Genomic DNA, 72,089 nt, shown 5'->3' on the forward strand with positions numbered 1-72,089 from the left:
AATTTACCCATACGAGGACATAGCCAGGAAGTCCATCAAGGATTAATTTTTGATGTTATGTCTTGTGGAATCAAAAAATATCTATGAAGCAATTGCTGCAGAAGTTCCTATAAATTTCTGTTTTAAAGGATCTTTAAAGATAAATATCTTTATTTAAGAGATTTGCAGCCCGAGGCTGGCTCATCACTTTCTTTGAAGAAATTCTTGGATAACTTTCTGTATGATGTACGGTGTTTAGTAGTTTGCTTACGGTTATACCTAGATGAACGCTTTAAAGGCTTGTAGAAAAATATCTCAATTCAAAGGAAAATAGCTGATGAAACGGCTCTATTTTAGTATTGCGCAAATCACTGAAATTGTTTTGTGGTTTTTGATGCAGATCTAGGAGGCAATCTAGACGAAATGTTTTATAAACTTTTGGAATATACCTTAAAAAAACATGCAGGAATTCTTCTGAAGTAAAAATATTTTCCTAGAACTCTGTCAAAATTCCTGAAATTTGTGATTTTTTGTTTATTCTTGAGAAAAACTTCTTATAACAGAAGTCTTGTAAGAATATATAAAAAAATCTTGAAGAAACTGGTAGAATCTCTTAGAAGTTTCTGGGAATATCACTGCTTTTATCTTTAAGGACTTATTGTAGTAATGAATGAATCCATGAAGAGCACCCTGGAAAAAATGAGGGACGTATTTAAAAGGATTTCAAATTATCTGAGGAATTCAAACTTCTAAGATAAATACCAAATGAAAATACTTTCTTGGCCAACGGTACGCCAAGAAATCCTTCCAGTGATTTTCAGATGGCTCCTCAGTTAAAACCTTGATAAATTCCGAGAATGATTTCTGTAGGAGTTCTTGAACGATCCTTGAGAAAATCCGGATATAAATTTTAGGATTTTCCGTGGCAATTTCATTAAAAATCCCTTAATGAATTTACAACCATATAGGAAAGCTAGATAGATTATTACTAGCAATATTATAGTGTATTTCTTTCAACAATTATTAGAAAAATCCTACTGGCATAGTTTAGTATGTACAGTTTCTACATGAAAGCGCTGGAAAAAGTTCCTTGGATTTGTTGCTTATGTTTATTTCGAAGAAATAAAGGATGTCTGCAAAAATTCCTAAAATAATCCAAAATGAATAATTGAAAATATGTTCTCGTTTTTTTTTTTTCAACGAAATCTTAAACAAATCTCTGGATACATTTAATAAAAAATAATGAAAATTCCATGGCATAATTTTATATAAGGGGGGTCCGTAGCCTTGAGGTAACGCTTTCGCTTCATAACCGGAAGGTCATGGATTCAATTCCCAGCCCCTCTAAAAAAATAACCCGTCCAGCCACCAGAAGACGCCGCACGGAGGACCGTGCTTAGGGGAGAACATCCATCCTCCGTCAGTATCAGATGGTGACTGAGACAAACTGACCCACTTCGCCGGCAGCTAGCCTCAAACGACTCAGGAACACGGCAAAACGAACCACCGCAAGAGCAATTGACTATGGCTTATGGAAATCGATTGGATCAACAGCAGAGCACTCTCCTACCTGCTCGGTGTGAGAGCAAAAGAGCAGAAGATAGTGAAAGCAGATGTAAATATAGATTAGCTAAAAAAATAGAACTGTATCGGTAAGAAAGATACAGATAAACTGATTCCGGCACAGTAGTGGCCACGAGCACGGAGTGCCTTAAAAAAAAAATAAATATATATATATATATATATATATATATATATATATATATATATATATATATATATATATATATATATATATATATATATATATATAAAGTATCAGGAGAAATGTTTTAAGAAATGCCCTGAACAACATATTACATTTCATTTGCCGTAGCAGTTCAGATTATTTACAGGTGAGTTGATTTCACCTGCCTATCAGAAAAAAAAAAACACGTTTTTAATCTACTTAACCTAACCTAACCTAAATATATAACGCATTAATCGTCTCAATAGAAGATTGTAACGATTTTTGCCTGAAATTATTAATTATTTTATTTGACATTTGTTCCAATGTTTCAACATTGGATATTCTATGTAAATCATTGGTACTATACCAGGGAGGAAGTCTCAGAATCATTTTCAAAATTTTATTTTAAATTCTCTGCAGAGCTTTCTTCCTGGTATTACAACAGCTAGTCTATATTGGTACAGCATGCAACATGGCTGGCCTGAATTTATGACATTTATGATACAAAACATAAGACAACAACAACCTTAAAGAAAAATATTTTGTATTGGTCTTAGAAGAGCAAAGAATTTTGTCTGTTTTTTGAACGAATTTAATTTAATTTCATATAATAAGAGCATTTTTTTTCCAAAAATTATATTATTATATTATTAAATTAACTTATTTCCATATGAGAGTTAAAGTTAATTTGTTACATTATTTATTTTTTCAAAAGATGAAGAGGGTGTGTGCCTCTGTGGAATAGATATTCATAGAATATCACTCAAAATTATTGTTTCTCCTTAAAATTTTAATAAATGGACCCATGATATTCTTTTTTCAATATCATTTTTATAAAATAAAATAAAGGTCGTTAGCATGATTAATAAGTCCTCAAACAGCATGGAAAAGGTCGCTTAACATGTACAGCGAGGGGACAATATAGAGTTTTTGAAGGTATACTTTTAAAGGAATAATCAAACATTATCTAGAGAAGAAACCAAAATACTATTTCACATTCAATTCTAAACTGGTTGATTTTACCATTGGGTTTAAAAGTCAAAGATCTTTCATCCATATTCGGAGTTAAAAATGCCTAGAGATTGTAACCAAAAAATAATTTGAAACTAATTGAATTCAAATTACTTATTCAATTAATTCGAAAGAGGAGGACATTTTCAGCGCAAAGAGGACGTGGGGACATTTGAACAAAAAGAAGGACATGTCCTTCTAAAGGATACCGTCTGGTAAGCCTACCTTAAGGGGGCAGGATCCGTCATTGATTTCGGAATTTTCAAAAGCATTTTTTTTTTCGTTCAAAATCAAAGAAATTATCAGGAAAATGTGTTCACTGTATTCTTTTCTACAACCGAACCACATTTTCATCGATTGATTTCGTGTTTTGAACAAAAAAACTGCTTTTGAAGTTTCGATGATCACGATGATTACGATGAAGGAGCGTTGAACGTTAATATTTTTCGCGCCCTCCGTAGTGGTCTCGGATTTAAAAGAAAATTAATATTTGCATCTGCTTAAAAAGTCGACCTAAAGTCGTTGGCTTACGCATTCTACATGCTTCTAAGAATACCTCGAACATTGAAATTTGAAAAAAAGGTACACCTTTAGCATTTGTCTCATGTATATACTATTGAGAAGGTATTAAAATGAGTGACAATTAGAATGGTTAATATCGTAAGTAAATATATACAGGGTCAAATTTCACCAATGCTCTAAATTTCTTGAGGCCTACAAACTTGGTTATATTTGATTGGAAATCAGAATTCATGAAATATTATATAAATATAAATAATTATGAATCCAAAGCCGTAATTAGACTCAACAACTTAAGTATCTACATCAGGGCCCCGTTTTAGAAGACTCGGATTTCTCATGCGTGCTATCGATTGAACAATATATGAAATAACTTACAATACAAATATTCGTGTAGGTCCCTAAAATGTGTAAAATGTGAGATAGATTTAGGTTGGGCTGAGGGCTCCGATAGGACCGTGACTGTGGGCCCCACATTTTAGGGGCCCCCAGTCACAATCCTCCCGGAGCCCCCAGCCCACTCTAAAATATTAAAAATAAGGGATAATCAAGGGGCCCTTGAACATCGCAGATCCAAGTCTGCTTGTCATGCTCAATTTTTTTGTGATCTTACAAATTGCCAGTTTCTAATAAGCTATGTTGGACTTTTAATACTATGAGATATCCGTACTGCGATTTTGGGGCCCCTAGGAGCTCGGGGCCCGGTGCGGACCGCACCCACCGCACCCCCCTAGCTACGCTACTGCGGACAGCACCCAATACCGGACAAAGTCGAAAAATTGAGAAATCATGGTCCAATCCAGATATAGTACTAGAAGAAAAGAAAGCTTTTATGGAGATTAACGTTTGTATGCTTGAAATATGCATGCTATTTTGGAAAAGTAGAGATGTTTGAAAATCGTCAAAAAATTGACGAATCAAATTATATTTGAGCATAATTAGTAATTATTTTGAATATACACACTTAGATTAAATTACTGGGGTCGGTAAAATTTTACTGGGTTTTGGAACTACCGAAAAAGTCAGTAAAATTAAAACTATCGCCACGAGTAATTGAAAAGCAAATTTCACCATGTTTTATTTTTTATCGATATATGATATAAAAAGAAAGCTCTATGCAAAATTTCAGTGAAAAATCTCTGTTATTCGATTTCTGACATTTTTTTTAGTTTACTGACTTTTTCGGTAGTTCAAAAACCCAGTTATTTTTACCGAACAGATTGAGTGTGTAGCAAAATAGTTTGGATTACGCAATCATAATTTGGAAGCATGCATGTATTTTGTACCATATTTAAACTAAATGTAGACAAATTACAATTTGCCCAAGTACCTCCTGTCCCTCAGTTTCGGATAAAATGAATTGTTATATGATATCTTAGTAATTTTTGCACCAGAGTCTCAAAATACATTAGTTTTTCATTGATTCCGACGATCTTGGTATCAAATATGCAATCATCATATATGATGAATAGTCATGGAGTAAAAACATTCGATGATGTACAAATTTACAGAAATCGAGCCATTTCCAGATTGTGTCCGGTATTGGGAGCCACCTTTTATATCTGGCCATTTTTTTTTTTTGAGTTATAGTCGCTTTAACCATAGCAGGTCATTCGCGTCTGAAAATAACTGGCCAATTTGGTACTTGAACATCTCATCAAAATGTAATGTCAAAATTCATATTTATATTTTCAAATTAATTTTTGTACGATACAAATATGATAATATTTATCATAAATGGGTAACAGGACCACATATATTTTTGTAAAAATGAATTTAACGGCTTGAGTTTTCGGTACTGAGGGATCTCCCCCTATGCTGAGAACTAATCAGTTTTTTTTTTTTTGCTAAGAGCTCAGTGCTGCCAATATCGGTACAAATGCCGATAATCAAAGAAAAAATCATTTTGTCAAGGTGCAGAATTAGTGATTTCTAATTATATTTTATTTGAATGAAATAATGTTTGAATCTGCTCATTTTATGGTGAAAATTAATTAAAGACACAACACAAGTATTAAGAAAACAAATCTGAAGCACCATCAGCAAGTGACCAGTAGATCAATTTTTCAGCACGATCGGTTGTCTGGATCTCTTGGAAATTTGGCTTCGATGTATCTTCACCCTTAATCACTCATTGTGCCAAACGGCCATTATGCCAAACGACCGTTATGTCAAACGACTTTATGCCAAACGACTTTATGCCAAATGACCGCATGTCAAACGGCCTCATGCCAAACGACTTTATGCCAAACGGGGTACAATCGACACTGAAGGAGGCTACAAATGGTAGTCGAAATACGCGTATCTGTCAAGGATATGCAAATAGGGCGGAATTACATTTTAAAACAGCTCTGATAGCTACCTACAGGGATGAGACAAGGGATTCTTCGAAGGAATCCTACAGGAAAATATCTACAGAGATTCCTTTAGTGATTTCGCAAGGAGTTCCTGCTGAAATGGCTCCAGTGATTCCTTCATAGATTGCTCCAGTAAAGATAAGTAAAGATTAAGAAAAAGATTAAGATAAAGATTAAATGAAAGATTTACTTGGATTCTTCCAGGAATTTCTCCAAGGCTTCCTCCAGGATCTGTTTCAGGAATTCTATCAGGAATTTCTTCGGAGATTTCTCCAGGGATTTTTCAATCGTTTTATTTTGGTATTCCTTCAGATATCTATAAAGTTTCTTGTAGAGATATCTTCAAGGCTTTCTCCAGAAATTTCACTAGGACAATCTCTTAAAGATTACTCAAGATATTTATCTAGCAATTTCTTCTACATTTCCGATTCTTCCGAGGAATCCTCCATGGATACATACAACGGTTTCCCCAAGTAGTTCTACAACTCACAAAATTCTAAAGAAATTCTTCAAAAATTTCTTCCAGGAATACTCGTGGAGTTGCCACCAGGAAAACCGCTACATGGCTTATTCCAAGAATATCTCCAGGGATTCCCCAGGAATTTTTCCAGGGATTCGTTCTGGGCCTTCAAAACTTATTCCGGGGCTTCCTCTCAATAAACTAGAATAATAGGATTTTTAACAAATTACTTTTGAAATACTGGACAACATTCTCAATAATGTCAGCGCAGGATTTTGAAATGAAAGTTGGTTGCTGTTGACATCCTAGGCACATTTTTTATAAAACTTTTTACAGATTTCTCACTCTATTCTGACCAATATTTTCGCAAAAGCAGAATACACCAATATTTTCACACATTCCACAAAATTATACGTATCTTCAAATATTAGACTAAATTCTGAGTATGGATCTAATAAAATCAAGTGCATTATTCTCATAGTGTCTAAAAATTATCCTCTGAGCAAGATCATCATATGATTCCGAAAAGGATTCGCAAAATATACAGCAAGATGCTTGATAGTATTTAGGGGTGATGGGGGTAAAGTGGGCAAAAATTGATTTAACCATTTGACAATTAATTTATATTACAGTCGACTCTGGGAAGCCAGACAGCGATCGCACAGTGTTATAGTTGAAGCAGCCACATGTTGAAATGCTCACTGGTCCTGATGGAATTCCAGCTGTTGTTCTTAAAAATTGCAGCTCATCCCTTTCTAAGCCATAGTCGACTATATTTGACCGTTCGCTCCCTACGGGCGTTTTCCGAGTGCATGGAAAAATTCGTATATTTTCCCAGTCTTCAAAAAGGCGCTAAAGGGGAAGTTTCGAATAACAGAGGATAGGGTAACGACTGTTTATTTCGTTCTTAAACGCTAACAATTGGCGCCAGCGGCAAAAAGTACACACAGCAACCTTTCGAACATTCAGTTTCAATCACTGACCGCCGAGCGGCGTCACTGATGTTTGCATTCCACTCACTGATCGCGCTACGCTGGATTCTCAATTTTCTCAAACTTACAACACAAGCGCATGGAAGAATGGTAGTAGAGAGCTGTCAAAACGTATGGAAAATAATGAAAAACGTGAATGACAAGCAATTAAGAAACTGGATCAAAAAAATAGTGTTTAGAAATCAAGCGTAATGTGAATACATAACTTTTTGTGTCTGGTTCATGTTCCATTGTGCTTTCTTTGCTTCAGGATTTTGTTTTTACTGCCACTGAAAAAGAGCAATCTATTGCCATTTCAGTTTTGAATATCGCCCTATTGCTTCCTTGTGTACAACGTCCAAACTGTTTGAGTTGATTGTACTGGATTTAATTAAACATCACTTCCTGAATAACGTATCTGAAATCTTTATGCTAAAACGATCCACTTCCTCTAGTTTAGTCAGCTGCACATACTTCATTGTCAAAACCGTCGAAGCTACTTCTACTTCAAATTGCACAATTTTAATAATTCTGGCAATTATAATAATGGATCAGAAATTTACCTTCATGATAAATAAAACCAATGATTGTCAATAGCTTATTATTGAATATTTAGTAAATGTCAACCCTTCCAACAAACCCTTCATTTTTACGCATCAGCATTTTCTGAGATTTTCAAGTAATTCTCAGCCCAACACATCATTGGCACATACCCATTTCCCAGATTGGTCGATCAGAAAGTGAAAAACACGAAAGTCAGATTCGATTTCATTCCATTTTCGCTTTTGCGCTGGTAAGAGCTCCGAACCTGCTCAGCGAGGATTACCTCGCTGCCAGAAGCCTGATGAGCTGTAGATTTTCAAGTTGCCAATCCAGCGTCTGGTTTGTGAAATCGAACAAGATTTCTAGATTGGCTCTTCCAAAATTGGCTCTGCAGGAATCAGTGCACTAATGCAAGATTTGTACGAGATGACTGAAGAAAATCAGCCAAAGCCGCCTGTAGAAGCGCTCATCGTCATCGCCACCGCAAATCTCATCGGGAGAGGAGGATTACAGCCTATGCGCTGTCAAAATGTGTCTATGTTACTCGAATCTAACAATTCAATTGGCCCTTTCCAGGGCCAACAAATGTGTACTAAAGAGTTAAGTGTGTAAGGTTTCCTAATACCACATACTTGCTATAATCACTTAATTCTTCTCGTAACATCATACAATGTTATGAATAATTGCCAATAGGAGCCTTCCTTAGCCGAGTGGTTAGAGTCCGCGGCTACAAAGCAAAGTCATGCTGAATGTGTCTGGGTTTGATTCCCGGTCGGTAATTTCGTAATGGATATTTCCTTCACTTCCCTGGGCATAAAGTATCATCGAATGTACGAATGCGAAAATGGCAACTTTGGCCAAGAAAGCTCTTAGTTAATAACCGTGGAAGTGCTCATTAAACACTAAGCTGAGAAGTAGGATCTGTCACAGTGGGGACGTTATGCCAAGAAGAAGAAGAATTGACAATACGACAAATTGAAATTTACGGTGGCGATGACGAAATCGATGACTGGATCACGAACGGAGAGCTTCTCACTGTTTGTTAATTCACAAACCGTTACATTCTGAATTATAACTATAGGAAGGTTGCAAATATGACAATTGACTTAAATTCAAATGCAGTAAATCACATGGCGTAGTTAACGTCATGCGGTCGTGTCTTGTACACAGCCCCCACTGATTTTTTTGTGAGGAGAATATATAAACTTTTATTGTTAAAGCATCATATAGTAACAACTCAAGCATCAATTTAGTACGATATCATCGAATTTCAAGAAGAGTCAATTGACAGTTTTATTTTAAAATTGACACTTATTATAGGACAGTTCAAAATATTGTTTAGTATTTAGATTTGACGCGTTTATTTTCTTTTCGACGTTCTGTTCCTTCGACGTTTTATCCTTTCGACGTTTTGGCATTCGACATTTTGGTATTCGACGTTTTCTCATTCAACATTTTGTCTTTCGACATTTTGTCCTTTCGACGTTTTGTCCCTTAGACGTTTTGTCTTTTCGACGTTTACGCATTCAACATTTTGGGATTCGACATTTTGTCTTTTGTCCCGCGGTACATAAGATTTACTTAGAATATGGGACAAGTAGGCGTAGAAGGGCAGTATAAAACATAATGTTTACAGTAAGTTTGCAGAAAAGCGCAGTCACAAATTTTATCATACAAAAAAGTTTGAGTCAAAATTTTAACTTAAATAAGGGCCACCCTTTTCAACTATTTTCTTAGAAGGTGCAAAACTCAAATTCGAATAACTTCTCTGGAGACATCGAACATACAAAATCAACGAGAATTTTTAAAAGATGTTTTGAAATACTGGACAATATTCTCAAATATGTCAACGCAGGTTTTTGTTATAAACTGAGAGAGAGAGGAGACAGCTGGCTTAGATTGCGAGCTCCCAAAAGTCATGGGCACCTGTCATCAACTGTCACTGGAAAACCGCACATTCGAAGGGCAGAACGTGAAAAATCGTCAAAATTTAACCAAACTAAAACTGGATGTAATTGAAAATTTAGGTTGTTTTCCTGTGCTATCGCATATAAAATAGTTGAATATTTAAATATTGTCGATTGGACTCTAATTGTTATTGAAAATTTTCTAATTTTATGATCTTTTTGATATCAAATGGGATGCGAAAATGGTTTTGACCCAGTTTGTGCTCTCCGAACCATTGTGCACAACCAAAACATGAGAAGAAGAGATCAAAGAAGCCAAGAAAACAAGCCAGTTGTCAGTGAGCTGTCTCCTCTCTCTCAGGTTATAAATATGGGGTGAGATGCTGTTGACATCCTAGGCTTCTTCTTCGTCTTTCTGGCGTTACGTCCCAACTGGGACAAATCCTGCTTCTCAGCTTAGTGTTCTTATGAGCACTTCCACAGTTATTAACTGAGAGCTTACTATGCCAATTGACCATTTTTGCATGTGTATATCGTGTGGCAGGTACGAAGATACTCTATGCCCTGGGATGTCGAGAAAATTTCCAACCCAACCGGTGAAATTCGAACCCACGACCCTCAGCTTGGTCTTGCTGAATAGCTGCGCGTTTATCGCTACGGCTATCTGGACCCCTGACATCCTAGGCACAATTTTTAATAAAAGAACTCAGAACTCAAAAAACAGGACTCTCGCTGTTTTCTGACCAGGATTTTCTTACATTCTACAAAATGATATGCATTTTAAAACATTAGATTGAATTTTGAGTTTGATTCGTATAAAATCCTGGGCATAATTCTCATAGTGTCTAAGAAATCTGGGTTGGCTCTTCAACATATTCCGGTCTTAATGATTATATGATTTCGAAAAAGAATTGCAAATTATACAGCAAAACGGTGAGCACCAATTAGGGATGGTAAGCTACACTGATGGCTCTCTTCTTGGCGGTAGAGCTGGTGCTGGTGTATATTCTCGTGAGCTAAGGCTGAATCAGTTTTACTCTTTTGTTAGACACTGCACCGCTTTTAAGGCGGAAATATTTGCTCTTATGTGTGGAGTGCAGGCTTCCGAATTATCACTCACTCTCACGATAGGGTAGAAGCACCGGTTTTGGCCATACGCCAGTTGTAGCCATAGTAGATTATACACCGTTTTACATAGCCAATCAGCATGAAACCTTTTGTGTGCAGTAGATCACATTCATATGATAGAGCTACATTCATTTACTTGTCCAAATTGATTCAAAACATAAGAAAAACAATTAATCTTCCTTATAATTTTAAATCCCATACACCAAATTTGGCCAGGGCACTCCTAATTTGGCCACTCTCATGAGAAATCAATACAATTGGCCAATTTAGGAACCGAAGTTAAATCTCTGGCCGAAACTGGTTCCGTTGGCCTATATTGACCAACGGGATTTTCAAAGCGAAAAATGGTTTTGGCTCAGTTTTGATATTTTACACATATAATATGGATTGAAAGCTTGCATTTGACATATTTGTTGTATAAATACTGCTTCCCATTCAGTTTTTATTGACATTTTTTCTTAGGCTGGCCAAAACCGGTGCTTTTACCCTAATGGATTTATCCCTCACAGCAATTTTCAGCGATAAGCTGCCTTACGATTTTATCCGTCTACAAAACAAAGCGAAAATAGATAATTGCCCAGTGAACACAAACTCGTATACGATAGTGCATAAGAGTACAGAAGTGGAGGCGATATACGCACGTGCGCCATAAGGCTGCATGCAAGATGTACGTATATCGCCTCCAACTTTGTACTCTTGTATAGCATCATTTACGAGGGTGTGTTTACTGGGTGCACATTTCCGCAGCTGTGAGTGATTTGTTTTCTCTTTCTCCGATCCATGGAGAACTTTTCATGTATCCATCGCCACGAGCAGCAGTTACTTGTATACACCAAATTAACCACTCCTTTCGTCAAGTTGGTGTGGTAGCATGGTTAGTGTGCACGCATCGCGGTTGTTTTTAGCATTGTTCTTGGTTCGAATCCCGTCGCCGGCACTAGTTTTTGTTTATCCTTCTTTTTCTGGCGTTACGTCCCCACTGGGACAGAGCCTGCTTCTCAGCTTAGTGTCTTATGAGCACTTCCACAGTTATTAACTGAGAGCTTACTATGCCAATGACCATTTTTGCATGCGTATATCGTGTGGCAGGGTACGAAGATACTCTATGCCCTGGGAAGTCGAGAAAATTTCCAACCCGAAAAGATCCTCGACCAGTGGGATTCGAACCCACGACCCTCAGCTTGGTCTTGCTGAATAGCTGCGCGTTTACCGCTACGGCTATTTGGGCCCCCAATCCAATGTTTATCCACATAGTGATAATTCTCGGGAGCAGTTGGTGAGCGAAAATATGCTGGAGTGAAAAATAAATTATCCTCAGAGTGGAGTGATTTTCGGTTATCCTCCATTGTAGCTCCAGGGAAAATTAGTGTGAGCGATAATAGATGTTCACGTGAGGAAACGAAAAAAGCATTCTTCTTACGTGCGAAAAATCGTAGATTTCGCATCATTGATACGAAAATTCAGAACCCTGGTGGAGTGCAATCAGCGCTTCAACAGCGGGTAAAGTCATATACTTATGTTCAGATAGTCAGTCAGGCTGCTATAAAAGCTCTTGCTTCGGCTAACTCAAGGTCGAAGCTTGTTATCGCATGTCAAACTCAAATTGAGGAACTGAATGCAGTCAACTCAGTAAACCTTGTATTATTCCATCGCTGGAAATGAATTGGCTGTCCATTCTTCCATCGCTGGAAATGGATTGGCTGATGCGCTAACTCGCAATGTAGCATCGCATAACTTCAAGGGGACTGAGCCAGCTATTCCGATTCCAAAGTGTTGCGTAGAGCTTCAGAAAGATTCTTGGGTGATAATTCAGCACAAGCAACATTGGAATAGTTTGAAGTTGTGATTCCGAACTCATACCTAATAACTGTAAATTACTTCAAGCAATAATTTTATTCATCTACATATACAACAGAATGAAACAATCCTGTCTAAGTATGATTAAATACACTTTAGAATGAGTGCTCACACTACTAGCAAAATTATTGCTTCACCAACAACGTTTCTTCAAGATATGAAATTAAAACTTGAAGAAAACTAGACGCACGATGAATGGTCACTTCGAACGAAACAAGGCGGCCTTAACACGACTAATTTACGATTTTTCCTTGAATTATGGTATAAATGTATGCTTCGTAATAATATTCCTGTTTGTGATAAATTATTTGATAAAAATATACAAGTTTTTGAAATGCAAATTTCGCTTAAATGCATGGTGAGTGGTAGCTTCACAATACAGAGTATAGAAATATTTTTTTCTTCGTTCTGACTGAAAAGCTGACTAGACCAGGATTTGAAGTTCGCGTTCACCTCTTCGATTGTTTGGAACCCAGAAAAAAATCCATTATGAAGCTCAATATCTGATAAAGTGGAAAAATAAAACAGAACACGGTATATGGTTTTAAACGTATAATTTTATTTGAATTTTTAAGAAGCATTAAGCATTTTATACAATAATAACAAATTTAAACTATTTCTCCAAAACATGTCGCGTCAATTTTGAAATAAATAATCTAATGCCTATTGGGTCCTGGACTGTGAATTTGCATGTGCTCAAATTGTTTGACGGTGCATGCTGTTAGACTTGCCAAACCATTTTGTCAATAAATATACATAGTGCCTTAAACCTACAGTGGTATCGGTAACCATTCGTCAAAATTAGCTAACGGCCTAGGGAACGTAAAATCATAACAGACGAACTATAACTAACACTATTGTATAGGTACTGTGCGAATGAACCGAATACCCAAACTGTGACGCTAATGGGTAGCCGATTGTGCGATAAACTCTCGAAATTTTGGCAACTCATGCCGGCCGTTATTATGAAGATGATTTCTATCTCAACTCACAGATCACGTTCGGTATGTGCACAATGGTCAATCAAATTCACCAAATAATATAGCGAAATCGATCGTTTTCGGCTTCAGCGATCGATGCTGATAATTACGGAACGCTTTTCTTATAATTAAACGTTTAGGTAAATCTCTTTTCGCTTCTATTAAAACATAGAGAGGTCGCAATAGTCACTCAAAGTAAACTTATTTGTATCCTGGATAGTTGTAAGATTGGGCGACCGGCTTGAAGTCATTAAATTTGTGATTAGATGGGGCATCATGTTCGGCACTGTTGATATCATCTCCTTGCGTTAGCACACCATTCGTCTTGAAAGCTTTGGCCTGAATTGCTTGATGCTGATGCTGATGTTGATGTTCGACGGCGACTGTGCCACTACGATGGGTGATTGCAGCATGGGCCGCTGCTTCTGCTGCATTGTTCTGAGCTTCTTGGGCAGACGAGGCAGCCTTATGGGCAGCCTCCTGCGTGGCTTCGAAATCAACACGGGCCGCATTCAACTGTTCTTCGATGTTTTCTACGCGCGCTTTTGCGGCACCCACCATCTGGGTTTGCGATGCAAGTTCAGCAGCGGCTTCACTGGCAGCCTGTTGAGCGTGTTCAGATGCAACCTGTTGAAAGACAAGTATAAAATTTCATTAATAAACATTTGATACATGAAACCAAAACTTCAGATTCAATCAATTCACACAATTTAACATATGTCGTTAATGCATCATAAATTAAACACACTTACTTGTCAAATGCTTATGAGTGAAATTGTGGAAGCTAATTGCGCTTAAAGTTCAAGAATTCGTCATCGTAATCATCATCATCATCAAAACTGCAAAAGCAGTTTTCTGTTCAAAACTGAAAAACATTCGATTAGACGCGAAAAATTTTCACTCCCGTCAAGAGCAATCTTTTTATTCCGTGTGTGGGATTTTTAAGCCGAATATCGAATAAACTTTTAAATTCATTGAAGTGATAATGTGTAGTAGTGTATATTGATAATGTGCGGAAATGTGTCCTTCGTACTGCGATTAATGCTGGGCATCGGCATTGGATTCAGCTGTGATGCATGTTCGAAAATCTTCCGGAGGTTGCAGTCATAACATTTTTTAAATTAAATCGTGTTGCTGCTCCTGTGATCGTTTTCAACGTTTCGGTTACGGAATGCTCATGTTCGAAAATATTGTCGCACCGCCACCAAACCGGACAGCGCAGAACTCACTCGCGCTGTGCCTCAACTTGCCATGATTTGAAACAGGATTTTTAGCGTGGCGCTGCATTCTTACGATTCGTATAAATACGAACCGAAGATAAATAATAAAAAAAGAGTGTTTGACTTGATTTCTACAGGATTCATAATAAATATAGCAGTGATTCGTAGTTCTTTTTGCTTAAAGTTTGTTTTCTTCTTAGTTTTTATTTTGCTTCGCATGGGATATTATAAGATTGTCTTTTTAAGATTTCTAGCCTAATTTAAAACAAAACTTTTAAATGTCATGGTGGCTCGAATGCTTTCACTCCAAATATCATGAAAATCGATTGAGTTTTGGAAAAGTTATGGCTATTTGTTGTTTTTCGACGTGAATATTGTAATTTTGGTCAAACTTTCGTAGCATGAAACCAATTGAAGATAAAATCTTTTTCAATATTTTAGGTAAGGTCGTTTCTTGGCCTATCATAAGGATGCTATGCGGTGTATTAGTTTTTGCATAAATGCTTGGAAACAATTTTTAGCCCATAGTGGGGCAAACGTTCGAATCACCGAGGCGTATATACGTTCGAATCATCGACCCATATATAAAGTTACGGAAAATTTTGCAAATTGCCTAAACTCCACATATTATCTTCAAATTTAGCAAAATTTGTCTGATCTTGCGAAAAATGTCACCAAAATTTAACATTTCCACTTAGTTTTGCGAAAAACTGCTATTTTTGAGTATATTACAATTAATCCTGTTTTGGGCCATTTTTTGATGAATTTTTCGTCAAACTTAAGTTTACGGCTGGTGTAAAGTATGCCTGTCATAAAAATATCGATATTTTGTGTTTTAGCCAGCGAACTTTTGCCATACACTAGATTCGAACTCTTGCCCCACCGGTGGGACAAAAGTTCGTTTAAGACAATCAATTTTGAAACTGTTATAACTAAAAATGGGTAAATATTGTGACACAAGTTTGTTCAGCAAAATTATAGCCAATATGTTAAAGTTTCACTGTATGGTATTTGTTTTGTTTCAACTGCTCTTGTTTTCCTAGAAACAATGATTATACCACTAAGGTCGAACTTTTGCCCCACCTTACTCTATAGCTCACTGACCATTTTTTTATGTTTTTCATCTACTTAGTTTGTAGTGTTTGTTTTTATAAATATTTGTTTAGAATATTCCAATCACTCTGGAATGTCCCTAAGTAAATGCATGGACTATTATGATATGAAAGCGCTTCTGAGGACGGCAATTGTAAATATTGGCGAAATCAATAATATCAGTGGTAAACATAGTAAAAATGGGTTTTCATGGCTGCTTCGATGGTCCCTTGAAACGTGTTTGTACTGTTTTTGTGTTTTATAACTCGATGTGCAATATTTGTTAATTAATTAAACGAATAAATAATAATTCGTCACTCCCTGTGTTGACAAAAACCACAGGTGTCGACATACATTTGTTTACGTTCATGATGAAGCCATAAAAATAATCATATTTAAAATCAAAGTTTCACGAATCGCATCACTTATCAACGTGAATGCTGGTCATATAACTTTTTAACCCTTCCCACTAACAAAAATCCTTCCTGCGACAACCGTGGAGATGCAGAGGTGATCTCGGTCTCTAGTAACAACGGTAGTCACACTAACATACTTTCCTCTCCTTGATGGCCGTAAGGACGTGTTGTCGCCATTATTGACTTCATTATATTTTGAGCTCTCGAATTGTGCACATTGAGAATAGTAAGCTTATCCTAAGCCCTAAGCTAATTGTATGGCAATCTAAGCTTATGCTTATGCTTCAAAACTGAAAAGCATTCGATGAAAAAGTATTCACTATGTTCCGTTTGGAGGATACAGTACTGTGAACACATTCTCTTGATTTTGAACGACAAATCTGCTTTTGTAAATCAACGACAGATCCTGCCCCCTTAAATCGTTGAAAAAAAAATCTAGTTCCTATATCAGCGCATAGACAGGAACTTTAGGCTGAAAAGCTACTCAGTTCTTGTTATCGTCCTGGAATTTTCCTAATTTATATCTCAAAATTTTTGCATTGAATTGGGAACTCTTGAAAAAAAAAATTTAATTTATAAATGTGGACTTTAAGCATAACATTGTTTTCCAGATGTGTTCATAACGGGCTGTCCATATACCACAGACATAATATAAAAACTCTGATTATAGGCCCCTCTTTTCTCCCCGTGGACAAGCGTGGACTTTTCGCCAATCCCTACTTCCTTCACCAAATGTCCATATGGACTTTTCATAACTGGAACACGTGTACCAATAATGGCTCAAGAGATTTCATGCTCAAAACATAATTTTAAAACTGTTTTTATTTGATTTCCCTTATAGTGTGAGTTGAATTATTTCGATTGACGCCAAAATATCGTTTTTGGAACTTTTTGTTATCATGTTATGATTTTTTTTCTTCTTTCCGGCCAAAAAGTTATTGGAAAAAAAACAATCATGGCTTGTTTCATTTTTTATCTTATCATCCAAATGTAGCTTATCTTTTGTAGCTTACTTCAGAAAAAATCAGAAGTATTTTCATAAGAATTGTATAAATCTATTAACACAATAAATATGGTATAAAATTAAAAGTTATGATTTGTCCGGATTCTGCCTCTACGGTTCTGAGGTGAGACTAAAATATTAAAACAACAACAACAACTTAAACAATTCTAAAACAATAGATTAATTATAATTGTTTGTATATTCAAGCCACGCCTCCGCCAAATCCTTTGCTTTACATCATTTTTGAATAAATATAGCACGAAAACGTAAGAAAAAAATATAATATAATATATATAATATCTCTAGAAATTTCTTCATGAATCACTTCAGAAATTATTGCCGAAATACTGTCAGATAATTTTTCGATGATCCAATTCCTTCATTAGTTCTTTTGGAGATTTTCCAGACATCCCTCTGAAAACTTACATTGAATCTTCAGAAATTATTCAATGGATGCTTCAAAAGATTCCTCCAAAATATTTCGTAGAAAATTACTTCACGGGTTCTTCCAAGAATTCATTCAGGCAATAATCCAATTTTTTTTAATCCTCCATGGAATTGTCCAATCATTCAGTAAAATATAAACTTCCAGAAATTTCCCCTGAAATTCAACCAAAATATTTTCCAAGTGTCATACCAGGTTAATGTTTTTTAGTTTTTAGAAAAATTTCAAAGGATTGTTCCAAGAATTTCTCTAATATTTATGATAAGAATTTCATCAAGGATTTCCTTAAGCAGTTTTTAAAGTACGCGTTCAAAGAGCTAAAGAAAAATCCTGCAACTATTGTTCCAGGCTTTTTGAATAGAATTTCCTCGTGTTTTTTTTTTTCTCGAATTCGGAAACTTTTTCAACGAATGTTTATTTTTTCAATTATTTTCTCGTACGAATTGCCACTAAAATTCTACCCTTTCAGAGTTCCAAGATTTCTGTGACAATTTCTTCAAAGATCCCTTTACCTTTCAACAGCAGAAAAACATCGCTTGAACCACGCTTTGTAAAATTGACTTAAATTTATCATAAAACAAAGCCAAACTTTGAATTTTCAAGTGTACAAGACTGGAGAATCTGACAACAGTTCGCGTTGAAAATCAATCTAATTGCTTGCTTGCTGGTGGTGACCAATGCACTATGGTCCAGGAATCAGTTTTACGCGGAAAGATGCATTTTGAGCTTTAGAATGAAACATTAGACAAAAACGGTCTTCTACAAAGTTGTTTGTATTAGTTAAGCCCTTTGATTGGTTTTATTGAAAATTAGGGTGGACCACATTTTCATTGAAATTGTGTAACTAACTTTCTTATTTGTAAAAATTATATTATACATGCTTCAGCAAAGTTGTAGACCATTCAATTTCAAGCAACTTTGCCAAAAAAAGTTTTTTTGTATCTCTTAAATTGACTGATTTAGAGCTTTTTTCGTACGGTGACATAGGGTGGTCCGAACAAAACTGGTTTTCTGGCTCTAGAGTTTTCAATTCAAATTTCTCATCAAAGTAGTCTATGAAACACTTTTAGAGCTTTGAAAAATGCGTAATTTGGTGAGTGAAGAAACTCGCTATCTCCTTTCGTTTAGGAGTTATTGTTGTTTTTCTCTCAAAAACATGCCTACTTTGATTGTGAATATCTCTGATTGGGGCAAATATAAAAAATATCTTTTGACGGCGTTCAAAAGACAAAACATAATTGTACATTATATCAAAAAATTACAGATGTGTTATTTTTGTAACTCTAATAAAACGTCTTGAAAGTCAAATATTTTTTATCACAAAAACTTCAATAACTTTTGAACTAAAATAGATATCAACAATCTTTTTGCATGAAAATTTGCGTTTTGTTAAGTTCTAAAAGTCGTTCATAGACGACATTGACGAGAAAATAATATTTAAAAAACTAGAGTTGAAAAACTTATTTTTGTTGGACCACCCTGCGATGATTAGGAAAAAATGCTCTAGATTGGTCAAATTTTGAGCTACATAAAAACTTTTTTTTTGGCCAAAGTTCGTAATCATAAATTTCAAAGGTTCATAACCGCTTTTGCCAAAAGAGCATATACCAGTATTTTTGCAAATAAAAAGTTGATTATATTGATAGTGTGATATTGTGGACCACCCTATTTCAATTGACCACCAGTATGAAAGCTTACATTTTGAGTAACAATTTCTGGTAGAAGCAATGCATTTTTGTCTAAAATTTTCATTTTCATGCTCAAAATGCAATATAATAAAGAACATACATACTACGAAAATCTTCAAAACAGTTTTAGAGCCCGATCTTTCTTATTTCAGATTTCTCGTCAAAGCGGTCTTATGAGCAGACTTTTTAGAAACTTAACAAAACGCAAATTTTCATGCAAAAATATTGATGAATCTATTTAGTTCAAAGTTATTAAAGTTTTCTGCTTAAAATCCTTTGTTTTTCAAGGCATTTTATTAGAGTTACAAAAATAACACATCTGTAATTTTTTGACATAATATACAATTTTATTTTGTCTTTTGAATGCCGTCAAAAGATATTTTTTATGTTTGCCCCAATCAGAGATATTCACAATCAAAGTAGGCATGTTTTTGAAAGAAAAACAACAATAACTCCTAAACGGAAGGAGATAGCGAGTTTCTTCACTCACCAAATTACGCATTTTTCAAAGCTCTAAAAGTGTTTTATAGACTACTTTGATGAGAAATTTGAATTGAAAACTCTAGAGCCAGAAAACCAGTTTTGTTCGGACCACCCTATGTCACCGTAGGAAAAAAGCTCTAAATCGGTCAATTTAAGAGATACAAAAAAACTTTTTTTGGCAAAGTTGCTTGAAATTGAATGGTCTATAACTTTGCTGAAGCATGTATAATATAATTTCTACAAATAAGAAAGTTAGTTACACAATTTCTATGAAAATGTGGTCCACCCTAATTTTCAATAAAACCAAACAAAGGGCTTAACTAATACAAACAACTTTGTAGAAGACCGTTTTTGTCTAATGTTTCATTCTAAAGCTCAAAATGCATCTTTCCGCGTAAAACTGATTCCTGGACCACTGTGCAATGTTCTAGATTTTCAACGCGGAGCGCTTTTTGGTTCTCAAGTCTTGGGCTCTTGAAAATTTGAGATTTGGCTCCGTTCTATAATCACTTTAAACTTGCTCACAAAGCACTAAGAGGATTCATTATTTACCCCACATATTTTTTCTAAAAATACCCGAAAAACATCTTTAGATATTTCTCAGAAAGTTTATCCAAGTATTCCTTCGAGGATTCCCAAAATGGGTTTTTTTAATAAAAAAAACTCTAGCCAGTGAGTTATTATGGAATTCCTCCAATAATCCCTTCAATGATTTTATTTTATTTTTTTCTAGACGGGGTTGTTGGTCTAATGGTTACCACTTCTGCTTCATAAGCAGATGGGTTCAGCATGCATTTTCTTGCGCCTAACCCATAGGCAGTCTGCTGACCAAAAGTAAAGCTTTCTGTCATAAAATCACCTGACCCCCATACCTTCCCGCATGAACTGGCGTAGATGCAGGAGTATATCCGGTATACAGTGGGCCAGTTATAAATTGGATTCGTATATTTTGTTGCAGGTGAGATGGTACTCTATGGCCAAGGTGGTTAATGGAATTTCGATTACGTAAGGATCCTGGACCGAGCGGGAATCGAACCTAGACACTTTTGGCATTGCTTTTGCTTTGTAGTCGCAGACGTTATCATGCGGCAGAGAAAGGCCAGTATTATAGTGGAAATGAATTGCCAATGTGCTTTGCATAGTCAATTGTGTTGAGAAACTAATGTTAGCGTAATTTGATCTATCTGAGCCGTATGTAAGGCAATATTGTAAACGAAATACAATATTTCTTTCATATAATAAAAAGCCTACATAGACAAAGCAATTATCTTTTTTTTTTTGTAAATACAAGTTAGACAAAGTTTATTGAAAAATCAAAATAAATTGTAATAAACTAAAGCGTTCCAGGCCCAAGTTCAAGAAAATAAGTCATATTTGGTTTTCAAAAAATGTTTCATCATCATATGTAGCAGTTCCTTCATCACAATTGTCCAACCAGTTGATATCACAGTTGAAAATTTGCCTTTCCATCTGAATTATCAATCCGTTATGATAAGGTTCAACTGCAAAAAGACAAGCAAGTTAATTAGACACCCCCTTCGTATTTAAGCTTGAGGTACACAAGGTTAGAGTCCGTTGGAACATCAGTTCTTTTAAAGAAATACAAAACATGTACAAATATGATGTATTGCCAGCCATAAAACGGTGTTTGCATGAAAATATACAAATTATGAAGTGAGGAATGTGCTCGAAAGAGTTACTGCTACTGTAGTATACTTTAAAATAGCAGTGACACGCAAAACTAACAATTTCTGTGACTTTTTTGGGCGGTCTGGTATATTTCGGTAAATTCAAGGAAAATACGTACATTTTTGGTGAATTTTCAAGTATTTCCGTGAAATAATATAGAGAATAACACATGCAGAAAAGGGGGCCTTCCTTAGCCGAGTATTTAGAGTCCGCGGCTACAAAGCAAAGCCATGCTGAAGGTGTCTGGGATCGATTTCCGGTCGGTCCAGGATCTTTTCGTAATGGACTTTTCCTTGAGATCCCTGGGCATAGAGTATGATCGTACCTGCCACTCGATATACGAATGCGAAAATGGCAACTTTGGTAAAGAAAGCTCTCAGTTAATAACTGTGGAAGTGCTCATAAGAACACTAAGCTGAGAAGCAACTCTGTCCCAGTGAGCAGTGATGCATTTTGAACTGAACGCGAGCCAAAACTGAACGGAGCAAGTTCAAATTTTGCACGAGAACGCAGTAGAGAGTGAACGCACGAGCCGGGGCTTGCCGCTGCTCTCGAACGGCCCGTTCAGATCGCAATGCACTACAATGCGAATTAAGAGGAAAATAACCATCATCGTTAGCGTTAGCGTTAGCGTAGTTACGGTATACTTCGTAGATTGGATACTAGCTAAGAGGAGAATAACCATCATCGTGCTACAAATTTTCAAAACCAGTTCTTTGCTCAAAATTGAAGCAATGCTCAAAAATAGCATTGCACTTGCTATCTGAAATACGATGATAGAATTTCATAAAAATTGATTGAAATTTGAACAAAAAAACTGGTTATGAAAGGGGTCCGCGTGGTCTGTAGGGATTTGAATTCTAAACTTTTTTTTTATCTTTATTAACGAGATTTTTAGCCCTGGGCTAGTTCATCTCGGGACCAACGGCTTTACTTCCCTTCCGAAGGAAGTCGTCACTGAAAAATTTTTAATGACTATCTCGGGAATGGGATTCTAAACTTGTAACCAACTCAGTTATTGGGTCACCAAGTGGCTCGGTAGCTTAGTTGGTAAAGCGCTCGTCTAGCATACAAGAGTTCTGGGTTCGAATCCCAGCCGAGCACGTGGATTTTTTTCATAATTTCACCCATAATTTGTCCATCTTTACCACGCGTAATGAGTTAATTAATTTAATAACCATGCGGAATGGATTACCGGACAGCTCAATATAAGTGTCAATTTATATTAGAGTGTTACTGCCTCTCTGTAGTAGCCATGTCGTCATTTGAGTGAGAACGACACGTTGATAGCCTTCCCACATCTTTACTCTTCCACAATACAGTTGTTGTGGAAGCGATGTAGGTACGATAGGCAAACAGTTTCAACACTAAATAAATCGCACTCGCTCGTTCCGCGTGTGTATGAAACATGAGATGGATGGATATTGGTTATGAAAGGGGTCCGCGTGGTCTGTAGGGATTTGAATTCTAAACTTGTAACCAACTCAGTTATTGGGTCACCAAGTGGCTCGGTAGCTTAGTTGGTAAAGCGCTCGTCTAGCATACAAGAGTCCTGGGTTCGAATCCCAGCCGAGCACGTGGATTTTTTTCATAATTTCACCCATAATTTGTCCATCTTTACTACGCGTAATGAGTTAATTAATTTAAAAAAAACTGGTATTCAATTTTTGATGATTACTGATGAGTGAATGATGGATTCTTGAGCCTTAAAGCATAAATTTTGGTATTCATTTGGAAAATATTTCTTTGATCAATAAAAAAAAAAATCATTTCAATCATAAATGAATACCGTTTTGATTCATATTACGGACACTTAAGGCCCCTGTGGAGTATAACCGATCGAGAAGCATATAAATTGAAACATTATGTATGAATGTTAAGAATGTTAAGGGGCCCAGATAGCCGTAGCGGTAAACGCGCAGCTATTCAGCATGACCATGCTGAGGGTCGTGGGTTCGAATCCCACCGGTCGAGGATCTTTTCGGGTTGGAAATTTTCTCAACTTCCCAGAGCATAGAGTATCTTCGTACCTGCCACACGATGTACACATGCAAAAATGGTCATTGGCACAGTAAGCTCTCAGTTAATAACTGTGGAAGTGCTCATAAGAACACTAAGCTGAGAAGCAGGCTCTGTCCCAGTGGGGACGTAATGCCAGAAAGAAGAAGATGTATGATACCTGTGCGTTATCAAGCTACTAAAACACTTTATTTTCGAATGGTGGGTGAATTTTTGGCTTCCACTGCTTGAATTACCTAAAATAAATAGAAATTAGTGATTTTTCCTTGATTCTTATTCCGGACGTAACCTCACTTTTGCTTCTTATTACGGACACTTTGTTTCGAACTCCGGACAGCTCACGAAAAGCAAAACTAAAATAATTGAATTAATAACTGAGCTTCCCATTCGTAAGAGCAACGTCAAAACTAGTTGCACATTTTATATTTTCATGGATTGCTATGTAAAATGCTTATTAAAACGCGCCTGGAAGTTGGGAACTTTTAAACGGAAAATATTGAAACATTTCAATTGAAACCTTTCTCATACAAAGTTGAGTGTCCGAATTTGAAGCTGTCCGGAATATGAATCAGAACGGTACATTATGTCTGTGTTTGATGCTTTTTAAACAACTTTGGCACGGTAAGATGCCGTGAAATCTGTCAGAACAAACTGCGTTCAATTTTTTGCTCATTAGAGTTCAAATTTTTGAACTGAACAATGAGCAAGCCTACTTGATCACTCCGTTCCATAAATTGAACTCGAACGCGAACTGTACGCGTTCAAATGCATCACTGCCAGTGAGGATGTTAATGCCAAAAAGAACATGCAGAAAAATTTGTGATCAATTCACCTAGCAATTAGATACAAAAACTTATTTTCACAGCATTCAGATAGAAGTATGGTGTCTTTGGCAAAGTCGTAGAAATAACAATTTGAAACAACTTTGTCGAAAATAAGATTTAAGAACAAGACAACCAACCACGCTGATCAATTATCAACTCGTTGGTTATAACCAATTGATATAATTTTAATTTAAGGCCACTGTTTCGTTCTCTAGATCAGTGTTCTTCAATTCGTCTTCACCTTATGATGTTTTCGACGTTATGGTAGATGACAAAACACAGTTTTAAGGAATCTTATACACACGGCGTCTCGATAATTATTGAACTTTCATATACGTCGGATATTTTTACGAGCACGTTCAACATTTGGGCTAAGATTTTGTAATTGGAAGGATCTGTCGAGAAACATTTTGTTTGAGACTGTTTTAGCTGCAACACTGGGTTTTCGTGAATGGTGCATGGAAAACAATTCTCAAAGTTGAGAATATTCAATTTTCTCCGTCAGACTTTCTAGGTGTGGGATTTTTGTCACGATATATATCCTCTTAGGAAAAAAAAACTCCGAGGGACATGCAAATTCATTATTATACGAATTTTTGATCCCATAATATAAAACTATGAATATTTCAGAATAATTTGAAAAGAATGTTTCTGAATTATGAATATTTCCGTGCGTACTAAACTTGTGTTTAGTTCATTCAGACACAAGAACGTTTAAAAAGACATATTTCGCTTAAATAATAATAGTCATTCAATTTTAACATTTCCTTACCAAATCAACTCTGCCGTTTTCAAGTCACGAGTTTTGACATATTTAACGAAAACCCAAATAAAGATTCATCTAGATGTCTAATTGTCACAGTCTAAGCCTGACCTAAAAAAAGGTTGCCCAATGAAATAATAATAAATTGTTTTAGATTGGAATTAAAAATCTAAGAAAAAATCAAAATTGAATCGAAGCACAACCTCAAATTTCCTTGACCACAAATTTGGAGAAACCCCGATTGAGTTGATAATTCGATAAATTAGTCACCAATAGCAAGTGACCAATCGATCAAGTTGTCAGCTAAAACAAATGTTTGGTTCTCCAGATTTCTGTCCTTGATTTTTTTAAGTTTGGCTTCGATCTCGTCTTTATGGAAGTATGACCAACATAAATCATACTTCATGGTTTTCGTGTCAATTATAGGGTCAATTTAAGCGTGTAAAAAGCTCAGAATAGAAACGTATCAACAGTGATTGATTTTTGTCGTGGATTTCAGTCATGGACATATTTAAGCGGTGATTGGTTGAAAATCAGTGCATACCGTGCGCGTCAGCTGTAACATCTTTGGAACAACGCCTATGGCTAAATATCGAGGTAAATGAAGAACGATTTGATCTTTATTATGTCAAGAAATATGAATCAACATTTCAAAAAAATCCTTTTTGCTCAACACCGCTTATTCGATTCTAGATCAACTTCTGAGTGTCCTAAAAAAATTGAGCTCATTTGGATGAAAACTGAAACTGCACAATAAAAAATAAAAAAATAAGAGCAATTCAATCAGTTGCTCATATCGTTTACCTATGTGTTCTTGACGGTTAGAGCTACGTTGATACTGTTAGGTACATTTGTCAGCTACAACTTTGCCGAAGACAGTTATCAAATCGGAGACCTCGATGTATTCTTCCCGCATCATCCCACAAGCCCATGACCCCCAGCGCCGTATGCGGCAGATGCAGGAGAAGAAGTGGCGAGAGTGCCGAACGAAAAGCTGGCAGATGTCGTGAAATCATTCGCGAGGCCCGATGATATCCCGAATGTTGCCTTAAAAGCTGCAGTGAATGAGGATCCGGACATGTTCAGAACCACGATGCAACGCTGCATAGATCAATGAATCTTCCTGAATGTATGGAAGCGATAGAAATTGGTGCTACTACCAAAGGCGTGGAAACCACCAGGTGACCCGTCGGCGTATAGACCTATCTCTCTACTGCATACTACGGGCAGGTAGTTGGAGAGGTTGATCTTCTACAGGCTAGTACCGCATACGGAAGGTGAGGACAGCCTGTCCAACAACCAGTTTGGATTCAGAAAAGGTGAATCCATTCTGGACGATATCTAGTCGGTCGTTCAGACAGCTGAGGTGGCAATCGGGCATAAAAGGAGCGGCATCCGTTACTGCAGGTTGACACTCTGGATGTGAAGAATGCGTTCAACAGCGCAAGCTGGTAAGCGATAGCCCACGCACTTTACCGCCTCCAAGTACTGGTGCAGTTGTGTGAGCTTATAGAAAGCTATTTTGATGGTAGGATTCTACCGTATGACACAGAGGAGCGACACAGACACAGAAAAGCTTTCGAGTTGCCGCGGGAATACCTCAAGGTTCAATCATGGGCCCGATGTTAAGGAATGCAATGTACGATTACGTACTGAGGCTGTTCCTTCTGACGGTTGGTAAGATTGTTGATTTCGCCAACGATATCACCCTAGTGGTCTATGGCGACTCGATGGAGGAAGTAGAGTTGTCAGCAGCGCACTCTATTTCCATAGCTGAGGAACGGATGAAGTCTAAGAAACTAGGACTGGCCCGTCACAAGACTGAGGTGGTGGTGGTCAACAACCGCAAGTCGGAGCAACGAGCGCTTATCACGGTTGGTGACTGCACCATAGAGTCCAAGCGGTATGGAGGACCAATCTGGTCAAAAAAGCTTAGAACGGGCAGAAACCCAAAGCGGTTAGGAAGCCCTTACAGGATCATGTGCTTAAGAGTAGCAAGCGCATACCGAACGATTTCTAAAGAGGCCGTGTGCAGATTGTGTGATATTTGCCAGAAAACCATTCGCCAGAAAACTATTCGCCAGAATGACATTCGCCAGAAAGTACCATATGCCAGAAAACCATTTGCCAGAAAGTACCATTCGCCAGAAAACCATTCGCCAGAACGTACCATTCCCCAGAATTTTTTATTTTTTTTTTCAGGTGAATCAAGTTTGCAATTGTAGAGCATTAAAAAAAATGTGTGAGATTATTTTGGTTAATATACTCAACCCGAGTAACGCACATGTTATAATTGTGTATTATCATCTTATATATGACTAGTTTTGGTCATATATCAGTTGATAATACACAATTATAACATGTGTGTTGCTGGGGAAAAAAGTACAGGGTCTCTTGGACATAGCCTACCGTTGACTTAGTGAGCCAGCTTTGAATATCCATATTCTAATTGTTGGACTAGGTACATACAATAAAAAATATCGATTTCTCGAGCATGCAACGATCAACAGCAATATTTGAAGTTTTATGAATATGAATTGAAAAAGCAACACTTAATACTGGAGGACCGTGAAACTAGAAAGAAAAAAAAATATACAGTAGAATAACGATTGCATTCATTAAAAGCTGCTTCACTTTGTATGAAAGATACTGCTTACTGATGTAAAGAATGGATATTTAGCATGACGGATAGTAAAGAAAGTTTTTTTTAAATATATGTTGTCCCTGTAAAATGGTATTATGGTTTGAAAGGCTTCACAAGCGGTTCGCCCTTTTTTCAGCATAAGCTGTTCTTCAAAGTTTTGTTGCTTCTTTTCAATATACGTTGCAACTATCATTCTACAGATGTTATTGCATGAGATTATGCTATTTTATAATTATTAAATTCCATCTCTCTGTTTTTTTCAGTTTCAATTAAATGTTTTATTTTTAGTTTATTAAGTTTTACAGGGAATTCTGGTTTGGAATGTTTCACAAGTGTTGCTCCCTTCTTTTCATCATAAGCTGTTCTTAAAAGTTTTGTTGCTTTTTAAGAGCTAGTTTATTGGATATGTACAAGACTTCCATATACGTTGCATTTATTTGTGCCGTCCGTTCGATGAAGTAATGAATGCCTCCATTCGCAAACCAAAGTTACATTTACTATAACAACTTTCAGGAGCTTTTAGACAAATAAGACAGTTGTAAAATCAAGAAGAACATTCTATACATGGGGAATGAAGAATTCTTATTTGCCAAAAACCATGTCAAGTAGCGGTAAGCAAATACTCTTTTTTAATTTTTTTTTTTTCATGTACTGATATTTAGGTGACCATTTTTAATAAAAACCATTTGGTTTATTTTTACCCGAATGTTGTTCCCACGAATATCATTTCCCCGAACGCCAGATACCCGAATTACAATTTTTCCTGCAATCCATTCTCCAGAAATGACCCAAAATTTGTATGGATCGTGGTATTATGATAGAACCACCCACTTCTACTCCCTCTTGAACGACCACGTGGTTCATGGACGGCCCCAAAATAGATGCAGTTTAAAATGGATAAGAAACAATCTTCAGAGACAGAGTGGTGAACTAGAAAGAACGATAGAGAAAACAAGAAAAAATGCTGAGTTAGGAGAAACTTTAAAGAACCGCTGATCAAAAAAGAAGGGTGCATTTCATATGAACCGTTCATCAGCCTGAAATAATCAATAAATTCTGATAATTATGAGTGCCAAAACATTTTCGAGGAACCTATTTCCTTGAGAAAACGGGGTATTCAGGGAAGTGGTTTTTAGGGAAACGACATTCGGGGTATCGATATTCGGGACAAAGTAGCACAACCCCAATAAACTGTCCATTGAAAAGCAAAAACTATCTGGTAGTTGTACGAGAAATTCTGTACAATACAATATTCTGATAAAGAACAGCTCGCGGTGACAGGAAATGAAATTTTCTTAAAACTAGGTAAAACAGCTTAGAAGATTGTATCAAAACCTCACAGCCAAAAAATCTCGCAAGAGATGTAGAATAACAGTGTTATATTGTCTTCGCTCTGTGCACTAGCAGATATTTTAAAATGAGAAGAACGAGATAGTTACCATACTATTTGTTCAATTTAGTGCTTTTGAACATGTGAAAAGTGGCACAAGTCGAATATTGTGACGGCAATCCTTGGATGATTCTACACTGAAACAAGCGTTGCAGTAATGAAAACCATGAACGTGTTTTTAAAATTACTATTCCAACCACGATTGAGCTATCATGAACGCTTTTTATTTGCGTTTTGTTCCCTCTCAATCCAACCGCGTCGATAGCCGAGCGGCTAGCGTTCGCGCTTGACAATCGCCAGATCCTCGGTTCGATTCTGGTCTGCTGCAAGTTTTTGACCATGATATAGTAATTTTTACTATACAAATGGTGCCATGGTAAAATTGAATGCACAAAATATTCCAAATAAATGCGAATTTAGTCTGCACAAATCAAGTGGCGTTGTGTATTTAATTTAACCCTCTGATATAGTATTTTCAACCGCAACGCTGTTCTCAGTGTATGACATTTCCCGGAAAACCATTTCCCGTTATGCCATTTCCCGGAAATCATTTCCCGGAATGAACCGTTTCCCGGAAACCCATTTCCCGGAATGCCACTTCCCGGGTGCACTAAAAATAAACTTTCGCGGAACCCCAATAGTCGTAGCGATTAACGAGCAGCTGTTCAACAAGACCCCAGCTAATATCGCAGGTTCCAATCCCGCCGGTCGAGGATTTTTAGGAATGAAACATTCTTCTACTTTTGGTGGCATAGAATATATTTGTCAATTGGTGAAGAATATTTTCAGTTAATAACTTTGGGAGTGCTAATATGAACATAGAGTCGAGAAGCAGTTGAAACGTCATGCCAGAAAGAAAAAAAAAAAGCAGGAGAAGATATCAATTGGAACACTATCACAGCATAAAGTTGAAGCTAGTGTTTCATTGAAAAGGTGCGGAAGGAGTTAAAGGAAGCGTCACAAGCCTTATAAAATTGACAAGAAGGGAGTTGGTCCTATATGTTAAAAATGTGCGTGACATTATTTGTGTATATTCCAGGGTTGCAAAAAATCAAGAAATTCACACAACCAAGCAGAGTTAATCGCAGTCAGTGAAGCCTAGAATGTAGTAAAACACCCGTTGCTAAAGGCAACCCAAAACTTCTGTAGGAAAATGTTCTATTTTCCGGAGCATATTTCCCCCATTTACAGTCTTCGATGACACTAATGATTTAGAAAATTCATGAACCCAAAATAGGCTACTTTGTGAGATACACGTTTTCAAACTACTGTAGTGAGAAGTGCCACGTAAGTTTCACGACATTCAAGCTTACTACTATTACCATTCGCAGCCCTGATATAATCCAATTAATCAGTAGAATAACCTTAGTTTGAAAGAAGAGAATTTTTTTGATGAGTCTTCTCGCCAAAAATGTTTCTGTCCATATAATTCGGAAGAACGGCAAACTTCTAAAAGAAGGGTGATTCTTTATGAAAATGGCAATTGCTATAACAGGAATGTATGTTGATGGGTTTATTCATCAGTTTGAACATAATTAATAGTTTAAACAGCATTACTCGAAAGAACAGCCTATGTATGGAAGAAGGGCAATTCTCCAATTAAAATGTAGACAGTGGGACAAATATAATAATAATACCAGAATAACTCAAAAATGCACCGGGCAAAAACTTTCGCACCTGTTGCTCAAAAATGGTGTAGAGGTCTAAAATGTCTTGAGATTATTTAGTCTTGAAGTAAGTCTACAGTTGGAAACCTTTCAAAGGGATATAAGATCTAGCGAATTGGTCTACATGATGTATAAATAGACTTAACTGAGTTTGGAATCAGATTGTTTGAAAAAAAAAATCCTAGCTGTTGAAAATTTCGATCTATTAAAAAACCTCGATATATTTAAAAATAACTAAAAATATGTTGGATAAAATCATTAATATATATTTTTGTTAATAATATTTCTTAATAAAGCTAGAAGCATGTTTTCTGTTGCTAAATTATTAAATTTTTAAATTGTTTTTTTTTTCAACATGAAAAACAAAGATGCAATTAAGCATTGGAACATCAATGAAATATAACATCAACGAAATATTACCGTAAAATCGGGTATAATTGATCAGAAGGGTGAAATTGATTATCGTATCACACGATTATATTTATTCGTAATGGAGCATAATTATCAATGTAAGCTGCAGTAAATGAATATTGTTTGTCGTAACTATTGTCAAATTGTGTGTTCTGAAGTTTTTTGCGTTCAAGAATGTTTATTATTATGAAAATAATGTAAAATTTCAAAATCATGCACGGTGCAGTATTGACAAACACCTATAAACTTCTATTTCTAAGCAAGGATTTGAACATGGTATAAACCTGAAAGATTGTGAGGATGCTTGAGATATATCCCCAAACCAGATTTCATCACCAAAACTTGTACTAATTTGCTCATATGGTTGAAATAATTGAATTTCTGTTAGATATCATTGAATTCCTTAAGAAATTGCATACATTTAGGCGTTTTCCGCGTAATTCTTGAAATTTAACTATTCGTTATTTATATAAATATTGCATTGTTGAGAATTTTACAAGCATATTCGGATTCAGGGAGCTCACATTTATCATATAGAGTAGTTTTGGAAACTAACAATAATAGCATTGACAAGTGATCAATTTCACCCCGAAATGAGATCCCTTGATTTTAAATTTTAGAGATATTTGTTAACACTAATATGACATTTGTTAGAAATTTTCGGTACATGAGTCGATGAGGTTCACCTTCGTACTTGTTTTCCTGCATTTAGTTGTTTGGCATTGTTAACATTATAGAAAACAGACTAGAAAAACCGGGAAAAATGATCAATTTCACCCGAAATTACGGTACCGACTTTGATGATTTTTTTGATACAATTCGAGGCTGGCATGAACGTCGGAAAACTAATCTTTGACAATCTAGAGACTATTCATAAAGTATTCTTAGAAATTTTCCCATTCTTTTCATGGTTCTCATATTACTTTCCTTTAAAAAATGGTATAAAATCGAAAATTACTTATTTTATTTACCATTGAGTAGCTTTCCGGGAAATGGGTTATTCCGGGAAATGATTTTCCGGGAAATGATTTTCCGGGAAATGGGTCATTCCGGGAAATGTCTTTCCGGGAAATGATTTCCGGGAAACGTCTTTCCGGGAAATGGTATAGAACCCCTTGGATTCCAAGATATTTCATGATCAAAATCGACAAGAAAAATAATTCTGGGGAATGGTACTTTCTGGCAAATGGTTTTCTGGTAAATGGTACATTCTGGCGAATGGTTTTCTGGCAGATGTCATTCTGGCGAATGGTTTTCTGGCAAATGATTTCTGGCAAATATCGCACAATCCGTGTGCATCATAGCCGGAATGACGCCCATCGGTATTATCATCAAGGAAGCTGTTCAATGCTTCAACCAAAGAGGTACCAGAGGAGTCCGCGTGTAATGAGGAAATGCTCAGAAGTTGGCAGCAGTAATGGAATAACTCCACTAAAAGTAGATGAAACCATCGACTAATACCAAATATGTCAGATGTCAGGTTCGGGCACTCAGAATCTTCTGCGTGCACCAATTGTGCTGGTGTGGAGGAAACAGCGGATCATGTCGTGTTCAATTGACCCGTTTCATTGTTGTGAGTGATCGCATGTTCGCTACATGCGGAGGGGACACGTCGCCCGACAATATAATAGAGAGTATGTGTGCGGATGCTGACTGCTGGAATGCAGTAACTACGGCTGTCACTCACATTATGTTAGAATTGCAGCGCATATGGTGCGCAGACCAAAAGTTGGCTGCAATATCCGTTACGATAACGGTCGTTTCCGGAATTTGCCTGGTAGAGTATCGAACAATGCTCATTTTTCAGTTAACGATCGCTTGATTAGGAATCATACCCACCAGGAAGATCATAATCATGCTCATTCACAAACAAATTTTAATCCGTCGGGTAGCCGTTCGAATCTTTCAATTTCGAATGTATCTACCCACGGTAAATCCTTTGCCGATATCGTAGCAGGTAATTTGAACTCTTCCCCTGTTCGTTCCATGAGTACCCATTCTACTTGTTTCAAATCAAATGGAAAAAACCCTACCGCCACAGGTAACTCCTACCCCGCTTCTTCGTCTACCGAAAATTCCAATGGGAAATCATCAGATGATATGTCTGCCTCTGATTTTAATTTTCTAACTGAACAATTGAATCTAATGATTGATGCAATGTTCAAAGCCACCACTATGACTGAAGCAGTCCAAGTAGGTGTAAAATTCACAAATAAAATTGTTATTGGATTACGTTTTTCTAATGGATCCAAATAATAATTTAAATATTTTAAATTGGAATGCTCGTTCTCTGAATGGTAAAGAGGACGAGCTGTTTAATTTTCTTACAGCTAATAACGTGCATATAGCAGTTATTACCGAAACTTATTTAAAACCTGGATCCAAATTTAAAAAAGATCCTAACTTTTTTGTTTATCGTAATGATCGACTTGATGGGGCATGTGGGGGAGTTGCAATCATCATTCATAGGCGTATAAAACATCAACTGTTTTCGTCATTTGACACTAAAGTTTTTGAAACTTTAGGTGTTTCTGTTGAAACACAGTTTGGTAAATATACTTTCATAGCTGCCTATTTGCCTTTTCAATGCTCTGGGCAGCAAGTTAATTTGCTTCAAACTGACTTGCGAAAATTAACTCGCAATAAGTCAAAATTTTTTGTCATTGGTGACTTTAATGCCAAACATCGGTCATGGAATAATTCTCAAAGTAATTCCAACGGCAGAATTTTATTTGATGAGTGCTCTTCAGGATATTTCTCAATTCAATACCCTGATAGCCCTACATGTTTTTCCTCTTCTAGAAATCCATCTACGATTGACTTGGTCTTAACCGACTCTAGTCATCTTTGTAGCCAATTAGTTACTCATGCTGATTTTGATTCTGATCATGTCCCTGTTACATTTCAAATATCCCAAGAAGCGATTCTCAATCCTATCAGCTCCACTTTCAATTATTTACGAGCCGACTGGAATATATATAAAACGTATGTTGACTCCAATCTTGATGTTAACATTTCTTTAGAAACTAAAATTGATATTGACAATGCTCTTGAAACTTTAACAAATTCCATTGTTGAAGCCAGAAACATTGCAATTCCAAAATGTGAAGTAAAATTTGAATCCGTGATTATAGACGATGATCTTAAACTCTTGATCCGTCTTAAAAACGTGAGGAGAAGGCAATTTCAACGCACTCGTGATCCTGCTATGAAAATTATATGGCAGGATTTGCAGAAAGAAATCAAGAAACGTTTTGCTGATTTAAGAAACAAAAATTTTGGAAATAAAATTTCTCAATTGGACCCCGGCTCTAAGCCCTTTTGGAAATTATCTAAAATCTTGAAAAAACCTCAGAAGCCTATACCGGCATTGAAAGAGGAAAACAAATTATTACTAACTAATTGCGAAAAAGCTCAAAAACTTGCTATGCAGTTTGAAAGTGCGCACAATTTTAATTTAGGACTTACTAGTCCAATTGAAAATGAAGTTACTCAGGAGTTCGAAAATATTCTCAATCAAGAGAACGTTTTCGAAAATGCCTGGGAGACTGATTTGGAAGAAGTGAGAACTATTATTAGAAAATTCAAAAATATGAAAGCTCCTGGCGATGATGGAATTTTCTACATCCTCATCAAGAAACTTCCAGAAAGTAGCTTATCATTTTTAGTTGATATATTTAACAAATGTTTTCAATTAGCATATTTTCCTGACAAATGGAAAAATGCTAAGGTTGTTCCAATTTTAAAACCAGACAAAAATCCTGCAGAAGCTTCTAGCTATCGTCCAATCAGTTTGCTTTCCTCCATCAGTAAACTTTTTGAAAAGGTTATTTTGAACAGAATGATGGCCCACATCAACGAGAATTCAATTTTTGCCAATGAACAGTTCGGATTCCGCCATGGACATTCGACCACTCATCAACTTTTACGTGTAACAAATTTGATCCGTTCCAACAAATCTGAAGGCTACTCTACTGGTCTTGCTCTTCTAGATATAGAAAAAGCATTCGACAGTGTTTGGCATGAAGGTTTGATTGTAAAATTGAAAAATTTTAATTTTCCAACATACATTGTTAGAATAATTCAAAGTTATCTGTCAAATCGTACACTTCAGGTTAATTATCAGAACTCCAGATCTGAAAGACTTCCTGTAAGAGCTGGTGTTCCTCAAGGCAGCATTTTGGGACCAATATTATACAATATTTTCACATCTGACTTACCTGAGTTACCTCAGGGATGTCAAAAATCTTAGTTTGCGGATGACACAGGCCTCTCCGCCAAAGGACGAAGCCTGCGTGTCATCTGTAGTCGATTGCAAAAAAGTTTGGATATTTTTTCTTCATACTTGCAAAAATGGAAGATTTCTCCTAATGCTTCCAAAACTCAACTAATAATATTCCCACATAAACCAAAAGCTCTTTATTTGAAACCTTCAAGTAGACATGTTGTCACGATGAGAGGGATTCCAATAAATTGGTCAGATGAAGTTAAGTATCTAGGACTCATGCTAGATAAGAATTTAACTTTCAAAAATCACATTGAGGGCATTCAAGCCAAATGTAACAAATATGTAAAATGTCTCTATCCCCTTATTAATAGAAAATCAAAACTTTGTCTTAAGAACAAGCTTTTGATATTCAAACAAATTTTCAGGCCAGCCATGTTGTATGCTGTACCAATATGGACTAGCTGTTGTAATACCAGGAAGAAAGCTCTGCAGAGAATTCAAAATAAAATTTTGAAAATGATTCTGAGGCTTCCTCCCTGGTATAGTACCAATGAGTTACATAGGATATCCAATGTTGAAACATTGGAACAAATGTCAAATAAAATAATCAATAATTTCAGGCAAAAATCGTTACAATCTTCTATTGCCACGATTAATGCGTTATATGTTTAGGTTAAGTTAGGTTAAGTATATTAAAAACTTTTTTTTTCTCTTATAAGCAGGTGAAATCAACTCACCTGTAAAAAATCTGAACTGCTACGGCAAATGAAATGTAATATGTTGTTAACAAAATGTTAATAAAATCTTAGATTTGTTTTACCAAATTAGGATGATAGTGTTGTCAAATAACACAAAACACCTAGATATAAGAAATAATGAATGTAATGTTTGGAATGATACTAATAAAGAAATTAAAAAAAAAAAAAAAAAAAAAAAAAAAAAAAAAAAAAAAAAAAAAAAAAAAAAAAAAAAAAAAAGTTGGCTGCAGATGATTAGCCCTGCCGAGGCTGGTCCCTTGTAACATTGTTTAAGTCGGCCAGGAGAAGCAGGGGTGCCAGTCCCCTTTCTTAAGAAATTCCAAAAAATATTTCACTAATTTTCATCAGATATGTAGCAAAATTGTTGAAGATACCCTTTAATATTCCTTAAAGAATTTTAGAATAATCAAATTAATCAAGGGAAATCAAAAGATGGCTCCAGAATTTTTCTGAAAATCGCTTGAAAATTAGTTAAGCATTTGTGTGAGATTTAGTCATAACGTGGAGCACAACCATTCCTTCTATGTCTACTTTTTTCCAAATTGATTCCGAATTTTTTCTATTTTTCCTGGAAATTATACTTTAAATTCCCGGATTGTCTACAAAAAGTGTCTTTTAAATGCCTCTTGCCTTGAAGATTCAAACATCAGAGTAAATTTGTTGGAAACTCCTGGGAATACTTTTGATCTCGGAATAAGCATAGCGTTAAAGGAATCAATTGAGTAATGTTTAACAAAATGACTGTGAAGAACGGGGATTTATTAAAATACTTGCAAGGATTTCCCTTGAAACATTTCTTTAGAAATAGTTCTGATGCAGTTCCTACAGGCTTTCTGGTAGAATTCTGGGGAATCCAGAAGTCAAAAAAGGAATCTGCTAGATTACAAGAATAGTTTCTAAAGAAAATTCTGATGGAGCTTCTTGAGAAGTTTAGTTTATTTATAAGAGAGGTGTTAATTGTCCTGTAATAATTCACCTCCAGAGAAAAGATAATCAATTGTCACTTATCTTTTGTTGTTCTGTTTTTCATCATTTTTCAAGACGTTAGGTACAAATAACTTCAGTTTAAATTGTTCTTCTTGATTCTTCCGAAATTATCTATTTTTTTAGATTTTCTTCCAAAAGTTTTTTTCATTACAAACACATAGGGAAAGTGTACCAGTTATGGACATAGTGGTTCCCTATTTGGCCATATGTGAAATTTCGATGACTTTTACATTTTTAATCTTTTTGAATGTTTTAACATCAAGATATAGGATATATCTTACTGCTAAAACACACAAAACTTTTCAAAATGTGGAAAAATTTAACTTATCACGTATGGCGAAATAGGGAACCACTATGGCCATAACTGGTACACCTACCCTAGGTACATTAATCTAAAAATATGATATGAATTGGATATGGATATCACACCAGAGTATTTTTTAAGAAATCTCTAAAATATATATTGAGGTATTCCAAGAGTAATTGTTGAAGCAAAAATTGAGGTTTCTAGATGTTATTTAATAATTTAAGAATCTCGGAAAAACCATTCCGAAAAACTTATGGAGTGATTTCTAGAATCTAAAACAGTACCTATGGAATTTTTGGAGACATTTTTGAGAAGTTAAAGCATAAATTGAAAAATCAATTACGTCAGAGTTCTGGACAACAGCAACTGTGAAAGAATTATGTAAATCCGTTAATCCGTTCTCAAGACAACACGTGACGTACGTACACCATTCCATTTTGATTTATATAGATTTTCTTAGGAAGGGTTGGAATTTTTGAGGGAATCGTAAAATATTTTTTTCGAAAGAGTTTTGAAGGGATGCTTAAAAATCATTTTTATTTTAAGAAAAATCTAAAGACATGCTTAGAGAAATCTCTGTTAATAAATGTAGGTAGAATTTCGGAGAACTTCTCTGAGAAACCACTTTGATTATTGAAAATCTTGGGAAATATTAAAAGAAATCTTTAGAGTAGCACATAAAAGAATCATGTTTTTTGCAGGGAGTTCTGGATAACTTTTGCTATGAATTTTTCAAGCAAACCTACAACAATTTCCGAGAGTTTTTCTGAAATATTTGTTGAAGGAACCTGTAGCAAAACTTTTGGAAGAGCTTCAAAGGCAAAGTTGGAAATACTGTGGGTGAATTCTCTGAAATTTTTTTGAAAAGAGTCCTTGATTGATGATCTTGAAAACAATTTTGGTGAGGCTTCTAGAATTTTTTGTACTTTTTCTTGAAGAAATCCTCAATAAAATTCCCTTAAAGAAAATTCAAAACAAAACTGTAATGAGCAACTGGATGATAGTTAAAACTAACAATTGGAACTTATATGTAATAACTACGAGAGGTATTATTTAGTCGTGTGGTTAGAGTCCGTGGCTACAAAGCAAAGTCATGCTGAACGTGTCTCGGTTCAATACCAGGTCAGTCCAGGATCTTTTCGTAATGGAAATTTCCTTGACTTCCCTGGGCATAGAGTATCATCGTACCTGCCCCACGATATACGAAAGCGAAAATGGCAGCTTTGGCAAATAAAGCTCTCAGTTAATAACTGTGGAAGTGCTCATAAAAAACACTCTGTCGAGGGTCTTCCAGGAGAAATATTTTAACAATTTCTAAAGCATTTTCTGGCGATTTATTCAAGAGTTTTTTCACGCAATTTGATAAAGAGTCTTCAAGAAAATTTCTGGCAAGCTCAGAAAGCGAAACTTCAGAAAAAAATCTGTTGAATCTAATCCAGAGAACGATGTTCCGTAGGAACCCCAGGAGTTCTTGGAGGAAGCGCTGAAAAAGTACGGAATGTTTAGAAGTACATGGTTGAATATTTGAAAAGTTCGTAAAAGAATCCCCAAGGGGATATTCCCCTTGAGTTCTTTGGATGAGCTCTTTCTCTTGATTTTTTTACTGGATTATATTTAGAATGGATATTTTCCGTGGTGAAAATTTAAATTTACATATATCACTGGTGTGTGGCGATATGAGACGAAATTACAAACAAATGAAATCATGCACATATCTATGCCAATTACGGAACTTATAAAAAGCGTGATTATTGCGACCGACATTATTTCTGAAAAACAAAAATTGGCTAGGCCCACGCCAGAAAAAAAAACCCAGCTACACCAGTGGTTTGAACATATAATTGTCCCTGAGGACTGTGTTTGCTGGTTATAAAATATATTGAAAATATGAATGTAAGAAAATATGAAACAAAATATTTTTTTGTCATAATCATACATGTTTTCCCAGTTTCATGTGTGTGTATGCATTAAAACTGATACGATCTTAAGTTAGTGTTACTCAATACTAATTTATCATACGATCAATAACGATCAACATTTGTTTTGCCCTGGTATGAGGTAGGTACCATAATGCAGAATATGAATTTTTCATAATTGGAGTGCCCTAAAAAGACAAGTTCTACTAGTATGAGAACATCCTAATATTTTCATGAACCTAACTTACCTAATTACTTTAAAGCCAGGTCTCCTTAGTATTGGTGCACCAAAAAACTAAGAACATGATAGTTGTTGAATAATCTTAAAGTTAAAGCTAAATAAAACTGCATTATCCTAACTTATAACATTCCCCTGATGTTTAATTTTGTACCATTGAAATATTGAAAATCTACTGATGATAATGGAGGATACACCCTCGAATCAAAACCAGGTCATGAACAATTCACATTCCCTTAATACTTATCCGAAAAGCTTCAAACTTAACTAATGTCTATAATTAGCGATAGCTCAAATTGACCGATAACTAAATCAATGGGAGCCACGCAATGCTCGTGTATCTATGCATCGCATGTTATGTCATCTCGCTTTGTCCTCCCCATTAATCCAATACTTCAGAAGTCAAACGATAAGCCAAACACGGCCACGCGCAATTTAAGCTCAAGCTGGTTATATGCTCACCTGTGCGTTGTTCAGAGCGGCTGTCAGCACTTGAACATGGTTCAGTGCCTGTTGGGCAGCATGTTGAGCTGCTTTCGCGGATCGTTTGGCTTGTTGCAATTGCTGAATCTCGGCATCGAGTGCCTGATGCGCCTCCAGACTCTGCTGTTCCAGACCTTGCAGTAAAACCTGTTTTCCGTGAAGAGCAGCTTGTGCCGTGGCCGCAGCTTGAGCCGCTGCCTGGGCCAGGGTATTCTGAGCTACATATGCAGCCTGCTTGGCTGCTGCGTGCTGGTTGGCCACGGCAGATGTCGCTTGATCGGCCGATCCTTGCGCAATCGAACGAAGACCACTTCCGGCACTGTATCCCGACTTGGGCGAATATGAACCTCCATAGCCAGCACTTGCCGCCGCCGAGTCATAGTCATACTCGAAATCCTTTCGTTTTTCAGCTTTGGTCCGCGCCTCAATGGTACCTGGTTAAATAACAATCGCAAAAGAGATTTAGTTATTTTCTTTCACAGCATCAATTTTCACAAAACAACGTAACTAGCAGCTAAGGAAAAAATACAGGAAAGCAGCGATACTCACTAATGCAAATCAGCATAACCGCTGCAACCGCTACTTTCATTTTCAAGCCTTGCTTTTTTCCGTCCCAAGTGGTGCCCAGCGATGTAAGATTATTGGTCGATACTTGAAAATCTGCCTCTTAGCTGCAACGAAGTGAGATAAAAAAAACAGTAAATATACACTGCCTCATCATCTGCTGACCTTTTTCCATCTAAGTCGGTTAAAACATACAGCACACAGGTGTGAAAATGAGGAAAGTGGACTCAAATTACGAAATATTTACTGCTCGAAAAAAAGACGAGATGATGGCCATGACATCATAGCTGATATTATTTTCCATTCACATTTATCGGTCATTTTATTTGCATTTAGTTTAAACCAATCACCACGCTTGTTGATTGATAAAACATTAAAATCGTTCCACAATGATGTAACGGCGATACAATACGAAACAAAAAAACAATGTTTAACAAAAGCCTATTTCGGCAAAATCTGATTGTGTCATACAACTATAATCCGACCAAACCAATTGAATAATTTATTGTCAATTTTATTGCTTTTGGGAAAAGTAATAAACGTTGTGCAAGCAGAAATAAAAGAGACTTGATTTTCGTCATAACAAAGAGGCAAAGTGCCCTAGATTAGAGTAGTGAATTAATAGTTTGCGTGATATATGTCGCTAGTTATTGGCATGGATATTCTATTTTCTGCTAATATACCAAATCATAAAATATTTAAATACTAATAGGTCATTAAAATGACGAGTCTTCTCTTCTTCTTGGTTTGACATCCACACTGGGACAGAGACTGCTTCTCAGCTTAGAGTTCTTATGAGCACTTCCACAGTTATTATTAACTGAGAGCTTTCTTTGCCAAAGTCATTATCGTGTGGCAGTTACGATGATACTCTATGCCCAGGGAAGTCAAAAAAATTTCCATTACAAAATCCTGGACCGACGGGGTATCGAACCCAGACACCTTTAGCATGACTTTGTTTTGTAGCTGTGGACTCTAACCACTCGGCTAAGCAAGGCCCCATCAAGTACGTTACGCTATTAGGGGATAGTATGGGTTCAGTGAAATATGACGATTCATACAAAATGTTGTAAGGTTCCATATAATAATTTTGACTTAGTGGGATGCCCGAGCAAAGTCAGATATATGGATGATATCAAATAGATAACAACTTTCATTATCGCTGTTATCATTTTGATATTTTGTTATCAATGAAAAGCGAATGATAACAAAATTTGTTATCATTGTATCCGTGACAGACATGTTTGGTAACAGGTAGATAATAAAATATGTTATCACACACCTTTCCTATAGAATTTTTATATAGCGTGAATTAATGAACAAAGTAGACTTTTCAACATACAAAACTTGCTCAAATTCTGGAATGTAAATTGAACTCATCTCTCAAAAATTTAACACCAGAATTAAAAAAATAAATGTTGACACACATTTGGTTATCAATTTGAACTCAGTGAGTTCCAATCCTGCCGATTGAGGATCAAGATGACAAATATTTACGACTTCCTAGAGAATCTTCGTGCTTTCCATACAGGCATTACAATATCATCTGATCACTTTGATCATCTTCGGATGGTAAAAGATATTATCAGTAATCCAAGTGCTCTTTAAAATATGATTCCATCTCTCTAGATATCAGATGATTATCTTGAAGAACAAGGTGACATATCGGTATATTTCTGTTTTTAAATTTGATTACACTGCTATGCTGCCATGGCTTTTGTACAGATATTTTACTCAGTTCAGATGTCTGATATTACATGATGATCCTACATGATGAGCATTTTCTTTCGCTTTCAATGCTACATGCTGAATAAGTTAGATCCGTTGATGAACCGCTGAGTTTGAAATGTAAAATTATGAAAAATAGTACCGAAACTGATTGAACTTTGATTGAATTCTGATTTCAAATAATTTCAATGAGCCCTTGCATCAATTCAGAATTATTCTACCAACAAGATGTGGTTGAAACAAAATAGTATTACAGAAAAAATCCTCTGGTGAAATAAAATTCGTTTGCATATTAAGATTGAGATAGCCGACAAACAAGAATTTATGTTTAAACTTCCAGTCGCAACCTCCAGTAAAAGAAATTATAACAGAACAATTAATAACTCTGAAACTTATGCCAAGTGAAATTAAAGATGCTCCCGCCACCATGGAGTGCTTGCTAGATGAATATTGCTTGGATCAGAAGATTCATGAGGAATTCCTAATTTCCTCTTCAACAAGAAATGCGTGCAGTTTCTTGGGAAAACATCTGTTTTTTTTTTTCACAAAATTTTATTTAAGCTTTTATAAATTTTGGCGTAATTTATAGAAAATTTTTATCTGCTAAGCTGCCGTGAATTGCAAGTCAGTCCCATCTGCATTTTTGTCAAAATTGAGTTTAGTTCAGTTTTCTACATATCTTCCAAAGCCCTTTCAGCTGCACTAATGATACAATATAATTTGTTCGGAAAAATTAAGAAAAAAACAACAAGTCAAATTGTCCCATAATGAAAAGTAACCGCATATCAGTCACACTACTGGATTCCGCACCGTGTAACACAAAAATGAACCGTGTTCTGAACATTTTTATTTTTTTTTCTCTGATAGATATCATAGTGAAATACAAATTGTGAAAGTTGCATTAAGATTGGAACATGTTTAAATCTTCTGGAATTTTTTGAATATTCGTATGGAAAACGAATTTTTGATCTTCGTAGCCGATTTTCTCAATGCCTACTTTTTACAGATGGGACTGACTTGCGATTCACGGCAGTAAGGTGCTAGTAAGAGAGGCAAAATAATGAGAGAATTATTTTATTATGAATCACGAAGGAAACATATGAAGGATTTTATTTTTTGCAATCTCTCATTGTAATAGGCTGTTTTTCTTCACGCCAATCTGTCATAAAACGGTCTACTTTACTTTGCACTGAATTATGCAGTGTGGTAATAGTCATTACGTACCTGAAATCATTTGCGTAATGAATATTACGCAACGTTTTTCCATTACCCAACTGTGTTGAGTTACGTAATGAATCATTACACAACAATTCAAAAAATATACAAAGTAATGCTAAATGCATCCTAATATGATTTCTGATAACCTCAAGTGGGTCTACTACGAAATTACAAAAAATGCTGTACGCAACTCGTTGCAGAAGCCTCGTTCGATAAATGTGCGAGTCGTGCTGTAAAAATCGTCATTCTACAAGTTGTTGCGTAAACTACTGTTTAACGATCCAAACTCATCCTATTATATTTTCATCATTATTTAAGAAGGATTTCTGATCAAGTGCTCCATTCCCTGATCCTAATGCTTGAGAGTTGCATTTGTGGTCTTCGAGTTTTGCAAAAGAAAATACAAATACATCATGTCTTCTTATTCTTGGCATTACGTCCCCACTGGGACAGAGCCTGCTTCACACCTTCAGCAAGGCTTTGCTTTGTAGCCACGGACTCTAACCACTAAGAAAGTCCTCTGTTTACATTACATATCTTGCTAAATTCCATGATAGGTCACGCTTATATTAAAGCCTGTCCACGTTAAATTTCGGACACCCAAATAATGGCAGCAAAAAAAAGTTACTCATAATTCAACAAAAACAATTGTTTATTTCAGAATAAAAGAGTTATATCTACAAAATAAACAGTTGACAAGGATGTTAATCCTTCTTTCTGTAAAATTCTCGAACTTTCTGTGGTACACCCGCCATCCGTGTCCGAAATTTATCGTGGACAGGCTTTATGTGCATTATACGAAACACAGGAGTATACATTTTTTGTTTAGATCTTGATAAAATCTGTATATCCAAGGATTCCACAAAAAAAATCTAACGGATATAGTATCTCCATCTTTTTGTTTTCGAGGATTATCCTATCAATTCTTCAAAGCATTTCTACTGGGGTCCAACAGCTGTAGCGGTCAATACGCAGCTATTTAGCAAAATCATGCTGGGGCTCAGCGTCGTGAGTTCTAATCCTACCGGACGAGGATCAAGATTGCAAATTCTCGCAGGGGATAGACCAGCTTCAATAAACAAATGCAAAAATAACCACTCGGAAGAAAAATCTCTTGGTCAATAATAGTCAATGTGGAATTACTCATAAGAACAGACAGCTGAAATATTCTCGTTGTTCAAATTGCAATTTATTTCAATCACTAGAATTCAATATACATAACCTCGAGCATATGCATAATATATGCTTACTAACATTAATCACATGACTTTTGTGCTACAAGTGATTTATGTAGGAATCCTTGCATGAGTTTGCGTCAGGACTACACAAGAAATTCATCAAAAAGCTTCCAGGAAATTCTTTGGAGCAAACTTCAATTTTTCCTATGTAAAATATTTGTAAAGCATGGCTTCTGAAATAGGCTTTCCAATCCTTGGAAAAATTTTCTGAGATACCCGTTTCTCAGGAAATTGTTTTCTGTTTCCCGGGATTCCCATATTTCTTGAGAGGATCTATTTCATTGAAAAATTGATCATATATATTCAAACAAAAACTATCGTACAATTTGCTTTTCATGTCTTACCAACTAATGTCCTCACTAGATCACTAGTCATATTTCAATGTTTATTTGTTGTTTTTCGTAATCAAGTACCGTTTTGTCTAAAATTCCAAACGTGACCCATAATCCGCACACTCGGCATATTATAGCGATTTTTCAAGATTCAAACTACTCAAATTTCTTCACAGGATCATCCCATCCCAAATTTGCTGGAATCTTGATCTTTGAACAGACATGAATCTCTCCCCACATGGAGACTAAAAGGTTACAAAATAGTTTCTTACCAAAAAGTTCTAATTTGGTGATGATTGTTCTAGAGTTTGTACACTTTTGTGTTTTTGATAAACTTCGATATAAATCAAAATAGAATGGTGTTTGTATATAACAAAATGACTTAAAACGGGCTAATAGACTTACATGATTATTTCATGTTTGCATTGGTCAATTGCCGATCGTTTTGATAAAAACGGAACATACATGTGAACGAGAATCTCAAGGGGAAATACAGGAAACATTCCTGTGTTTTCTCGTAATAATATCTAAAGAAACTTCCTTCAAATGTCTGGAGAAATACATGGAGTTTCTTCTTAAGATGGCCACCAAACGAATTGTCATCTTTTCTATTTTAAAATGGTACAAACCTTCTACAAAACCAGTAACTTAGGAAAAAAAACAATTTAGCGCTATCACTGCAGTATTAACAAAAGATAAAAGGGAATGTAAAAGTGTTACGTTTCACTCCCAAATTTTGTTTAAAACATACAGAACCTGATGCCTGTAGGAAAACATGACCCTTGAACGTCAAGCTAAACCAAACTATACATTTACTTTAGAATGCTAATCTCGGCTTGTTTAAACCTAGATTTACACAGCCGTGTAGTCGACAAACTAATTGCATGAGATCTTAGCCAATAAGCCAATAGCTTCATTACTAAGCAACCTGACAATTTGCTTGCTGAATTTTGGTTAAAATTGAAGAACAGAGAATATCACAGAAGCTCGTGAAAAAGATCTAAGTTTGATCCGTTTCAATTTTTACAGCTGTGCTCTACAGACAGTTACAATTTTAATAGCTGTGCTCTACAGACGTTTTCTATAGCTTAGCTGTATGTCTCGGCAAAATAAAAAATTAACGGCCCGTTACGCCCGTTGAGCTTGTGAAGAATCTATTAATTTTAAAAGATTTTTGCGACATGTAGTTGCAGTTTGTCATTGAAAACATTTGAACATGATTAACGGTAATAGAATGCCTCATATTATATGAGTCATATATAAAATTCATGCTTTAAATAATTCGCATAAAAAAAGCGTAAATCAAAGTTTTATGGATCTTGTCACCCAAAACTGAGCTGATAACGAGGTTTCAAATACCTAAACAAACCAGCTTTGGGCCAAATTTTAATGTTATCTTCTTCTTGGCATTTACGTCCCACACTGGGACAGAGCCGGCTACTCAGCGTAGTGTTCTTATGAGCACTTCCACAGTTATTAACTGAGAGCTCTCTTTGCCAAAGTTGCCATTTTTGCATTCGTATACCGTAGCCCTGGGAGTCAAGGAAATTTTCATAACGAAAAGATCCTGGACCGACCGGGAATCGAACCCAGACACCTTCAGCATGGCTTTGCTTTGTAGCCGCGGACTCTAACCACTCGGCTAAGGAAGGCCCCCAATTTTAATGGTATAGATTGCATTATAAGCCAATTCTGTATTATTATAATTCAAACAATATTTTTAAAGCATAACTAACTGTCCCTTTGGCTGCCCGGTATGTTTTGTAAGGCCCCAGAACTTGAACGTCAATTACTGAGTAACACACTCTAGATGATCAAGGATCAAGGTAATATCATTTGGACGCATGCAGGTCGTTAGGCCGAATGCTGGTAGGCCTAATATCGTTAGGCCGAATGCCGTTAGGCCTAATATCGTTAGGGCGAGTGCCATTAGGCCTAAGAGTTGTTATGGGTTCTGTTCAATTTTTAGTTTTTCTATCGAAAAAACGTAAATTTTCATGTTGTCTAGTTAGTTATTTTATTGGTCTACCATAACTCTAAAAAACATAAGAGCTAAGCTTTTATTTTAGTCCGTCGCAAACAATGCCTGTGAAATTAGGACTTACTAGTTGCCATAATTCTACAATTTTCGTCATTTTTTTTAATTTTGTATCACACTTATTCTTACGTCATTGATTTTCATTAATTTTAAACTACCCATAATCGAAAATTAAAAATCCAAAAGTATGTTTTGTATGTTGTACCAATGAGTTGTATGTAAAATATATTGAATCGTAATAACATAGGTTCACTAAACGAAGCAGAAAATTGTGGAACAAAAACTTATTTGGTAACATGATGGAACTAGCTCTGTGATGCCTTATAGCGATTGAGCCTATGAAAAATCAGTTGTGAAATATTTTTGCGAAATATAATTACAATGTGTCATTGAAAACATTTGATCAAGATGTAGGAAAGCTCATATTTCTATTGAAAATTCATGCCTTAAAAGGTTACGGATAACTCAAAATGTTGTTGATTTTCTCATTCCAAAATTTTCCCAGAACTTGCAAAAAACTACGAACCAAGTTTTTTTGTCAATGAAGACCCGTTTCAGTATTTTTGATTCCCTATAAATTTAAGCACTTATACCATCCAAAGAGTGTAATACGGGTCTTACGATTATTTTTGCCAAGACTGGAAACTTAGCCAAAGAAAACGAATGATGAGTACAAATTTGATGGAGATTGTTTTTCTGATAATAACGTTATGGAGAGTACCGTGCTACTCTATCATAGCCCAAATTTAAGGCTTTATCAACATTTAAATGATGGATCACCATTCGCAGCAACTGTCCTTTTTAAGCATTTGCCTGTCAATCATAGATGTTTACAGGTCATAAAACTGACACCTCTTTGTACAGTGAGAGGCAAAATAAAGTGCCCACCTTACCAGTTTTCGAATTTCTCTCATTGATTTGGTTCAAATTAAAGTTAACACACCTAAATCATTTGTGATATTTTATTTTTGATGTTCTTTTAAAGTTGCACTTACGAAATTTTGATTAAAAAAAGAATTTTACTTAAAGAAAAAGAAAATCAATTTGTATTGAAAAAAAAGTAGTGACAAAAATAAGTGCCCACTTCCTTCTTGGCCCCAGAAAAGATGATTTAAGAAAAATAAAAAGCAATTTAATAGTTAATGTGTCCTCCTTTGGCCTTAAGGACTTGCTGGAGGCTCTTCGGCATGCTTTTCACCAGGTTTTGTAGGTGTTGTGGATCTAGTTCTTAACAGGCGCGCTCCAAGGCTTCAAAATAATTATTTTTGTTGGTAACACCAGTTTTTTCAACCCTGGCATCGAGAATCGCCCACAAATTCTCGATGGGGTTGAGGTCTGGGCTTTGTGGAGGCCATTCCAGCGGTTTAATCCGACAAGACCGGAAGAAAGACTTGGTCTTCTTTCCAGTATGCTTCGGGTCGTTGTTCTAGAGAAATATGAATTTCTCTTCAAGGCCCGTCTGGATCAGCGAAACCTCCAGATTTTCCAGCAAGATGTTAATGTAGGAATCTGCCGTCATTATTCCGTCGATTTTCACGACGCTTCCTACTCCACTCCATGAAAAACACCCCCAGACCATCACATTTCATCACATCACACTTCCATGCGTCACCGTTCCTTGGATGTGGCGCTCCTGAAGCTCGAGCTGTCTAACCGAGAGCGGCGGGCTCGTGTGTGATGCAGAGCACCACATCCAAGGAACGGTGAAGCATGGAGGAGGAAATGTGATGGTCTGGGGGTGTTTTTCATGGAGTGGAGTAGAAAACCTCGTGAAAATCGACGGAATAATGATGGCAGATTCCTACATTAACATCTTGCTGGAAAATCTGGAGGTTTCGCTGATCCAGACGGGCCTTGAAGAGAAATTCATATTTCTCTAGAACAACGACCCGAAGCATACTGGAAAGAAGACCAAGTCTTTTTTCCGGTCTTGTCGGATTAAACCGCTGGAATGGCCTCCACAAAGCCCAGACCTCAACCCCATCGAGAATTTGTGGGCGATTCTCGATGCCAGGGTTGAAAAAACTGGTGTTACCAACAAAAATAATTATTTTGAAGCCTTGGAGCGCGCCTGGGAAGAACTAGATCCACAACACCTACAAAACCTGGTGAAAAGCATGCCGAAGAGCCTCCAGCAAGTCCTTAAGGCCAAAGGAGGACACATTAACTATTAAATTGCTTTTTATTTTTCTTAAATCATCTTTTCTGGGGCCAAGAAGGAAGTGGGCACTTATTTTTGTCACTACTTTTTTTTCAATACAAATTGATTTTCTTTTTCTTTAAGTAAAATTCTTTTTTTTATCAAAATTTCGTAAGTGCAACTTTAAAAGAACATCAAAAATAAAATATCACAAAAGATTTAGGTGTGTTAACTTTAATTTGAACCAAATCAATGAGAGAAATTCGAAAACTGGTAAGGTGGGCACTTTATTTTGCCTCTCACTGTATACTCAGTCACTTCTCCTCACTATCAGTCCATCGTCTTTCATCGCATATGGTCACAATGTAAGCATCGTTTCATTACATAATAACAGTCCTTTAAAAGTTCATTGTTTATGGAAAATAATGGTTCACCACTATGCATAATTTCACATTTGTCCTCCTTCCTCAATTCAAACTGCTGCACTTCTGGATCTCATACGCCAAAGCTAACACTTCCGGAAAACCTACCAAACCGCAAATTTGCACTTGCAACGTTCACCACTAATCGAAACTGCCTCTGGAGCACCGAAAGACTACTGGAACGTCGTTGACTGCTAACTGCTTGTAAAAAATCGTGAAAGCTCCGAGCTGAAGATCACGATTGATCGGCTTGCTTGTGAGTCTCGTCCAACTAGATTTTCTGCTTTTTCACTCGGTACGCGGAAATGGTGTGAGCTTTTTTTTTCTTCAGCCGCACGATATGCTTCCTTTCTTCTTGAAGAGTTGACCGGGAAAAGAGTCACACTGCACAGCAATAGCAAACTACTCACTCCGACGGTTGGATAGTCGAACGCGCGCGTTTTTTTGATTCGCGAGAGAAATTCGTAAAATGGATTGACCGAATGGCTTCACAGTGGCAAATGATGGCCCCTCTAATCAACGCGATCGCTTTTATAGATGTTTGGTTAAATTCACTGCGCTTGGAGTTTTCGACGGCGTAGAGATGGGACTTTTACGATGAGGTACCTCAAATCATAGGTTTATTTCGGGAGTTCACAGATGGACGTAGGGTGGTGTAAAGTGTATGCTGTGTTTGACTTCTGTAAATGGTAACTGACATAAGGGATAGTGGGGCATGATATAGAAGCTTTGAGCGTACATAAGGCCTCACATTTACGATTGCGATATTGTTGCATTTGACTATTAAATCAAATTCTTCGTCATTGTCTATCTAGTCATTCTTGGAATTTTTGAAGAAAGCTCGAGAAATACTTCCATGCAATTATTTTTGAATCATTTATCCAGAAATGATAAAAGAACCATTTACACGGATTGGACCAAGAATTCCACTATTAGTTCATGCAGTGCTTTACGGATCCCCAAAAAAATTCCTCCGAAGATTTTTAAAAATATTTTATATTGAATTCCCTTTGAAATTACTTCCTAGAGTACACCACAATGCTAAGGGATTATTTTTGAGTTTTATTCAGAAATATTGCTGTTTGCATTTGGGATGCAAATCAAGACTAAACGCCCTCCAAATGCGGTAACACAAAACAATCAAAGGACACCTTACCGCGTTTGGTGTTCCCGCATTTGATATTTGCATTTCAAATGCACACAGCAATATCTCCAGAAAGTTTGCAAGGATTACTCTGATTACTATAACTAGTGATACTGGGTAGACTTAATCCCCGGGGAACTTGATCTCACCTCATTTACTCGGAATCTTAAACAGTTTTATTCTAAGAAATTTTGTGCAATACATCATCTAAAGACCAAATTCGCGTCAAATTTTTTTCCGAGTTGGTAGCACACTTCGAGATTTTAATGAAACTCTCTGGATGTGTACACCTTGACAAAATAAGCTACTTTGCATACTTAGTTTTTCCATAATTTATCTCGACTATCATTTAAAGAGGGCAGAACTTTTAATCGAAAAATGGCAACTTATACAAACAAGTGTTGGATAACCGTCTAAATTGTAGATTAAAATAATTGAACAATGTCATTTGTCGCATACACCGAAATAGTTATTTATGCAACAAGTTACAAAATGATGATTTTTTCAGCACGAGTAGTACATTTATCCAACGAGGTTTGCCGAGTTGCATACAACATTTTTTTGCAATTTCTCATCGTAATAGGCTGTTTTTCATTACGCCAATATGTCATGAAACGGCCTACTTTCCTGCACTGAAGTATGCAGTGCGGGAATAGTCATTACGCAACTGAAACCAGTGCTGTAATGATTCATTGCGCAACGTTTTCTCAATACGCAACTGTTTTGAGTTGCGTAATGAATCATTACACAATATTTTTTCCGAAATTGTAAAATGATGGTGAATGCATTCCGATATAATTTCTGATACCCTCAAGTGGTCTTCTACGAAATTGCAAAAAATTTTGTACGTAACTCGTTGCAGAACGCTTGCAGAATTTTTACAACACTCGTCGTAATTATTCTACTCGGCAAGCCTCGTAGGATAAATTTACGACTCGTGCTGTAAAAATCGTCATTCTGCAACTTGTTCTGTAAACTACTATTTTACTATTGAAAAGTCGTTCTAATTGGACTATTGCTAGAAATAGAAGACAACCCACGTGGATAAGCATCCATGTGTAGTATAGACTTACAGTTTTCAATCACGTAGGCTATGATACACTTCACTTAGGAATGTCACAAATTTGCACTCGTTCATCGTTATCATACTGAATGACATACGGAATCGGTAAGACGCTGACTTCACATTCAATTTTCTGCAATATTTATTGCACCGTTGCTTCTCGTGCGGACAGATGATGCGAACCGTCGCAGAAAGGTCCGGATTTTTTGGTTGTTGGCTTGCTGACTTTACTGCATCTTCTACGTCCGCTAGACGATCTAATTCTAAATCAGAATCGCTCCCCTGAGTTGGATTTGGATCGCCCAACAGATGTAAAACCAGATGCAAGTTCAAAAAGTTTTTGAATAATCGAGAGCAATTGCAGTATTGTGTGATAAGACTGGTATGATAGTTGCCGACTCTGAAAACAGTGCTAAAAAGTGCTACTTTTCAGCATCGTTAGCAGTACTGGAAAATAGAACTTTTCAGCACTGTTTCGACTGGTTGGAAAAGTAGGCCATTATATAGTTCACTTTCTGGATGAAAAGTAGGCTCATATGCAACGCAATTGCAAAAAATATTCTAAAACTAAAAGTCGATTAAAAATTGGCCGATTTTTATTTTAATGAAATTTTATCTCAAGATAGCTACAGTCGCCTCTCCACATCTTGATATTGAAAGGACCATCGAGATAGGGAGAGATCGAGACAAAGGACAAGTTTTTTATGAATACTAGATTGAAAACTACTCCGTTACCAAGAAAATGACTACCAACGTCATTTCGCGTTGTTAATTTGTTTTGAATCCTGAAAATTTGGTCTAGTAGCCATCGATAATATGGAGAGAAAATTAGGAACAACAAATCGACAGCAACATATCGAGATATGGAGATATCGAGATAAGGAGGATATCGAGATATGGAGTGAGAAACAAACCAAAGCTTCTTAGCTAGGGCACAAGGTGGGAATACCCGTGTCTCATCCCTGGAAGACGAACACGCATGGAGTAACTTTAACTTTCTTAGCAACGTCACTCCCAACGATGATGAAAACATTTCATTCACACTTACACTCAATTACAAAAAGTATACTAAACTACACATACACTAAATTTCAATCCGGTCGCAACACTCGCTTATAGTGAATCCTAGACCATTTTCCTTCCCATCATCCATCATGTCATTGGAAGATCTAAATTTCTAAAAAATATTTAGATCCATTTCCTAGTGTCTAATATTGCTCATGAGATTTGAACTGATTTTTTTTTCCAAGAATTCCTCATCAAATTCTTTCACTATTTCTTGAAATTTCTGGCTATACGATACCAACAGACAATTTTCTAAGCACTACTAGGAGTTCTCAGAGAAAATTTCCATTACTATTTCAGAAACAATCTTTTCTTAGTAATTAATGCAAGTACGAATAAAAATATTCTGTGAACACTTTGATAACCTACAAATTCCATAAAGTATTCCTAGAGAAACTTGTAGGGTAATACTTGACAAACTTGCCAAATGTCCCAAACAATTTTTAAAACTATTCCTGGTGTAATTCTACAAAAAATTTGAGAAGGAATTCTTAGATAGTAATCCGAAGGAATTTCTTAGGCATATCTTAGAGCAGTGATTCCAAAAGTTGGCGAAATCGACCCAGGGGATGATTTTCCAGTCAAGAGAAAACGAAAATTTGTAAAACTGAATATGGGGACGAAAAAGCCAAAAAGGGGGAGGGGGGTGAAAGTGCTAGTATGTGAGAAATTGAAAACAATGACTCAAAGCATTGTAAAAGACTCTCATTTTGATAGATGATTATACTCTTATGCATTTGAAGAATTCTTTATGGCATTTTATAATCGTGTTAGGGTAAAACTTGACGATTGTCAAAAACAAAATATTTGTGTAATGCATTGAGTTTTTTTTTTGTACCTTATGTGAATTTTAAACATGAATCAGTAACTGGAAGTTTCCCAAATGATAATGTAGATCTGAACATTTTTTATCCAGTTTCCCACGCACAGTTTTATTGATACTAATAATGTTGAAATTCCTAACAAAGTATGGAAAAAATCTGAGTTCTCTTGAATTTCCAAAAATATATCAACTTTTTACGTTACGTTGTAATGAAATAGAAGTAGGGTTGAAGCACCGGTTTAGGCAAGCCTAAGAGAAAATGCCTTTAGAAAATATATTAAAAGCCTACATATACTAAAAAAATATGTAAAATGCAAGCTTTCAATGCATATTAGGTATGTAAAATATCGATGCTGAGCTAAAACCATTTTTTTTTGCTTTGAAAATCTCGTTGGTCAATATAGGCCACCAAAACCAGTTTCGGCCAGAGATTTAATTTCGGTTCCTAAATTGGCCAATCACATTGATTTCTTATGAGAGTGCCCGAATTAGGAGTACCCTAGCCTACCCTAGGTCTATGGAAGTTGAAATTATAAGGAAATGTTTTCTGCTGAGAGTTCGACTGTATTTTCAATGATTAATGAAATATAGACAACGCAGTCTGTTTTGTTAAACACTAGAACTCGTTTTGAACAAAAAAAAAATTGCGGAGCCGATATTTCATTAATCATTATAAGGAAAATAAATTACTTTCGTCATGTTTTGAATCAATTTGAATGAGTAAATGAATGTTGCTCTATCAAATGGATGTTATGTACTGAACACAAAAGGTTTCATGCTGATTTGTTATGTAAAACGGTGTATAATCCACACAGAAAACAATCCGTGAACAGCAAACGTGAACATGTCAACAATCAAAAATACACCGTGAACTAGATCATGTTTATGTGAACAATGATGGTAGTTCATGGTGTATTTTTGACAGTTCACGTTTTCCAGAACTCTTTTTTGAGCGTTCACTATGGCTAGAACTTCAAAACTTTTATCAAAACCGGTGCTTCTACTCTAGTATAAAATTCTGAATTTCCACATATTTCTCTTATGTTTTGGAATCCAAAAATTTTTGAGATTAATATCGTTATTTTAGAAATCTTCTTCTTCTTCTTTCTGGCATTACGTCCCCACTGGGACAGAGCCTGCTTCTCAGCTTAGTGTTCTTATGAGCACTTCCACAGTTATTAACTGAGAGCTTACTGTGCCAATGACCATTTTTGCATGCGTATATCGTGTGGCAGGTACGAAGATACTCTATGCCCTGGGAAATCGAGAAAATTTCCAACCCGACCTGTAGGATTCGAACCCACGACCCTCAGCTTGGTCTTGCTGAAAAGCTGCGCGTTTACCGCTACGGCTATCTGGGCCCCTTTAGAAATATATCTCTCAAATAACGATAAAAAAATAATTATTCAAAATGTTCAAAGGATTAGTAACCTATAATTGAAAGGATTTTAAGCAAAAGGATGTGAGTGTCAAAAACCTAGTTTTAAAAAAATTGAATTTAAAGTTGTTTCAGATTTTTTTTATTCGAGATTGTATGGGAGTTTGAAAAACAAGTCTTCTACGAATTACGTTATTCAATCTTTTGGGCGGAAAAAATCACCCTTAAGTACCATTGGAAAGCTTAAAAGCAACTTTGAGTATTGGAAAGCTTTAAAACAATTTTTAGTATGCATTAATTAAAACCGACCAAAATGTCAACAAATTTCCTTGATTATAGAAAATAATTAAAAACAATATATTTGCTATCACATTTAAAATACTCCACCAGTTGATAGTTTGATCAATTTTTGGTATACTTATGATAAGATGTAGATGTAGATGTATCGACACAGTATAGTGGTTATTTATTAGATAAATGCAAATTACATATAAGAGGAGCGATTCCAAATATATAGACCTCAAGGAGGTAAAAGTCAAAAAAGAGCCACTGTCTTAGACCAATGGTTTCAGGTGTTCCATTAACGATTCTAAGTTAAATCATCGAATAGCTTCTGAAATGGTTCTTGCTGTAATCGTCGAAAACCCCTTGAAAAATCTTGGTAGGATTTTTGAAGACATTTACACAGTTTTTGGCGAAGTTTTGTTAAACATTTCTCGACAAATTTAAAAGTTAGAAGAGCTGCTAAAATATATTAATAAGCTCAATATATTTTTGTCCTAAACAGGAATGAAAATGCTTTTTGATTCTTTCTTCTATTTAATCACTTCTTAGAAATTTTCTTCAGGAATCCTAATGAATTGTCAGGATAAAAGAAAATCATCTCTAGCGACAAATAACACAGTATTCGAATGATCTAAGAGGGTCGTCATTCTTACAAAAGCATGATTGTGATACCCCATTCCGCGCGCGTAGAACCGATATGTGGTGCATCAGATGAACTGTTTGTCGTGGGACAAACCGTTTGTCGGATGTTGTAACATATTGCGATTAATGTGAATCATAATGCATTTACGATGTTAATTTTCGCTCAAACCATTCCCGATTTACTTTAGGATCAACAATGGTATGCTAGAAATCATATCGCAGAGTGAAAGCGTGAAATGCCTCCAAAACTTATGAATTCGGTTTGCGAACAATTGATCGTTAGCACACATGCCGAGCGATTCATTTTTCGCGGAGCGTAGTTTGTTGTGAGGACTTGACCATCAATGGTATTGTTGCTATGATCGCACGATAAAGAAAAACCGCGATGCATCATTGATTTTGTCATGATCACTAGATTTCCATCCTTTGTCAGGAAACTCCAAAGAGACTCTTTGAACCCCTCTATGTCAGCAATCTCAAAAAAATATTTTAATCACGACACAATATGCTTGCATATTTTTTTTAACAAGTTATATAAAATTTGCCTTTTTTTAAGGATTTATAGCCATTATAACAAATGGTTACCTGGTTTTGATGTTATTCCTATGTAACTTGAGACACCTAAGCTTCCCATATGAAATTTCTTCGACCGCCTCTCTATCAAAAACTATAGACAGATATCCCCCACGTGGACGGTAATTGGCAATCTGAAAACATACTAGTCTACGTCGGTTGACGAAATAAATACTGAAATACTGAAAATGTACTAGTCTACGTCGGTTGACGAAATAAATAAATAAATAAATAAATATACAACGGATAATACAATTTACAGCCCTGGCTCAATACAATCATTTATCCTGTAGAGTTGACAATTTATCTAAGTAGGAAATTTCTTATAACAACCGGGATTCTAACCCAGTCATCTTCAGCCATGCCTTTAGCGGCCGCGCACTATTCCGAATAAGGAAACACCGTTTGATAGGAAAGTGCTGATATGCTACATGATAATTAGCGTTGTCTTGTGCTTGTAAAAGGTGTAGATTGTACCTGTCAATAATTTATTCAGTTGACTGCATTACATAAAACTAATAAAAATAAAACCTGTTATCACGAACATACCTTCTACATTCGATTACATAACGTACAAAATTGGATGTTACAGTACGGGGCTGAAACGTACTAACAAACTTGAAACAAGTAGATAAACGACCTAAACAACAATTAGAGGTTTTCTTCTCTCTCGCTTTGCAATGCAATACTTTTTTTACTATAAATCGAAAGATAAAGCCAAGTATAGCAATAAGTACAAAAAGCGCATCAGTAGATGTTAATGCGGCTTAGATATTGATGTAGGAAAAAGTACACACAGACAGACTTTCAAATTTAGGTAAGTCGTTTATGAAAGTTCAGCATAGATTCAATACCATATGGTTTTTAAATTTGTTCTTTATATATTTCAACTCTGTATTATTTGTGTATCAACACGCATACACAAAAAATGCGACTCTCCAGAGTTTATAATTTTATGCGAAACCCGTTGCACAAATTTTATGCAGTACTGTATAAGTTCGTCTACTGTGCAGAACCTGGAAATTATTAGCATAATTGCGTACATTAAAACTGAGAGAACAGGAGAGAAAAATATATCGTGTTCATCTACTATTAATTACCGATTGAGTACATCATATTATTAGAGTGGTTCAAAAAATCGTTTTTGCTCCACACCGCTCACTAGATTTTAGGTTTAGTTATGATTATTCTCCCAAAATTTGAGCGCATTTGGATAAAAACTGAGACAGCACAAGCTTTTTATAGTTGATATGGGAAAAGCAACCAATTAATTCAATCGGTCATAGTGTTTGCCCATGTGCTCTTGGTTATTAGAGCTACGTTGATAATGTAACATACGGTCATAAGCTACAACTTTGCCAAAGATCGTTTTCAAATCATTAACTTTAACTTTATCTTTTAATAGATATTTTAAAATTCTACATGCGTTTACAAAGAATCCGTTTGATATCTTATAGGATTTTATTCATAAAATTGTTCCAAAAAATCTCTTACAAATATTTACTTCAATTATGTCACAATGTTAAATCCAATACACGGCGGTGCCGCTGTTTTGATGCATTCCTGGAAAAGTTCCCTGAGAGATCCTTGTAGAAATTCCTGGTGAAATTCCAGTAAAGACTGGTATTGGAGTGAACTGCAGCTACTGGAGGAATCACTGGAGGCATAGTGATAGAAATATCGCTGCAAAAAAGGAATAATCCTTGGAGAAGCTCCCGGCACAATTCCTGAACGAATTGCAGAAGGTATTTCTTGACCCCTATCGGAACCGGTCTAGAAAACTCTAGTAGCGAACAAAAAACCTTCTTGGAGGAATCTCTGGCAAAACCGCTAGTGGAATCCATGTAGATATAACGGTAATGATTATCTTTTTTTCTTTCCAATTTTTTTTTCTTTCCAATTTTTTTTTCTTTCCAATTTTTTTTCTCTCCAAATTTTTTCCAAAATTTTTTGGTAAAATCATTGGAGGAAAGAATTTTTGGCGAAATCTCGAGAAGAGTCTCTGGAGATATTCCGATTGGAGTTCTTGAAGGAATCTCTGGAGGATTTACTCGAGCCCCATTTTAGCTGTTCTCAAAATTGCGATTGCTGTCTTTCTACTAATTTGTCCGTATCGGAAATGGTATTCAAGTATAATAATTTTATGTTTAGGAGGCCCATATAGCCGTAGCGGTAATCGCGTAGATTTTTAGCAAGATCACACCCTACGCACTATGGGGGATCAGGCGGTCATAAATCGAAAAAGTTATACGTCCTAAATCAATTTTGGTTATTTTTGTGTTATTACTAATAGAATTATTGAGAAAAATCCAAAATTTAAAGATCCTAATTGCTTTAGTTTCTTAAATATACAATATTAAAGTCAGAAATTGATGGAAAATTTACAGTTTTCGGCGAAAAAACCTTTTTCTTCAAATTCATTAAACAATTACATTTCTAATCATTGTTCTTCATCCAAATACGTTCCCATGAAGGTTCTTACATAAGCTTTCTGCTGAACTATTACAATAATGTCATATCACCAATAAAAAAAAACATATTAATAATGACATAAACAGAAAATTTTATAAAATTATCCAAATTTGAACTTTGATTGCCAAGAACTTTTTTTCTCGCATTTCCTCACACTTCTGTTTAGATAGAAATCAAGCTTGTAACTTTAAGAAAAATCTTGCAACAAATTGCAACTTTGAAAGTTCTTTCACTTTTTTATATTTTTCTGTCATTTGAATTTTTTTTAACGTGCATGCTTAAAATGAGTTTCCTTCCACATTAACAAAATTTACAGATTGTCAGAATCTCTTTATTTTCAGTTGACCTACAAATTTTTTGATTTATGTCGGATCAATATTTTTTTATTTTTCCTCTAGGGTAGCCATCTTCAAGATAGGGTGACCAGAAAACATGATTTTAGAAATATAAATTGAAGCGATTTTCAATCTGCTATTTTTAAACCAAAATAGTAAATTCGTAATTTTTTTACTTTTTTATTCATAACCACGACCACCACCAGTATCTAGATATCAATGGTTTAGATTTTGTAGATTTAGTTTTATTGAATTCTTGGGGAATAGATGGTTCTACTGGATATTCCAAATACAAACAACCATTGCCAGAAGGATGTGTAGATGATTCTGACGTATTCTCATCCTCATTAAGGGGCCGTCCATAAATTACGTAACGCTCTAGGGGGAGGGGGGGGGTGGTAGGCACAAGCGTTACGGCTCATACAAAAATTTGAATTTTTTCATACAAAAAGCGTTACGGATGGGAGGGAGGGGGTCCAGAAATTGCCAATTTTAGCGTTACGTAATAAATGGATGCTGCCTAACTCCAATTCAATTATTTATGCCAAACGATAGATCAAAACTTTTTTAGCGTAATCCCATGCCACAAAGTATTAGATACTGTAGGCTTATAATACTTAAATTTAATAAAGAAAGTAAAGCAATAATTCTTAACACAACAACTGAAATAGAAAAATAAATTCATGAATTGATCCCAGTTGGTATTGGTCTTTTGAATGGAAATAACATTATAATTGATTTTTATTTCGCATTAAGTATGATTATTGGAGAAGTATTAACATATATTACCGGAACAGCATTGGAGGCCAACCTTAGCCGAGTGTCTACAAAGCAAAACCATGCTAAAGGTGTCTGGGTTCGATTCCTGGTCAGTCCAGGATCTTTTCGTAATGGAAAATTCCTTGACTTCCCTGGGCATAGAGCATGGTCGTACTTTTGCCACACGATATAATGCAAAAATGGCAATTTCGGTAAAGAAAGCTGTGAAAGTGCTCAATGAACACTAAGCTGAGAAGCAGGCTCTGCCCCAGTGAGGACGTAATGCCAAGAAGAAGAAGACCGGAACATCATCAATGATGAACTGTCCCATTTGCGGAACAACACCAAATTGTATGTCAAACAAAGAAAAATATAAGGATGGTTTTTGTCCTTGAACTACGAAATTTCTCCTTTATATGCATGGTTAAGATTTTTTGAATTCTTACTACACATTGCATATAGAGTTGACTTTAAAAAATGGATAGTTACTAAATTATTTAAAGAAAAATATGATGCGAGAAAACAACTTGTAAAACACGGCTTTACGACAGTTTTGGTATTAGAGTGGACCAACCACGAGCTGGTACCAGCGAAAGTGGAAATGTCTATAGAAAGGCATTTTCTAATCCCAAACTGTTGAGTAGTGTGTTGAATATAGATCAAAAATTTATTGAAACAATCACAAGACGCGACGCGACACAGGACACAACACTTATGGTTCTTACAAACGTTAAACGAACATATGAATAATCTTTTTTAACCCGTATAAGCCTGAGTGAAAGAAAAAAAATCTAAAACCCTCACCGCTCAGCGAATTCTTAAAGGATTCAAATGATTTTTTGTCAGTTCACTGGCCCACATATCTAGTTTCTGGAAGTGGCCAGAGGAACTCAGAAATATGCCTGTGGCTGGAGTTATTACGGTGGATCACTGGGTCAGGTCAGGTGAAAAGGGTACTATGCGTTTGTGCCCCTGAAGGTAGGCAAATTTCAAGTTACAGATAATTTCCGGAATCGGCTATAATGTGGCCACTACATGACGGAATTTTAAGAAAATTGCATCAGTGTAAACCTTTTGAGAAACGATTGAATTGGATAACTATGAGTTTTGCATTTGAATAATCCTACAAATGACCATTTTCGGGTCCCGGGACTCCTTAAACTTACGATAAAGTGACCAATTTGTATCTGAACATCTGTACCAAGCTTATGAGAACCCATTTTAATGCACAATTATGTTTGATTTCTACTCTTTGAGAGATGAAACGGTTTAGTATCCAACAAATCTACAACCGGTTCTTCCGGGCATTACGTCCGAATGGCCACATCAGGTATATTTTAAACGGTGCAAAGCTCTTCATTTATAATGTTGAATATCAGATCCTAAAGGTTTATGCAAATTAAAATGGTTGTCATTGCAAATAAAAAAAGTTACTTGGCATGTCCCAAAAAATAGCCCTTTTTTACCCGACCAGACCCAGTGACCCACCGGAATAACTCCGGCCACAGGAATATTTCCAAGTTCCTCTGGCCACTTCCAGAAACTAGATATGTGGGCCAGTGAACTGACAAAAAATCATTTGAATCCGTTAAGAATTCTCTGAGCGGTTAGGGTTTCAGTATTTTTGCTTTCACTCAGGCCTATACGGGTTAAAGACCGGTTTCGGGCTTGATGTTGCCCATCATCAGGACAATGTGCTACCAAAATAGAAAAATAAATTTATGAATTGATCCCATTCCTATTGATCTTTCGAATAGAAAGAACATATTATTCGATTATTGTTTTGTATTAAGTATGATTGATGAAAAAGTAGAAAAGGAAAATATTAAAAGCGTTAATTTCTTACGTAACGCTAAAATTGACAATTTGAGATCCCCTTCCCTCCCGTGCGTAATATTTTTTGTATGGAAAATATGAAACTTTTGTATGAGCTGTAACGCTTGAGCATGTACCCCCCTCCCCCTAGAGCGTTACGTTATTTGTGGGCGGTGCCTTATGCCTATCGGTTTTCAAAAATTCACCCCTACCCCCATATCCCCACCACACCTCCTTCTCCACACCCTTAAGCAAACATGCCAAAAACTCTTCATGGAATGAATTGAAACATATGTATAAAACGTTGAAATTTTGCAAAGGGGGGGAGGAGTAATGGTGGTGTCTCGTGATAGTGATATTTTACAAATTTAGATCATACCTTGCTAAAAATAAATAAAAAAAAACGCAATAAAATTTAAAAAATATTTTTTACCGCCTGGTTGTATGGGGAGGGGATCCCCCATAGTGCCTAACGGAGCCGGTTCCGGAATACTCCAACCAAAACCGGCCATATCTAATTGTTAGTCCTTTCGATGCTCTTGTATATTGAAATGAAAAACCATGAAATTTGAATCGTCCTACAATACATGTTAGTCTCCAGGAATCTAAACCGTTAAGCCCTCAACAATTTCGGATTACGTAATCGAAACGCGACTATTACTTTTAATTCATTTATTGTGCTCCCAACCAACACCGATCAGTGGTGGAGCACAACACCAACTGATCCACTACACGCATTCTTATAATAAGTTCAACACATCTCATAAGTCTAGGGATGTCTATTTCATTATTCTGTCATTCGGCCATCCTGACCACCATCGGACTCCGATGGTGTTACGCAGCATCCGTAGTATGGAAAGATTTTAAATGCACCATATTCAGCCGCATACGATTTGGTGTGACGATTCCATTGCTTCTGCATATTACACTTCCTGGCTTGTTTTAATTTTGAAACTTTTTCGCGTCTGTTGCGATATGTACTTGTAAAAAATGTTCTGGCTCCACTGAACCAATCGCACCGATGAGTAGAGTGTTTGGTCATAAATCCACTCTGGTTTGGATAGGTGCACAACCTCAACCATCACAGACGGTTGATAGAGTAAGGTGGGGCAAAAGTTCGACCTTAGTGGTATAATCAAAGTTTTCAGGAAAACAATAGCAGATAAAACAAAACAAATACCATACAGTGAATCTTCAATGTATTGGTTATAGTTTTGCTGAACAAACTTGTGTCAAAATATTTATCCATTTTTAGTTATAACAGTTTCACAATTGATTGTCTTATTCGAACTTTTGCCCCACCGGTGGGGCAAGAGTTCGAATCCAGTGTGGGGCAAAAGTTCGCTAGCTAAAACACAAAATATCGATCCTTTTATGATAGGCATACTTTACACCAGCCGTAAACTTAAGTTTGACGAAAAAAACACACTAAATTTTCATCAAAAAATTGCCCAAAACCTGGTTGATTGTAATATACTCAAAAAATAGCAGTTTTTCGCAAAACTAAGTGGAAATGTAAAATTTTGGTGACAGTTTTCACACGATCAGACAAATTTAACTAAATTTGAAAATAATATGTGGATTTTAGGCAATTTGCAATTTTTTTCGTGATTTTATACATGGGTCGAACTTTTGCCCCGCTGATTCGAACTTTTGCCCCACTATGGGCCAAAAATTGTTTTCAAGCATTTATGCAAAAACTAATACACCTCAAAGCAACCTTATGATAGGCCTAGAAACGCCCATACAAAAAATATTGAAAAAGATTTTATCTTCAATTGGTTCCATGTAACGAAAGTTTGACCAAAAATTACAATATTCACGTCGAAAAACAACAAATAGCCATAACTTTTACAAATCTCAATCGATTTTTATGATATTTGAATTGAAAGTCTCTTACTTGAACAGCATTCGAACCACCATGACATTTATAAGATTTTTTTTTGAATTGAGCTAGAAATTTTAAAAAGAAACTCTTACCCCACTCGAACTTTTGCCCCACTTTACTCTAATATTCGTCTGCGCTATACTCATATGCACGTTCACCATTGTTTGGATCACCGATCGTTTCAATGTTGTTTTCATCATTCGTCACTTTGCTATCTTGCGTTGTATTTTGGCATTCCAAATTCGATAGTTCACACCTTAAATCATAATTTCTTCGCTTAAGATCTAATAACTCATTATGCATATTCAATAATTCAGAACTTATACGTAAAACTGCAGCATTCACGTCGATCATATGATTTTCAAAATCATCATACAAGTTTGTGCACTGAGCAGAGTATTTCCCCTTTGGGAACCATAACTACTTTCACTTTGCCGGTATGAGCACGTCTCCATATCGGCGTTACTTTTTCTCAATAAACGTTTTCGAACACGTATCCTACGGCTTCTGGCTTCCCGGACGAGCCCCCAATTTGTTAGTCTCCAGGAATCTAAACCGTTAAGCCCTCAACAATTTCGGATTACGTAATCGAAACGCGACTATTACTTTTAATTCATTTATTGTGCTCCCAACCAACACCGATCAGTGGCGGAGCACAACACCAACTGATCCACTACACGCATTCGTATAATAAGTTCAACACATCTCATAAGTCTAGGGATGTCTATTTCATTATTCTGACATACATGCGTATGAACTGCTGAGCATGATATGTGCCAGTTCCTTCTGAAGCAGGTTCCGGGTACCCTTGAGCCACAGACAAACAGACGTCACACTCTCATCACTGTCCATCGATCACCTTTTTAACGATCGAATCAAAAATATGGTAGGTGACCAATCCGCCACCCGCAGCGCTCGCATCATTTTTGTTCGTGTTTGACGTTTACACACTACCGCCATCTGTTGGCCTGTCGGCCAAACACACCGATTTTAGCATTGGGCGGACATGGAATATGATTTTGATCGGGGTTTTTGTTCTAAGTGTTACGTCTGTTTGTTTGTGCTTGAGCCCTTGTGCCTAGAAAATAAAAGAACAAAAATTGGATCAAAAATGGGTTTTTGAGAGCGTTTTAAAGCCGTGGGTAATTTTAGACCCTTAATGCATAATGTTTTAATTTTTTTCAGCGCCGGTCCTAGAGATCGCTGAAAGCTTTTTTTAGCACTAAAATATTCGTTCTCAAAAGTTAGGAAAAGTTAGAAAATTTTCAATTTTTAACTCTTTAACTACAAAGTTACAGCTTCTTTACCTTGCCGAATGACCAAAAATAATTCCAATGTAACCGGAAGGTTAAACAAACTGAATTAGAAGAAAAGTAATATTTCTTATGGATTCCTTGAAAATGTTAATAGGGGATCTCATAAAAAAACTGTGACTTTCTTGGAATGCTTAAATTTTGAAAGAATCTTTGTTTTAGAAAATTATTGTGAACATTAAATTCATCAACATGTAATGGTGTCCACATTACACTAAAACCACAATTTACGAAGTCTGTTTTTAACGCAAACTAAATTTACGTCACTTTTTTCACTTGCATTTACTGCGTAAAAAAGTGACGTAAATTGACTTTGTGTTAAAAAAAAGACTTCGTAAATTGTGGTTTTAGTTTTTAGTGTAATATGGACGTCACTTTTTTACGAAGTGCGTAAATTGAGTTTAAACAATTATGTGGGAAATTATGTAAGGGGTCGTCCATAAATGACGTAGCTTTTTAGGGGGGATGGGGGGCTTCACGAATTTGTGACGATGTGTGACGAGGGGGAGGGAGGGGTCCTAGCAAGTGGACGTAGCATTTTGAATCACGTCGGTAAAATAAGAAGCGCTGGAAAAAATGACATTCAATTATTTTTAATCAAACTTCTTTTTTCTTTGTTGTCTTATAAAGTTGTGTTATAAAATGGAGATTCAACTTCAAAACATTCCTATGACAAGATTGAAAAAGTTCTATGAAATTTAAGATTTTCTGTAGTGCAATCAAACCGATTTTTCAATGCTTTTAATAATTATGTGAACATTGTATTTATGTCTTAATGAATAAAGTTATGAATAAACAAATTAAGGGATAAATAAATTAATTAAAAATCAATGCTTTAACAACTTGGAAAACATTGTTTTGGTCTTATTCATATTTTCTGTTAGAACTTATTTCTTAAAAAAAAATATATGTTCGTTTTGACAAATATTACATTGAAACAAGATATTTATTCCGTGAATTATGCTCTCAATGTTGCAGAAGATCTCCACCCAATCATTTCATCGATTTGTTTTGATATATTAATGCTCTTGATGGAATAGCCTGAATACAACTTGATTGACAGCAGATTCGAGTGTTATCGAAATTGTTCTGTCATTCAATTTTCTTAATAACTCGGTAATTTGAAGAAAGATTATTTTTAGATTATTATTGTTTTATGGCTATATCGGTCATGCGACTCAAAGGTAAAGGGAGTCTATAGAAGTAAATGATGGAAACGAACAGGTGCATAGGCGTCGCAAGGCAGCGACAAGATTGAAATTTAATTAGGTGGTGTAAACTGAGCAAGCCATTTTAAAGTCAGTAAGCATCGATGCGTCCTGCATTTTGCCTAGCTTCTCTACTGGAAAAGGGTTGGCTCAAAGCTTTGAGCTTTGCTACCAACACAGGTAAAATACAGGAGGCTTCAATGTGCTCATATACTGACGGCAATCAACCGAAAAATATCAGTCATCGATTGATAGAACCGTTATGAAAAAGGTTACAACAGCAAAAGTAATACAATTTAGCTTAAACAGGAAAAAGTTTATTTAAAACAGTTTTATAAATTACTTTTGAGCGCTACTGCAAATCAAACTTTTATTCGTTAGATTATCCTTACGTTTCGGTCAGTAATTGATATCAAACTTTGTAGTGAACTTCTGAATTACATTTTTTTTGTTTTAACCCATTTGCTAAGGAAAACAAATAAAAAAAAAACAAATGATAGGGGGGGGGGGTTTGCATGATATGCTACGTATTTTACAAGGGGGGGGGGGGGTGTATCAGCATTTGTGACGAAATGCTACGAGGGGGGAGGGGGTGTTAAAAATCAGTGAAAAAATGCTACGTCATTTGTGGACGGCCCCTAATGGAATGACCTCCGATTGGGGAAAACCGTTGGAAACCCATGCAATATGGATATTCTTGAAACGGGCCAAACAAGAGGATGACGAAAATCGATGTCCGACGCCATTTTCAAATCCAATATGGCGAACTCCGGTTGGGGCAAATTGTAGGAAACCCATGCAATATGAGTATTGTTGGAACGGACACGAAAAGGGGTTGACGAAAATCGATGCCAGACGCCATTTTAGAATCTAATATGGCGACCTCTAGTTGGGGAAAATCGTTGGAAGCCCATGCAATATTTTCGAAACCGGCACGAAGAGGGGATGACGAAAATCGATGTCCGACGCCATTTTGAAATACAATTCACTAAAATCTCAATCAACGAAGTATTTTTTTACGCAAATTCAATTGACGTCACTTTTTTACGAAGTAAATCCGTCAGAACATCAGTACAGATAGAATAGAATAAATGCCTGTACCATGTCAAAACGGAATCTACTGATAATTGTTTACGCTTGTAGATCCGTGTGTAGATTCCGATGACTTGAATAAATGGTTGAGAGACTATACCATTTTAAAAAAAAATAAAAATAGACCATTGATCGCTTGTAGTTCTAAGGCTTATATTCGATGAAGTCCTTGGAGGACCTAGGACATCGGTATGAATTATAACAATACTCATTTCACTGCTATGAAGGCCTAGATAAGGGCCTGTGCCATATCAATCAATCAACACCTTTGATGTGAGATCGCTAAATGTGCCAGTATATTGCAGGTATATATTTCAGAGACTTTTCGGATGTTCTAGTTCTTGTATTGTACTCACTTAGTTACAAAAAATCGGATCTGACAACACAAACGATTAAAGGGGGGTCTGTAGCCTGGAGGTTACGCTTTCGCTTCATAAGCGGAAGGTCATGGGTTCGACTCCCAGCTCCTCTACAAAAAACCCGTCCAGCCACCAGAAGACGCCTCACGGAGGACCGTGCTTTGGGGAGCACATCCATCCTCCGTCAGTATCAGATGGTGACTGAGACAAACTGACCCTCTTCGCAGGCAGCTAGCCTCACTAATAGCAGAGCTCTCTCCTACCTGCTCGGTGTGAGAGTAAAAGAGTAGGAGAGAAACTAGATGTAAATATAGATAAGTTAAAAATAGATCTGTATCGATAAAGAAGCTACAGATCAACTGAGTCCGGCACAGTAGTGGCCACGAGCACGGAGTGCCTATATATATATATATATATATATATATATATATATATATATATATATATATATATATATATATATATATATATATATATATATATATATATATATATATCTACAAACGATTAAACGATTCTTCAAAACAATCTTCTAGTGTCCAGTATTGTGAGATATTCTTCTAAAATGATAAATTGATCTCTATTTACTCATGTAGAATCATATGCCCAAAACTCCAAAGAATTCTTGGAAGACCTTTACTTGCACACATTCTAGCCTGATTAAGAACAAAATATATCTATAATATTAATAACTAGTGGCCCCGGCAAACTTCGTCTGGCCATCAAGTAGGCTTTTGAAAAATGCTATGAATCGTCCCATACAAAATGACAGTTCCGTTCACTCTCATTTTTTCAACTTACCTGGGGAATATCCTAGGATTTTTATACACACAAACACGTTGGAACCCTTGACGAACGAAGCGGAGAAAGAATCATCCAGATCCGTACACCCGTTCGCAAGCCATTTCGTGACATACAAACGCCATTCCATTTTTATTTATATAGATAGAAATAGCATTATTTCTCTAAATAGTAAAAATCAATTTCATACAAGTAGACTCCAAAAGGCAATACCTCGTTTTACGAACTGATCTCCATAGTTTTATGCACTGATTCAATTTACGCACCCCGGTCTAAATTTTATAAATACTACTGAGCGCGCCAAATTGTTTAGGATAAAAAGATCTTACGATTGAGGAAATCATGAAAAAGAACAGAACACGTGGTCAACAACACTCCACCAAAATTTTAAATGTCTTTTTGATGCATTTTGCGCAAACTGCTATACTTTTCCAACAGTGGTCTATTTTCCCCTATCAATTAAGCAAGTGGTTTCATTTCAAGTGTTCCACAATCTATCGATGATTATAGAAGTTACACCCTGAAATCAAAAACCGATTAAAAACTCCTCATCTCCCCTTGCATTTAAATTTAAAAAAAATCCAAAACCATTAAAATAAATAAATTTTGCAAACAAATTGCTTCTTTTTCCCTAGCATCCGCTAACTGAATCGATTCGCAGCATCGTACCGACTGGTTAGTGGAGGAATCAACAATTGCATATGATTATGTAACGATCCATTCACAATCAAATGAAGACAAAAACACATGTTAAAAAATATTCGACGGTGCCGTTTCAGTGGAAAGTTTTTGGCATATTAATAATCACTAACATTGACATTGAACACCAGTTTATCTGACTCACTCTTTCGATATCCAAGGAACGGGCAAAGTTCACGGAGAAGGTACGTCAATCATATGGTACGGAGTCGGCAATTTGGCCACACCGCTGAACTTGGCGGGCAGCCACAGAGAAATTTAATTGTGTAGCTCGTGAAAGTGATTGGCTGCTGGGCCATACCTAGATGTTGGATTTTGGCTAACATTTAGAGGTTGCTCCCGACTTGTCATGTCGTTGTGCATACTGTTCAACCCTCCGTGCACATAGTCTGCATTGAACTATTATTGGGGAAAACCCGTTTGGTCGGGTGTTCATAAGCACATGAGCGCAGTGAAAGCTAAAGGTTGAACTAATGGCCCAAGATGTGAATGTGTTCTTGATCAAAAACGAAGGAATCAACTAGGGCATCTCGTCGATAGTTGCACACATAAGCTCATGGTGTTGAAAAATCAGATTGCAATTTTAAGCAAATTTGTGTTTACGACTGCTACTTAGTAGAGTTGCGCGTGCATGGATAGGTTTGTTTACTTAATAACATAAATATCTATAGGTAGCCTATTATGTTTAATGAGACGAAGAGTTAGATAGCTTTTTAAAACTATCTGGTTATTTTTTTCTCTTGCTCTTTCAATCCAATTGATTAAATTTAGTTACATACGATCACTGTTCAGCAATTCAAATGCAGCAATTCAGCAAGACCATACAGAGGGTCATGGGTTGAAATCCCAACGGTCGATGATCTTTCGGGTTGGTTCTCGACTTCCCATGGTCAATTGATAATAAAAGCTCTCAGTTATCAACTGTTGAAGTTCTCCTCCACTCCGTTCTGGTATGAACTGAACACAACTCAACTGACATCTTTGTCCGACTTTTCTTAAAACTTAGGGGGCTCGTCATCGGCTTTAATGAATTACCCCGACGAACCGTCACGCGAAATGCACCTGCAATTTACCAGAAACCCATAATCAATCTAACCCCGAAACATAAGCTCACTCGACCCCAATCTGAACTGAAGCTGAGAAGCAGGATTTCTTCCAGTGGGGACATAATCCCAAGTAGAAGAAGACATTATGAAAAATCATTGGGGAAGTCTTGGAGTCCAACAAATCTAGGGCACCCGTTGTAGCTCTTGACCCCTAATACAGAAAGAATTACGTGATGACTCTACTTCCAGCCCGCGTAAAGTTTCAAGTCTCTTCTCATATTTGGCCCATTTAATATTCTCCCAGCTCGAAGTTGAAGCATATCAAGGTTTACATTATAGTATGTATAATTGCAAGTAAATATTTTATTTCGGTAATTATCTATAATAGTCTTGTATACTTAATTGTATGAGCTACTCAAAGTCTTAATCTTAAATTACCATGACCCCACAGTTATGGATCAAATAGTGTGGAGTCCAACCTATAAAATTCAATAAAACGACATGGAAAACGTAAAATTGTAATTTAAAAGCACGAATCGAATCGTTTCAAATTGGAACTTTGGTTAGTAAACTGTACATAGGATTGCATAAAAATTAAAATTTCAAATTGGAACTTTGGTTAGTAAACTGTACATAGGATTGCATAAAAATTAAAAATTGTGTCGGCTCCTGAAAACCATATTATGGATCAATTTTCATATTATGGATCAAATTGTGACATATTACGGATCAGTGCGCAAAATCAAGAGTTTTTCAACTCAATGCATCTGTATTGCATGGTATGGCGAAAGTTAACAATGTGTCATATATTACTGCAAAAAAAAGCATTGTTAGAGCTGGAAACAAGGGTAAAATGCCCTTTTTTTGTGATACTGCATTGTAGTAACTGAGACATGAACTGTTTCCGCTCCACACCAAGTTTTCCACCCATTTTTGTCTGCTAAAATATCAAATTTACAAGCCTTGATATTTTATTAGTTTTATCCTTAGTGCTGTTGTCTAAAAATGTCGAATCCAATGCATAAAATAGCAGAAATCTACATTCTTTGGAAGTGATCCATAACCGTGGTAAACAATCATTTCCTGGTCCATATTATGGATCACTAGTTAGAAGAGCTAATATTCGGTATTTTGAATAAAAATTCAAGTAAAATGTTTTCCAAAGATGAATTCATACTAAATCGAAACGAACGAGCATAAAACATGCTATAACATTTGAATTTTACCACCTGTGGGAGCTTATGAATGCTGACGGCACTTCTTACAGAAAACGACCATATAATGATAGCTGAATTGTGTGTAGTGAAGTTTGTTGTTGTCCAATAATGTGTGCTGTCAATAGACATCCATGAACTTCTAGTTCGAAACGAGGATTTGGACATGGTGTCACTGTACCTGTAAATTGGCTGGAATGCTGGGTCTATCCGCTTAATGTGGACTAGTTCGTTGAGGAGGAGTGTTAGAGGAGCAACGACCTCGTAATATAAACATTTTGTGCCAGCCTAACCATTTGTTTTATTTTTGCCAATCTAATGTT

General features: G+C 36.1%; 1 protein-coding gene and 1 non-coding gene across 2 annotated transcripts; one reads left to right on the forward strand and one right to left on the reverse strand.

Annotated features, from left to right (window-relative positions):
- Positions 1-13,002: 13,002 nt before the first annotated feature.
- Positions 13,003-50,297, reverse strand: LOC5578479. The gene is made up of 4 exons (XM_001656952.2): positions 49,901-50,297; positions 40,662-40,783; positions 40,092-40,546; positions 13,003-14,068 (listed from the first exon to the last, which is right to left on the reverse strand). The coding sequence occupies exons 2-4, from the start codon at positions 40,699-40,701 to the stop codon at positions 13,643-13,645; spliced, it is 921 nt and encodes a 306-aa protein (XP_001657002.1). The 5' UTR covers positions 40,702-40,783; positions 49,901-50,297; the 3' UTR covers positions 13,003-13,642.
- Positions 22,983-23,054, forward strand: Trnaa-agc. The gene has a single exon. It is a non-coding gene; the product is annotated as a tRNA-Ala (tRNA).
- Positions 50,298-72,089: the final 21,792 nt, after the last annotated feature.

This window comes from Aedes aegypti, chromosome 3, assembly GCF_002204515.2.
Source record: "Aedes aegypti strain LVP_AGWG chromosome 3, AaegL5.0 Primary Assembly, whole genome shotgun sequence".
NCBI lineage: Eukaryota > Metazoa > Arthropoda > Insecta > Diptera > Culicidae > Aedes > Aedes aegypti.

Bases quoted from the DNA above. Each gene is read 5' to 3' on its own strand.
- LOC5578479 (XM_001656952.2), bottom strand. From the start codon at position 40,701: ATGAAAGTAGCGGTTGCAGCGGTTATGCTGATTTGCATTA. The intron at 40,547-40,661 runs GTGAGTATCGCT...TTATTTAACCAG, and splicing joins GGTTATGCTGATTTGCATTA to GTACCATTGAGGCGCGGACC. The intron at 14,069-40,091 runs GTGAGCATATAA...GTCTTTCAACAG, and splicing joins CCGCTCTGAACAACGCACAG to GTTGCATCTGAACACGCTCA.